This window comes from Sinohyriopsis cumingii, chromosome 1 (assembly GCF_028554795.1).
Source record: "Sinohyriopsis cumingii isolate HCF-2022 chromosome 1, ASM2855479v2, whole genome shotgun sequence".
NCBI classification, from domain to species: Eukaryota; Metazoa; Mollusca; class Bivalvia; order Unionida; family Unionidae; genus Sinohyriopsis; species Sinohyriopsis cumingii.
Window position 1 is genome coordinate 125,012,783 of NC_142961.1, and position 72,089 is coordinate 125,084,871.

General features: G+C 33.7%; 2 protein-coding genes across 4 annotated transcripts in view; one reads left to right on the plus strand and one right to left on the minus strand.

Moving 5' to 3' along the window:
- The first annotated feature begins 1,571 nt into the window (after nt 1-1,571).
- LOC149807814 (uncharacterized) lies at nt 1,572-44,814 on the plus strand. Of its 3 annotated transcripts, none has more exons than XM_089970792.1 (17): nt 1,572-3,613; nt 12,181-12,284; nt 12,851-12,949; nt 13,842-13,892; nt 21,221-21,268; nt 22,458-22,499; nt 23,157-23,216; nt 24,899-24,988; nt 26,321-26,410; nt 28,099-28,395; nt 28,822-29,163; nt 33,204-33,269; nt 34,029-34,397; nt 34,950-35,249; nt 36,113-36,415; nt 38,568-38,660; nt 39,728-44,814. In XM_089970792.1, exons 2-17 carry the CDS (start codon nt 12,191-12,193, stop codon nt 39,859-39,861), a joined length of 2,478 nt encoding a protein of 825 aa, XP_089826918.1. In that variant the 5' UTR covers nt 1,572-3,613; nt 12,181-12,190; the 3' UTR covers nt 39,862-44,814. The 3 variants fall into 3 exon arrangements, with proteins under 3 accessions (XP_089826918.1, XP_089826937.1, XP_089826927.1); XM_089970811.1 differs by having other exon boundaries at nt 28,099-28,377; XM_089970801.1 differs by having other exon boundaries at nt 24,902-24,988.
- A 24,327-nt stretch (nt 44,815-69,141) lies between these two features.
- Nucleotides 69,142-72,089, minus strand: part of LOC149807815 (uncharacterized) — a 22,679-nt gene continuing 19,731 nt past the window's right edge. The window contains exons 7-9 of the mRNA XM_089970824.1: nt 71,037-72,089; nt 69,843-70,211; nt 69,142-69,378 (exon numbers count right to left, since the gene is read on the minus strand). The exon at nt 71,037-72,089 is cut by the window's right edge and continues 2,174 nt beyond it. The gene's annotated coding sequence lies outside the window, so the exon portion shown is untranslated. The remainder of the gene's footprint in view (nt 69,379-69,842; nt 70,212-71,036) is intronic.

The following is a 72,089-nucleotide window of genomic DNA, read 5'->3' on the forward strand; positions in this document are numbered from 1 at the left end:
CAAAAAAAAACAAAGCCCCAGGTGTGAGAGAGTATAACTTTCTATCCAGAGACGTGGCGTTCAAAATAAGTAAATAGATGTTCTATGGGATTCATTAAAAATCAATTTGTAAATCATTAACTAAAAGTGTCATGTATTGTGGCTATCCCATCTTTACAGACTGAACATTTCATTTAAATATATACTCGAACAACCTATAATATGTCACTGATTTTTGCGTCGCACTGATGTCAAGCAGGGGTTTACACCCTTCTCCTGAGTTCTAGATAATTTCCAAGAACAGTGAACATTTTATATATGATTGTGAAGAAATAAAAATCTGTTATCAAGTTTCATGACTAACACGAATAAATCTCAACAGAGAAACGTTTGAAACCCATTTAAATACAGTCAGTGGAACGTAATATATGCATCTAACAAATGTTACATTTTAGTGTTGCAGTAAGACGCATTTTAGTGACGAAATTAACATTACTCGTCGCAGTCGCAAATAATTTGGTGAATAACGAAACTTTTACTTAGAGTAACACACACTTAGTTAAGACTTTGACCTTTTGTTGAAATAGCAGACAATTTAGTGAAGAAACATAGTTCCATTTGTGCTGTCTCACAAAATTTGGTGAAACAGCTGAGTGCCATTGCTAGAGCGAAACACATTTAATTTAAAAACCTTGACCTTTGCTATTGCAGTAACACTTGTTTAATGAAGATACTGATTTTTCCTGTAGCAGTACAAAACAATATAGGAAGAGTTCCAAAACCTTATGTTAACTTTACGTAAGAGCTATAGTAATGCAAAGAACCCATACATTCCTCGTATACTACTGAGATTTTACTGTTTCTCTTTTACAAATAATGAACAAAAGATTTATGTTTTGAGACATGGATCTCTTTCTATCGATTGCAACTTCAATACATAAGTTGTTCGTTTCTGTACCGACAGTAGCATCAATTACGTTAAATTTGAGAGCGAATGCTTGAAATTTAACGCTATTTTATAATGACTAATATGCATCGAGATAGCCTCCAAATTTCACAAAAGTGCTGGCAGCAACATTTTAATGAACAAAACTGTACTGACGCAAAATAAAATATATGCAAGCTAAGATATACCAAAAATGAAATACAGTAAATGTGAAGCAATTGATGTGGTTTTAAATTGTTATTATGTTGTTTCTGTTTCATCTGTCAGTGGTGAATTCTACCACAAATGTTCGAAGGCAGGTTAGGTTTGACAAAATCATTTACTCTCTCTCTCTCAGACACTTGTGGTGTCTGATTACCGCTGATAGGTAGAACTGTCTGACATCTTTTTCACGTTGAAGTTTATATAGTTTGTAGTGATATTTGCTGAGTAGTTGTGTGAAAGAATTAAAATCTAGGCTTTCATGTAAACCTATTATAAACCAAAATTGGGATCATTATGTTTATATTGGCATACTTTAGGCGGATTGGGAATATGAAGAAACAAAATTAAAAAAAAGGAATTTAATTCCTATTTTATACCACTTCTTATAGACACTAACCATGCCCTATATAACAGAGTAACCATGAGTGATAAACAGGGTGTGAGTTTGTATAGACAATATGTGGTGTGGGGTAATGGATTGGAGGCCACTAGATATTTGTAAGTCAAAGTGTGCTAGACCTATGGACGTTGTTAACCTTATGTTTGCCATTAGAGTCCATAGAGCTACATCATGCTGAGTTCCCATTAAAGGCTGCATAATTCCACGTACATTAAACCTGCGGCGTAATGTTGGTTTTGGTTAAAGGCTAGAGGACCACATCCCGATGTTATAATCCTGCTAGAGTCCAGAGGACCCCACAACCCATGTTAAATTCTGGTTTGGTTCCAGAGTGACATTACAGTAATATATTTCCCTTTTGTCCAGTCCTTGCAGACGCATGATAAACCTGCATATTTCATATGTGATTTCTGGTTAAAGGCCGGACACCCCATACTGTCATAATGTTATATTTCTCGCCAGACAGATCCATAGTGTCAACTTTATGGACATTGTTTTCACACTGGATCCTCCATCTTGTCGCCAAGAGACATATCTGCCTCCTGTTTCGTATTATAAATTATGTATCATGTAACGTAAGAGTCACTTAGATCGGGCTACTATGCTCCTCATCGCAGTTTCTTGCATCGAAGGAAGTTTTAACCATTGAATTGGCCTGAATTACTTTAGGTAAGATATGACTTTGATTGCCTCAGTTGATCTGAAATCTCACTAAAATTATTTTGTCTTTTATATTGAATTATTATTCAACATTAAATGTTCTAGTTTAGAAAACTTGTTCAGACATCATGGTAGCTGACGTACACGAGCTTAGATTTATTATGGTTAATAGTTTACAATAGCAGTACACAAGGCTACCAATAATTTGGTCAGACTGGCATATCGTATGTGAATTTACTTTTGTCCCTCCTTCGAGTAACTCTTCAACACCTTCTTGCCCGTACACATCCTCCCCATTCTGAGATAAGACGTCGAAAATATTATTTTCCCTACGCCGCAGGCTCATTGATTGTTCCAAGCACGCATTTCTCACTTTCCCCATGCAAGAGGTTTCTTTGCCCTTTAGGTTCCAGATAATAATCACCCTCCGGCCATGGATACCCGCATTTACTATATGCACCATACTCTGCATAGCTTATACTTGAAACATGTATCAAATATGACACCTGATGTCTGTTATCCGATATTAGAAAATCTAGCACAAATAGCTCACCTGTCCTACATTATCCTTCATGTTGAGTCTCATATTATGGGCCTCTTTAAGGGATATTTTATTTTGCTTAGGCTATACACTGATCTCAAAGGTATGCTCGATGATACATCACTCTGTCATTCCTGCTTGGGTATTTTGCATTTTGTGTGAAGGGAATACCATACTTAATCCATCACTCACTGTATGGTGTCTTTCTTCCGCTACCGTATCCACACAACCAACCTTTTATTCCTCACAAATCACCCACACTACTATCAACGCCTGGTAAACTTTGATCCATTTAGTCACGGGGAATGTCTGTTCAATAACAGTATATATTCCAATCATAAACAACGATCCCCTTAACAGTAAGAATATTCCCACTTCTTTCTGTACATCGACTTCCTCTAAAACATATATAAGTAGATAATGTTACACTGCAACTACCGATGTTTTGTAAGGTTGATTGAGGATTTACCAACCCCAGAAACAAATTATATTCACCGCTGCCATAGGCCATAATCATGCACAGCAAACATCGCTGACGTTCAGTATTCTTTCAATACTTGTTCCCAATTTGTTAATACTAAAGCTGGTTGGATACCACTAACTACATTCTTCCATCAGTGTATCAATTTCTCCATCTATATATCTATCAGTCGATGAAACGTGATACTACAACTTAGTGGGCCAGCTTAATTTCGAGCCCATTATTTCTTACCTATCTTGCGGTGGATAAGGGAGTCATATGGAGCAGCCGTGCGTCTTGAGCGTGAATTCGAATTATGGGACCAATTCAAGTCGTACTATGCATACGAAATGAGGTGGTTATATATGTCATGTAACAAATATAGATTTTGACAGAAGGAAGTTACACTCTTTGCAATTGTGGGTAAGTAAAATCAGCCGAGATAATCACGACTTGCGTATTATCATCTCTGTATATTCGTTTATTATAACTAGATATTGATACATTGGTAAATGAATTAGTAACGTATATCAACATATAGATATGGAGGGTGACATACTGTAATGCCCATTCTTAAATACAACCATGTAAAATACAAACTATCTTTTTGAAGGGGTTGGGGTGAAGCAGAAACATTGTCTTTTGTCCAACAGTTATGATCTATTTGAAAACTTAGTTTTATTTCTGTTGTAGATTTTATATTCTCTATAAATAATATGCATTTCTTGAAGTTCATCTCAAATCATTGCATTAATTTTGTATACCGCCGTACATGTATTCTGATTAGCACCGTGAGAAAATGAAGCTTGTACACACCGAAATGCATTCCTGCAAATGTAGGTACTATGTAATAAAAGAGAATGCACATAAATACATATATACAGACCGAAAGTCATATATATATATATATATATATATATATATATAGGGATGAAAGTCAATCGTCTATTGCTTGAGGCTACCTTGGGCCCATCATAAATCCATGGGTCTGCATAGAGATCTCACAAAAAGACCAAACAAATAAAAATATATCACCTTTCATAAAAATGTGTTTTCCTGGTTCTACAATAGAAACATTAGCGACCTTCTACTTATGTCTTATTATTACACTTAGTAGTAGTAGTAGTTGTAGTAGTAGTTGTTGTTGTTGTTGTTGTCCAGAACGCACATGTAATCTTCCAATATAAGTTTTGTGTATTTCTGACAACAATTCCATCATAGGAAAATCTTATAATTATGTTCAATCTTTTGTGAAATATGATAATTGGGATTTTCTGTAGTCAGAAATATATGATTATGTCACGGCCAGTTGGGGCGCGGTGTACTCCTCTGTTTCTGTTAACTGCTAACTGGAAACGAGAGACATTAGAAGGTTTAAAATGTCTCTGTTCTAGTATTACATCTGCCAGCGAATTTTTTCAGTCACACATTATAGGTCTCAAATGATGCGTATGGTCAGATCGCACAAGCACATATCTTTTATACGAGGAAGTAAAAATATGCATGGGGAAAATGCAGCGCTACATTTATCTATCAGTTCGTCCATCGCTTTGTGTGTATATACACACACACACACACACACACACACACACACACACATATCTATATATATATATATATATATATATATATATATATATATATATATATATATATATATATATATATATATATATATATATATATATATATATATATGGCAGTTTATTCCAAGTGACTCACCATAACATAACTTCAGTATTAACCTTTTCTCAGACTCCAAATTAGATGTGACCCATATGACTTTTGTCCCTTTAATACCACCGGTATAGCAGAAGTCGTCCATGTTAAAAGCATCACTGAATAAAGTCCTGGCCATTAATTATCTCAAACTGTTATTTCCAAAATGCTGCTCTGAGCAAAATATTTATTTATATACACATGTACCTAGTGTGAAACTTTTACTCTCCGTTGATCCATAAATATGAAAGGAAACAATCTATCTGACGAAAGAACCCACGTTTTGAGCAGTTACTAACATCCTTTTCTCTGTACATTTTTCATTTCTAAGTATCTATATAAGCTAATGATTCCCACAAACATTATTCAGAATCATAAACTCTTCTAATAGCACATACCAAAAAAAGCATTAGTTAGTATATAGGCTGGGCTCGTTTTGAGGCGAATACTTAACTGTCTTCATGACACTATAAATGGTCCGCAAGCTTACTTCTTGACCGTAGTCAAGTTTGCCGTCAAGAGTTCAAATTAAAAAAGGGTTGGTTAATTGGATTTTGATGGCGGAATCTAAAGGATGACCTCCCTCGATATTATACCATCGGGAGTGAAAGAAGAATATAATTTCAACAGAGAACTGAGCGAGATTACTGGGAAGAAAAAAAGCAATACGGGCCCCCTTGGACAATAAAATAATTAGAACAAATTAATAACGGCAATTCCAATTCAAGTTAGATTATATCAATATAATTTAACAGGTGTGTCTAATTTGGAGTTATTTCCTCATCACAACGAGTGATGAAAAGAGAACAATGTCTACGACCGATTCGTATCACCTTCCTGTCTGGACCGTATATCAACGTCTCCTAGTTCATCCTTCCTAAGCTCCATGCTTTGCTCCTTCATGGACTTCCTGGTCCTGTTATTCTGACCTCGTCCTCGTTTCCTCGAACTTCTGTCCCCAGACTGTCTCGTCGCTCTTTCAGAAAGATGTTCCTTATTGCTGTTCTCTTTCAGAACTTCCGTATTAATGTTCTCTTTCAGAACTTGTGCGTCTTTGCACTTAACCCTGTCTTTCTTTTTATAAGACGACCACCTGGTCCCTTTCTCGTTTCACCAGGAAAGCAATAACCTCTTTAGGCTTTCTACGGATCTTTCCTCTTTCAGGAGATTTTCAGACTTAAGAATTTCGACTTAGGTCGTAACTTTAAACTCTGATTGCTTTAAACTGTACGCCTTAATTTATTTTGCCCAGTCGTAGGCAGTGATTCCTTATTCATCAGGTTTAGACAGCTCGGAATCTGTAAACGACAGTGCGTGGAAATTTCCCTTTGAAAAAATGATAAGTGGACATAGGTTGCTACCAAGCGGTTAGGGTTGGTAGCTCAAATGTTTACTTTCTAAGGACCGTGTTAAGATACCCCGGTCAGATTCACTGAATTGTAATTCTGCCCCTTTGAACTTTACACTGACATGGCTGGGGGAGATGAACGAACAAAGGTCGAAGTGACCCTTTACAAAGTGTTTTCTGGCTTAAATGCGATAACACTGTAAGGCTCAACGCATTTAACTTTAAAGTTCGACACTTCACACTGCATATTGAAGGCAAAAACTCCAGTAATTTATGAACTCGGGGAGAATTTATATATGATTCATTTCTTCTTAAAATAATATGCACTATCATTTTTCTGGTAATCTCTCTCCAAACTGAAATTATATTATATACATTGATTTGCATTTATACAATCCAAAACTAATCTCGCTTGTTCAGTGCTGAGTGCGTGGTTTTAAGAACCTCGAATGGATTTACTGAAACTGTAATCAATTTCTGATATGATTATTTTATGAAGAAATGTTTAAACGTCTCAACAATATATAGTGTATGTTCTCTAGATCAAAAGCAGACCTGATCTATCTATATCTTTTATTAAGTAAGCTTTGGGCTGTTTTCGTGCAAAGATCTGATTATTCTCAACATCTTTATAGTTTTCGAGTAATCTTAACTTCATGACCTTGCTGTGATAGCTGTGTGGCCAGTAGTTTGACAAACTGACCACCGAGTACTGAAAAAGTCGGATTAATCTACATAATTATTAATTTTTAACTATGAAGTTGATGATCGATTTATTCAAACAAAGATCAGTTGCTGTAATCATTTTTGACTTTTCTCATTGAACATCAGCGGTATCAGCTGATTGTTGCATTAGAATTTCCAGTGATCTTGTTTTTCGAACTGAAAATACAAACCTGCTTGCTTAGAGGACTGATACCATGTGTCCTGTTAGGCGATTCCTATGGGTCGAAAAGGCAGGTTCTTTTGTTTTTGTTAGTTTACCCCTCTGAATGCGAATTTCAAATTGTTTTAGCTCATCATCTGAATCCCTGGTCATCAGATTAGCTTCGTACTCATGTACTGCCTTCTGTCTAAACTCGGAGGTGCTGCGAAGTTTGTTAATTTTTCCCAGTGTCAAACAATGCCGAAATGTATGAATGTCTTTGATTGAAATCTGGCATTTACTGTAGCAGTCGACATTACCTGCCGATTCAGGGATGTAGAATAATCGCGATGTGCCTTCTGCATGCTATATGAGAGGTGACTAATTGGGGAATATGTGTTGCCTATGATTGTATAATTCACCGACACTTTTAGTGCACAAATGTGAACGTTGAAAAGGTGCATAAATTAGCCATGTCTTTGTGAGATGCATCTTGTTTTAGTGTTCCAACTCGAAAGGTCTTGACTTTTAATACGATCGTGATTCATATGTGATTATTTGAATTTTACTTTAAGGATACGACGCTTTCTGTTTTTATGTTCTTCTTGTATGCATCTTTTAGGACTTTGTGCAACATTGCTGCTTTTCTATTTTGTCTCATGGTGGTTATTTTGTTTTAGATGTAGAGGCTTGTGTTCGTGCTGATTTTGACAAAAGGGTTAACTGCCATTGGTGCTAACAAACATTTTCTTGTCACAATGTAGCCAGGATCGTGCTGATCTGTAATACATATACTTACAACTCTAGGGTTTTAAACTAAGTAAAGAAAAGAGCTAAAACTAAAACGTTTGTAAACTTCAATAATTAATTTGTTTTTCTAGGTTAAAACGTGCAAATTTAAAAGGAAATTACAGTATTGTCAGTTGAATCCAAAATAGTCAAACACGTTCTATTACAAGTCAAAATGCAAAGAGTTCCAACGAATTCGAGTAGTGTTTTTGATAAATTCCAAAATTGAAAGTGTTTTTGATCAACTCCAATATTGAAAGTGTTGCTGTGCTAATCGCATTGAATGTGCTAATTTGCCAACGGCCATGATGTACCGTAACGATATATTGCTAAGTGTCCTTGACTGAATACACAGTAATTCTAAAACAAAGATTTAGTCCAAGAAGTATTAATGAGTACTTTACAATTCCAGTGAATATTTAAATCAAATGAATCATCCATAATTAAAATCTAAACACAACAATACAAACTGTTTTACTTCAGATGTTAAAGTAGTAATGAGTATTTTTTAAAGCAATTAACACTAAGCTAAAAAGCTACAACACAATAAAACTAGGTTGCGATCAAGTTCGTTTCTAAGACATTTAAATTCGTCAACATTTTCCTAGTGAAAAACTCACGTCTTATCTTCAGATACAAAGAAATTAATTTACTTCTGTCAATAATTATCTGAATATATAATATATAAAACTAGAACAATATTATCTATGCATTATGTTGTTTACAAATTAAATGCTACTTGTCAAGAGGGCCCTTAACTCGAATACTAAGGTCATTCACACAATATAATCCGTCAAATAATAAAAATGAAATATATATCACAATACATACATACCTACCCACCTACCTACGTACCTACCTACCTACCTATATACATACATACATACATACACACACAAACACACACACATACATACATACATACATACATACATGCATACATACATACATACATACATACATACATACATACATACATACATACATACATACATACATACATACATAAATACATACATACACACACATACATACATACATACATACATACATACATACATACATTGACCACTCCGGTGGCATAGTGGTTAGAGCGTCCGCCTCGGATGCGGGGGGTCGTGGGTTCGATCCCCGGCCGAGTAATACCAAAGACTTACAAAAAACTGATAGTAACAAGTGAATCGCTTGGCGCTCAGGATCAAGAGGTTGGTGTTAGTACTGGTCATCCTGGGGTCAGGATAATGTGACTGAATGGGACATGATGCTTGGCATCACTATAAACTGTCACACTGCAGACATCATAACGATATGACTGATATACTGTTAAAGCTACTTTAAAAATCCAAATCACACACATACATACATACATACATACATACATACATACATACATACATATATACATACATATATACATCTCACCTCCGTCTGCGTGGGTTCGAGTCTCGGATTCAGCCAATGTGGGTATGTGAGAAAGCTTGCCAGTAGCTTCTCGTGGGTCGGCGGTTCTTTCAAGGGTTTTCCCGGGTTCTTCCTCCACCATACTGGCCGCCATGTATAGCCTATCGTGTGCTGAAAAATGGCGTTAAACCCTACAACAACATACATACATACATACATACATACATACATACATACATATATTCATACATACATACGAATGGTTTCTTGCATCTGATAAACTGATTACGTCAAAATAATTATGCCTGGGAAGTTACCAACGAGTCCCTAAGCGTATATTGAAACTTTGTCTTGTTCTTCCAGCCTAACTCTAGATCTGAAAGACTCGGAATGAGTCTGGTAATGGTTTTCGCCTTTTTCATTCGTCCAGAAAACAAAATCTCTGTATACCAGTAACTCGAGTTACTGACACTATTTCCATACAGGAGAGGTATTCAAACATTCACATACATAAACACTGGAAATCTAAATGGATTATATACTTTGGATTCGCGATATACAATAGTGAATAACCTTAAACGCTCTTAATCAATTTGAGATTTAATTGCGAAATTGAAAGCTATATTACCTGCAAAAATAATATGTTGTTGGTTTAAAACATAAAGGGGAACAAAAAAGGAAATATTTTCGAATATAGGTTTAATTTAAAATTTTCAATGAAGAAAACTGGTTTGCCTATCAATATATGAACGTCTGTTGTATAGGTCTTTACTAGACTCTCACACGACATACATATCTCAGAATAACACGATAACCTGGCTGAAGGAGACTCGTAGCCTACGCAAAATCACCGGAATAAGTGAGTAGACTCCTGAGTAAAACTAATACATTCTAATCAAACATTGACAACGTATCTAAACTTACTGAATATTTACCTGTGAATAAGATTACTTAAGTAAATAATAACGTTCAAGGAAATTTATATAGTTATACTTCAAAAGAAACAAACAATCCTCAGGGGACACGAAGTAATGAAAAGATACAAGTTCTGTCTCCTATAAATGAAGAAGGGTCTGGCTACAGAATCTCACAACTTTATGTGAAGTACATGGTTACAATAATGCTAAATGTGAACAAAACGAGAATTTGACTTTAAAGATTTGCCATTTGAATACAGTCGATAGCAAGAACGCAAGCTGTTCTCTTTTGGGAATGGAATTTACAGGTAAACATATCAGGCATTGTTGTTAGAAGCGTCGTAGAATGTGGATAACGCTATGTTTAAACACAGTGTTAGTGGAAGGGCATTCAACCAAAAAAAATCAAGTGGGACTGACAGGTATCCTAAACATAAACATGCAATGAGTTCGTTTAATTTCTGCCTATTCTTTAAGTTTACACACAAAGTTTTCATTTCCTCAAACAAAACTTGTTTTAATCGTGTGATTGGTTTTGTACCATTGATAACTTAAAACAATCATATAATTGTATGTTGTTGCTTGTTGTTGTCGAGGTTGTGGTTAATGGGCTTTTTTCTGCCAATACATCTCCTATCTCAGACTCATCGCATTGTACAGAAATCCTCCCGAGAATAGCGCTTGGGTAACATTTGCATCTGCATGGAAATGAAATGAAAATATATTGTGTCATGCCAGCCGTCTAACAGCATTTTGCTACAGAGCGTAACTAACTTTGTCGAACACTAATGTGATGTTCATGTTTCCTATATTTTCAAGGACCTAAGAATAGAAGTCGTTGTCAATTGAAGGGTTCTATAATGTCATAATACCACACAAAATTGTCATCTAGTGCAACTAAAGAACATACGTCACACGACTCTAATTCACACTTGAATGGAGGTCTTTTTCTATTCATACTCTGATATCTTACGTTTTTCTAGGCTGTTGATTGATATTTCATATGACGTACTATAAAATATAATCCAATCTAATAATACATAGAATTATTCCTATATCAAACTGCCAGACACATGTGTGGAAGAATATCCATGTAATTATTTATATTACGAAGTTAGAGAGGATTGGTTTTACTAACTAATCAGTGCTATCATAAAGTATCGTGAATACTGTATATTCTGTCGCCTGTTCCTAATCATTGGCTTATTACTCTGTTTGAAAAATAGATTCCCAACACGGATTTCCTATAGTCTAACATATAAACGGTAAATCATAATGAAACTATAACGGAGACATAATTATAATTAGCTCATACCCTAAGTTTGATACAATTAAATCAGATCATTGCAATAAATCGGTAAATATTCAAGCAAATGCGAATATGGTCAAGCAGATACATATGTTTCCGCATTGTAGACAAGTATAATCAATCAATCATTACTCAACCACTGATCAAACTATTAACGAGAGATTGTGTCGATGAATTAAGTTTAATAATGATAGTCATTTACATTAAGACTACGATTATCTTCGTTTTCAGCAAGTGAATTATCACAAAGATAACAAAAATAAGAATACTACTACTAATAGTATAATAACAACGATAATAGTATTGTCGCCGTTATCATCTTCGTCTGTTTCCAACAGAATATATCGGTCTCGTAAATGCGAAAGTAAAGGTGTGTGATCATCAGCTTGCTCCACACCATCCTAGCACTAATATTTCCTTCATTCAAGATCAAGAACTTATAAGATACTGAAAGCATGTTTTACTATATGACCTATGTGTAAAACGTTATTCAAAACTTTCATTTATGTTAATCTTTTCACATTGAGAATACACATAAAAAGTGGCTATTTACAAAATGTCGTCAAAAGTTACTTTTGTTCTTTAAAAGATTAATGATCTACATTTTTTTCTACATTACCACCTTAATACTTTTCTGAACAGATGTAAAGACATGGGCAAGGGATCGTCCAAGCAGTTGAGTCGGCAACACTTGCAGGAACAGCAAGTAACAGAAGGGGCAAACAATGGTCATGAACATAAACAAGGTTTGTTTAAAATTCATATTATACATGCTTAACTGCTAATGTATTTAGGTACTAATCTTACAGCCCCTGCACGAGGGAATCGTGGACGTCAAAAGAGAAAGGAAAACAGGGATATGAAATACAAGACTTACAGCATATTCAGAACGCTTCTGTATAATGCGCAATTTTCGTTGGTTTGTTGCGGAAACAATGCTGAATTTGGTGGGAAAGACTATGGAATGTAAATTGAGCAATTCTAGAAATGTTGTCTCATCTATCCACATTTTCCAATATTAATATTGTAGACAAGATAACATATTGCCTGAACCAATAATTAAGGCGTTGTGCATTTGCCATGGCTACATTTCATTTTTGTATGCAACATATACAATCATTGATTTAGAACATCTTTAAATATGGATCTGTCTATCTATGTGTCTATCTATCTGGCTTTATATTCATCATTCTTTTAATCATTCAATGAGTCTAGCTATCTGCCTATCTATAGCATCCAATATCTTTATACCTTGGTCAGTCTAGCTTTCTATCTCCAAATTATAGTGTAAATTATTCTCTTTTATTTTTAGCAAACATTTCCATGAAAATCAATAGACGGAACACGTACTTGTGGTACCATAGCCAGGATTCCCAAAATGCGGCAGATAAAACGGATCCTTCAAAGACATGTGAGCATAAAAGCACAACTACCAAAACGGTATAGAATGAAAACGAGTTAATCGAATGTTATGGAAGCGTTAGTCTCACGGAAATCATGTGCATTCAACAAATTATACGTGCATGTCTGATCACATGAGTGAAGAATGGAATAACGAGTTGGAAACACTGAACACTTAGTTGAGCTGGAATTCATCAGCAGGGTTAAAATGTTTTATATATTTTCTTCTTCGAAGACGTTTTTAAAGATTATACAAAATACAAAATAATCAAAGGAACTAATGTTTATTTTAATTCAAACAGCAGATGCATGCAAAGCCACTAAGTCTTGCATGCCTTCTTGGCACCAACATCCCTTGTAATAGGCAAGGAGTCTATACCAGTAAACTAGAACGCTATACATTATAGTTTGTTTCTTTCTTGAGACAAATATTGGCCTATGTTTTGGTGGCTGTGCCTTCTTGCGTCAAGGCAGCAGTTCCCATTGTCATAAGAATTTGCATAAAGAAAGTTCAGATCTGGGATACCGTTTTATACGGTAATATTTAATTACCGAGTCTCTTCAGTTAGAAAGCAATTAGGTTAAATGACGGCGCAATATAGTAAACCTACAGGATGACAGAATATAACCGTGTATGTTGCACTGAGTGAACCAAGTAAGATCTTTAGGACCAGTCTAAAGATAGTCTGAAGATCTGTTTCATCAGATAATCTTTATGTAATTCTGTGTGACAGGTTAATTAGAAACTACTTAAAATCAAACGTTTTAAATGGTTAAAACAATACAAATCTACATTAATATTTATTACTCACTATCAACCGTCAGCTTTGCCAAACAATTAAAATTACCATTTAGTAGCAGTGATGCTCTCCGATTCAGTACATGTTTCTTTTCTACTTCAGATGTGGAAGAGGATCCTCCGTACGCAAATCTAGGAACAACATCCACAAGAGGTACACTGTTTACAATTTAACTAAAACTTCATCATATATTTTGCATGCAATTACATTAAATAAAACAAATATTGCTAACGTAAGTAAGATCTACAAGATAAAATATTATTTTGAGGTCATCATTAAAAGTTATTTTGCTTGTAAAACACAATAAATCAACTAATCTTTCTAAATTTGGTACTGTACAAGCTTTGCTGTGTTCTGATATATGAATAACACAATAGTAAACTTTTAGCATGATAAGCGGAACTTGAACAGGACATGTAATTCCGACGGTTGAGTACGCATGGTGTAACGCCTAATAAACTCATAAAACCAGTATACTGCACAAATTGAGTATTTATTTTCCAAGAAACTTTACAAAAGATATATGTCCATAAATGGGTTGAATCTGAAATATGAGAATACATAATCTTCCAGCAAAATTGAAGATTACAGCGCACATTGTTTATAATACTGCCTACAAACTGTTACTTAAGTTATATATTCTCCAAATTTACCACTAAAATAATATTTTGTGCATTGTTTGGGAGCAAAGTAAATGCAGTAATGTTTATGTTCAAGCAATGGGTTTTGGCGATATGCACTAGTTAATTTGTATTTCCGGTGATTACAACATTTGAGCTGTTTTTCAAACATTAAACATCTATACTTGCTTTGTTATCAACAATTTCAGTCTCTGACTTAATTCATGTACATCTCAATGTTGTAAAAGCAATTAGATGTGTTTTATTATATCATTTGTTTAGTAAAAGACATTATTGGCTACTTACAACTTTGACCTATTACTTTGCTTAGTACGTCAAAAGTACTGATACAACGTAATGGCCGTAGAAATAGATATTTCATCATGTTTAAAACCATTATTGTAGATTCAATTTCCTATCAACAAATCCTGACAATTTTATCCTAAAGCCACCGAAGGCTAAAGAGCAACTGAATCGGTCGCTATTCTTGCAAAATGTAATCCATAGCAATTGACATTTTTATCATGTTAACCACTATTCATGTCAAAACCTTGTTACCAAGTTTGGATTAAAATCTAACACTTCTATATTCTTTCATCTCACTAACAAAATAATTTTGTAAACTCTCAATTTTTTGCAGCTTAAAGATAATGCCATTGTCAGTTATAAGAGTTGGATATAAAAGATGTTTACTTAACTATCCATTCGCTTAATTATATGTTGGTAAGATAAAGATTTGATTTGTTAGTTGTAGCAAAGTTAACACTTTCTCTGCTGAACGAAAGGTGTACCCTCTTATGTAATTTGTACGCTGTTCTTTGCATTGTTGTTCAAAACTGAAATATGGTAAATATCTTTAAAATAAGACATTTTATTTGCAGATGTTAGAGCATAGTCTTGCGTTGCATTTAAATAAGGATAGTGACTAATGTTTGTTTCGCTTGACAGTTGGTGTAGGAAATAGCTATGATATATATTAAGTAGCAAAGGTTACAACAGTTTTCGGTTTTGGTTGCACATCTGGTGCTCATTGATTTTGGTATGGTACAAACATGTTTCTTTTGTTTTATAACTTGGTTGATTGTTGATTTTGATGTCAGATACCAATACCGAGTTCAGACGCAACGCCTTTCAAACCCACAACTAAATGTTGAAGACTTTATGAAGTAAATTTGATTGTACTTGTAGACCACATGAACCATACACTTAAAATAGCTACACACACTGTTAAATAATTGGTTCGGTTAGAACTATTTGACCTTGTATCTTTTTTTAATTAAGAGTGATAGTTCAAAGTCTTCTCTTCTACCTTTAAATTGTCATCCTGTAAACTTTCACATTTTAAGCTATCGCATCTCCTGCAATCACCAATTTAATGATAATATGCTTTTCACAATGACAGTTGTCATATGTTTAAATCTCAACGTCCGAATCTAGGATTTCCCTACGACATCGGACAGTAGGACACTGGTAATCACAATTATTTTCTTTTGTAAAGATTCTTCTAATGTGACAAATTGTTAGTCTTAGAAACTGTTCTTTCTTACATTCATATTCATAGTAAAGTTTACCCTAGGTTACAACGAGGCACAGGATTTCGCTATGTAGTTCTTGAAACTAACGATACTACCAAGTTTCATAATCATACTTTGTTTTAATAGAAACAATCGTTCATAGTACATTTTCACTAGTCTATATATTGTCCTTGACAAAGTGACAATATTGTAATCACTATCATAATCAATCTTGGCCATCTTTTTCTTCCATAAGTTATGTTCTACAGTTGACAGTGTCTCCTGCATTCAGCTGCATCTTCTCCTTAGCAGTAGCTACGTTTTTAAGCAGCTGACACGACAGCAAGCCAAAGCCTTAGTTTACTTAGTGGACTGTATATATAACGGTTGTTTTTGTTGTCAACAGTTTAAAATGTTTATTTTCGTTCTTCAAAAATGAACGAATCATTTCAAATTTTTATCAGCTGTTACAATTTCTATTATTAATCTGCTATCACCACGATTTGTTTTAAGTCGAGTTATGTTGTTCTTAAATTGTATCTTTTCCTTGAGTGTCTGTAATAGGATACCGTAAAGTTTAATAGCTCTACAATGTGTATTACAACTGTAGCCGAAATCGAATATGTGCATTAACCCACATCAAATACATATTGTATTTCTTCATCGTCTTATTTTGTTTAACCGTCCTACTCGCGATTATGTATGTTTTTTATTTAAATGCTATCATTACTAAATGTAATCTATGTCCTACACATGTTTCGAAACATAGAAATGTATTCTTTTATATTAACTCTTATTGTCTTGAACCATGTTATGGTTGTCAAATTGATCATCCTAATTGATGAGGAGTCAAGATACAAAGTTGGAAGAGTATAAGGAAAAAGCGCTGTACTCATCCCAGAAGTTATAAAAATGACATAAAGTTTTGAGTGATCATTCCCTAACTGTACTGACATTTTTAAAGACTAAACGCATCATCGAAACTCTTAGGGAACAGATTATCCAACACTGCTTCATGGACTTAAGGGACATACCTTTCCAAACAAAATGTCAACTGTGAGATCATTATTAAGCATTACCTGTCAAGAACGAATACATTGGAACTTCATTACCCTCTCACCCACACTTCGCAAATAGTTTCTTGGAATCCAGTTGGGCATGCTAACGAGGAACATCTCCGTCCAAAACCCAAAGAAGTTCGATCTTCTTTGATCAGCACCGACGACATTGAACCAATTGACTAGCTTTTTTTTCAACAATCACAGCGTAGAATGCGTTGATTCCTATAGCTTCCCTGCTCTGGAAGATGATGTGAACATATATACTTTATGCCGTCAATTAAATAATGCGAAATTACAACGATCAGATTCAATAGTATCTTAACAAGATTCTACAGATTTGCCAGAACACCATAGAGACAATTCACCTTAGAACATTTACTAATTTGTTTTGAACTCGATTACTCTAGAATAAATGCAAAAGTAGAAATGTTTTGTGAGCGTTGTGGTTATCTATAGTAGTGCTCATATGTGGCAAACATGACACTTTGCGTAGTGCTCATATGTGGCAAACATGACACTTTGCTCGATTAGAGAAAGTCTAGTCTTACTCCACAACATTGTCAATCTTGTAAAAAAAAGTTCATGTTTAACATTTTGTAATTGATGCGAATGAAACTAGTCCATATCGTCCCTCTTGAGTTGTTTAAATGTTCTGACATAGTGGGGTTTATTATATAAAATATTATGGAGATTTTTGATAAATATTATTGATTTCTCTTATCAGGTAACACAAGTTCTTTTGACATGTTCTTTCGCTTGCTCTCTGTCGACATGCAAATTTCCAAAATTGGATTTTTCCGAGTCTTTTCCTTCATGTATGTGCCTCGTGCATATAAACCCGTGCGTTCACCAGTCTTGACATTCATTGTCGATTCAACAAAGAAACAAAATGAGTTACAATAATGCAAGCTGCCACCCATTTGGACAAAGCCAAGAACATCCTCCATCACTTGTCCCATGTGACATTGTGGAAATGAACATTAATATACTAAACAATGGCAAATTAATTCATCACAAATGTCATGGAGAAAGAAACCAGCGTAAAGAGAAAAGGCAGGAGCAAGAGCACCAGTGATGTTCCCAACCAAATCAAAATTAGATAGATTTCAAGCGATGCTGACGGAACAGTAGTAGTGATCCTAATCTGGAAAGTGATGTATAAACTGAACATTTGTTATTAACATCCTATGTAATACTTTTCATTGTTACTGCATTATCTTGAAAACAGAAATACTATTCAGTCATTGCCAAATAAATATATGACTTTGTGTTTGTATTCATATTTGTTCTTGCCGATTTACAAATAACATTTTAAACCCTATGCGTTATGTGTGATATGTATATTTTTGGGTTTATTATGTACATTAGCACTTCGACTCTCATATGTGAATTAATAAATTTTATACATCCTGACACCAGAATTTTCGAATAGTAAGTGTGCGGTGTTGGATGGTACATAACTTCATGTTGGTCAGTGAAAATGGCATTTTGGATGGTATATAAATGGGAGATGACATCTCAAAGCCGCATATTGCATAATAGGTTCAGCTTAAACATTACATTCTCCATCTTCTTCATATAAAGGTCCGTAATGCCTATGAAACCTTTGACACACATTTCTAATTTATTTATATCCATTTTTGTAAAGTTAGATTTTCAATCGTGTCCCTATAGAGATCCATATATGTTAATCCAATTCAACAGGATTTTCTATCTCGCTCCATCTACTACTAAATATCAGCTGTCTTCAGTGATTTCAGAAATGATTAAGATGTACCAATATGAACAAACGTTTTTGTTTTTTTTTCAACATGAGTTGTCTTGGATTTTATATGTTCTCTTACATCACCATCTGGTTTCGTGCATGAAACATTACTTAATTTTCAGCTTAATCTTTATATGTATTTGCTTAAAAATATTAAAAACACGGACAGAAATTCATGTACATACACAAAACATACAATTATAAATATTCAACACAAAGAAAGCACAATAGGTTATTAAATTGCCCGTTTTGGTTTTGGCGTGTATTGTTGATTTTAGTCTAACATATTTTTCTTTGCACACAACAGTCATAAAAGTGTAAAACAACTTTATAAAATGACATACCAAAAAATAGAATCTCTCCAATTTTCTCTAAACCATCAGTATTTTATCCAATTTGGTTCCATACTTTCCAAGCTTAGTTTATCATATGAGACATATTTGATACAAGGTGACATTTGGAATTTGTATGAGTAGCGCGATCAGGATCATATTTTAAAAGCAAAACTAGGAAGTTCACAATAACATGATAATTAGTATTTCCTTAAAAGAAATAAAGAAAACAAAACTAGGTTCGCTTATATCTAAATTTCGAGTGATTAACTTTCATATATATCCACGAAGTATACAACTAAGTTAAAACTTGTTAGCAATAATTGTCATTTAACTTAGTCTGTTTTCACAAACAGATTTATGGCAATGTTTTTATAAAGAAATCTAAACTTAAAGCTACTCTGTGTGGTTCCTTTTGTACAACGTTTATTAAGAACAAAACCATTGATCAATACGTCTGCACCAATTGCACATCCTAACTGCTTTAATCAATTTTCATGTTTGCCACTTGACTTTTGCTACTTAATTTTAAATAAATATATGATGATATTCTCTTTCCCTAAGATTTTTGGTCAACGGTACAAGAAAAATATTTCCACTTTTAACACAAAGCTTTAACGTTTCCTATTCCACTTCACTAATATATTTCAGATTAAAGCAAAGTATTATATAATAAAATAAGTTGGATGAGGGCTATTTCATCATCATCTTAATAGAGACCTTTGTGCAGCAAAATGTTGTTGAATAAATAAAACATCATGATGTCGAATAACTTCATTTGGAAATGTTGGAACATTTGACATTTACACAGACTTGAAAGAAGAAGGATTATCTTGAACTTATTAGCCATAGACCCCGCAGCAATCTTGTAATATGTATTTAACAGGGTTTAAGAACCTAAAGAGAAAACATCTTGAACCCACGTTAATTTGTAAATTTTAATGATAAATCCATTGAAACAGTGACAAGTTTCATTTTCCGTATTTAGCAGCACTAAACTGCATTCTTCCAAGGTTAATCTTCTCTCACGCAAGTATTTGCAATATTCTGCTAAATAATTGCATTTTATATATCTCCTATGGCGTTCAGTAGAGAAACAAATAAAATAAAGGAATGTAACTTCATTCTTAATGTCTGCACGCAATGTGAGTAAACTCTTTATCTCAACATGCTCTCTCTCTCCCTCTATCTATCTATCTCTCTCTCTCTCTCTCTCTCTCTCTCAATCACTCTCTCTCACTCTCTCTCTCTCTCTGATACCGACATTATATAGTTGTTCACAATTATTTAAGTTTTAAGTTTTTGATTAAATCTACGCCTAAATAGTTTCGGCATTTGGAAGGTTTAGTATATATTCATAGCTTTAATAAGCTTCGAAGAACATTTATAAATAGCAGTGCACGAGGAGCTATTAAAAGTATTTAAAGTTATTGTATAAAGTATATATGATAATTTTCAATTTCTGCGTGTTGTCCTCACAAAATTGAAATGAAGAAAGTAAATTGCTCTGTGTACATTGTGATAGCATGGTTCGATCATTTGCTAGGCGTTGAGACGTAGATATCACTGAAAATGACTTTTCATTTTATACTCTTTAACAACACATGATGGTGGTTTCTTTCTGTAATGTCGTTATGCGTAACAAAAAATAAAATTTTGCAAAAGGAAATTTTTAACAATGAGACTCATAATTTATTTCAGCGCTAATTTTGTGGTACTATGTGAGCTTAATTTGTACCAAATAAATGGATTTTAATGTATATATAATGCTTTTCAGCAATCATTAAATAAGTAATTACTGAAAGGTTTCTCAAAATGCAGCCCTTAGTAATAGTCTGAACGTTTATGGCTCGACATTCTATTAATTTCATATTTTATTTTGCAATGCTCTGATTTTTATATTTTGTTCTTAATTCGATTGTGTAGGCACCTTGCACATCTTGTCACGATTTTGAATTTGAATGACTTAATAATGAAGGTAATGTCGTTGACGTTATTTATCGCCTGTCCCCACCTTCCAATTGATCGTATGTGAAGGTACTTAAATAAAACGTCTTTATTAAATCTTTAGCGGACGTGGTTTAATATTGCATGAACGCGTGTATTACCTATTTGATAACTTAACCACTGGGAGGCCGTAACATAAAATCTGGAAAGAGTTATTCAAGCTTCTGCTATTTTTCTTTCAGATGAACAAATCCAATCTAATTCTGACTACGAAAATCTTCGCTCCCAAGGTATCCGACTTATTCTGGTTATATTGATATGATAAATTAAATGAAATAAACTGTATGTTCTTTTAAGTGTTTTCATCCCTATTCATTATATATAAATGTGTGATCATTTTTAGAGGACAAAGTATTCAAAGTAGTATGTATTATGAAGACGATATATATATATATATATATATATATATATATATATATATATATATATATATATATATATATATATATATATATATATATATGCGTACAATTCCAGACATTTCTTTACTTTTTTCTTTGTGTACTTTCATCAGATCTATACCTGGGTATGCATCTGAGGTTTGCTCATCATGTAATCAATCTGACTGAAAAGTGTTAAGAGGTACAAACAAACTAATTAGTATCCACGGTATCTAAATATGCAGTCAGAAACATAGTTTGAGTAGAGAGGCAAACGGTCAAACATCTATGTACATACTATACAATTACTAATATATTGGCACAAACATAGCTCGCATATAACTTATCCACGATCATCATAGAATATATATGCGTTTTAATTTGAGACATGATGATCGATTTGACATCATACCGTATAAACAGCTCTCAGCAAAAATCGCTGTATTGTGTCAAACACAACTACTTGGAACAATCTTGAAGATTCCACGAGGAATGAAACATCTATCAAAATATATATGCATGCACTTTATGTGTCTCCTGATATGCGACAGCATAGTTTGAATGGAATTCGGAAAATTTCGTCATGATATTCTACTCAAAAGTTTAGGATATGAATGGCGTATTATATCAGTATATTATAGTATTGTTTGCGGACGACTTGAAAACAACGTTTCATTCAATGCTTGAATTAATCTTTGCAAATCCATCTGATTATTCTGTTTCTAAATATGTCCTGGATAATGAAGGCAAACTTATTTCGGTCTTAGCGTAAAAGAGTCAGAACCTGGATAAAACAAATTCCTACTTTGACCGCTGAGAAAACATTAATGGCTTGTTATGAAAGAAAAGAAAACACAAAATATACAGTCCTTTTACTTTATATCAAATCAATCAACTGTAACCGACACCCCATTTGTATGCGGTTAGCTTGAGTCCTTGTTTAGCAGAGACCATATTATTTACATCACAAAATCCATCAAAACGTCCTCATTTCCTGTAGTTAGTTTTGAAAAGATAACACGCTGATTTCTCATTTCAGCTCGAGATGACGTGACAACTAATGAATATGAAAATTATCCAGGTACGATATTTTTGTTTGAAAAATAACTGCTTTTCATGGTGAATGAATGTATAAAAAAAAACTTGTTATTTTTGTTTCTATAAACACCATCTATACTGATATAGTTCATGAAAATTAAAACAAAGTGATAATTAGAGAACTCATTTAATATGACAACGGGTAACATGAAAAGAACGTCATTAAAATGCGCTTTATATTCATGTGGCCAGCTGAAAGATTAATTCAATATGCAACTATTGCTCATATATTCGGTAAAACTTGGAAGTATCTTCACTATAGAAGGTTAATCATCAGGTAAAAAAGTTCATACTAAATGCAGCTGCAAACTGCTCAACAAACTAAGGGCAATAATTCTTTAATCAAATCAAACACTGCGTGTTTTCTCTTTTTTTAACCATTTGTCCTCTTACTGTTCCTTTATTCCTATACGCTTCAAGATTTTGCAATAACTAAAATTTCAAATATATTCTATACATTGATTTGGTTATGTGCGTGTAACAAAAATGATCCTCTTATGTTTTGAACTTAAGTAAAGTGACATTGAATTCATTTTATAAGGAAATAACTTTGCTATCCTTCTTTCTCTCTGTTACTAAGAAAGCCTAAGCGAGAAATAGATTATTAATTTTCAAGTAATGTGGTTGCCTTTTTTGTCAGTCAGATCACATGATGAGGGGAGATTTCAGTATCCTGAAGAGCAAATTGATAAAAATAAAGGTACGTGGACAATATATACACAACCATCAATTATTCCTTTATCAAGTTGTATCAAACTGTTCCGATCTCCAGTAATCTCCCCATTCCATTTTTACATGAGTTTTCAAGCAACAAATTAATGTACAAGATTGGTTGGAAGATAATTTCTATCGTGTCAAATCGGAAATTATACGAAGTTATGAAATGTGACATGAGTGCAGAAACGAACATTGAAAACAGTGTTATATTCTTTATTTTAAACAAATAGTGAATTTAACTTTAGCACCGACATTTGAGAAGTCACTAACTCAGCAACATTTATTTTCAAATGACGCAATTAAACTGACTTTGTAACTTAAAACGAAACAGATACCTTGTAGGTTGACTTAACCTCTGCAGATGAAAAGAATTATCTAACATGAAAGGTCACGAACCTTAGAAGGAAATTACTGAAAAATTATCACAAAGTGTGGAAAATGTATACGTTCTGTCACTGGTTTCAAGGATGGGCCGAATCTACTTTAAGAATTGGTTGCTCTCTTCACAATATTTATAGCAACTTACTTCCTCAAGACAACGCCATCCATCCCATTTTTAGTCGTTTTCGCGGCATCCTTCCAAGAAATAGCACCATGTCTAGTTTTGCAGTGGCTTATTTACACAGGTATTCCCTTTTGTTCTTCTTCGCCCATGTGTTAATGGGAATGAAGAAAAATGCCTCTTGAGGTACTTACCCGATCTTTCTATCATATCTCCACCGACATTTTACCAATATGTTATTAACCGTCACTGCCTTTAATATATATATATATATATATATATATATATATATATATATATATATATATATATATATATATATATATATATATATATTATTCCTATTTAATAGTCCGTATATTAATTGATATACAACGAGGAAAGAGAACATAGCCTTATATGATCGTCTCTTTATAATAATGTCGCCTAGGCCATTTCCCGCGGAGTTCGTTCACTCCATAAATACAATCAAGAGATATAGAAAATTAGTTATGCTACTCACGTCGTGATTGTCTAAACTAACAGCAGTTTTATCGATTAAGAAAAGTTTTGTTTTGTAATTAATTTGTGGTTCAAGAATCTGCATCTTACGCCTTAACATCTGGTAGCTAACTTCTAATGTACATGCATACCTGTTATATCCACAAGCAAATGTTTCGTGTAGTCTAAATATTGTTCTGCCTTATCTACAAGTTCTAAAAACAGAGAAAATATTTTTAATTAGAAACGATTTCATATTTCGTATATGTTTATAAAACAGTCGAAAGAGATTACGTTCAGATGTAATCGAAGTGAGATGGTTCTCATCTTCAAGCGTGAGTCTTTTTAAATTTAATTATTTTTTGTATTGTTCTCTAAAATATATGTAATTGCCGTAGATCTGGTAGTACCATTTAATAGATGGTATTTCGTAGAATTTCTAAAAAGTAACATATGATGTTTTATATCCGAGTGTATGACTAGTTGTCATGCATTATCGTAGGAGCAAATTTGTAATAATGAGTATCATCAGACACTGCAGTAGCCTTAACATATATGGGAACGTATAGCGATCTATTTTTCTTCTAGTCTTCATCTTCTTAATGACACTTTGAAAAGTACAAAAGGAATACATTTTGTTGCGGGGCAATTCCATTAGTTTCTTAACAAACAAATCTTTTCAGAAGATGGTACAGAATACCGATTGTCAACAGGATACTTAAGTCCGAAACTTCTGAGAGAACAGGGCCATATACCAACAAGAGAGAAACCAGGTAAATATTCTTTACACGCGTGACACAACATTGCGATAGATAACTCGCTTAAATTCAAGACGCTGTCTTTACATGATACTTTCTTTTATAATTATAATAGTCACAGCGATAGCTTGAATCGCCTCCCACCCCGAGGATTCCGACTCGATGTGAAAGAGAACATGTTAGCATAGTTCATTTCTTACCATTTCCCATCGAAGTCGTCAACTATGTCAAAACACTCCATATAACTTGAAGTTTAGAATAAATCTCATGATAGCTCAACAACCGGTGTCTCTAATTTGAAGATTACAAATGGATTATAAAATATGGTAAATATAGTAAAATAATTACAGGTATTCATAAAAAGCAGGATGTTGCAGATGAATTAAAGACTTAACGAATTATAACACAGACAGAGGCACATTTACAGCAGTCATGCGTCTGTCATATATATATATATATATATATATATATATATATATATATATATATATATATATATATATATATATATAGTTCCTAGTTAATAGTCCGTATATTAATTGATATACAACAAGGAAAGAGAAAATAGCCTTAAATGTTCGTATCTTTATACTACACTTTGTCACCTAGGCCGTTTCCCGCGGGGTTCGTTCACTCCATAAATACAATCAAGAAATATAGAAAATTAGTTATGCTACTCTAGATCGGGATTGTCTTATCTAACGGCGGTTTTATCGATTAAAAAAGTTTTGTTTTGTAATTAATTTGTGGTTCAAGAATCTGCATCTTACGGCTTATCATCTGATAGCTAACTTCTAATGTACATGCATACCTGTTATATCCACAAGCAAATGTTTCGTGTAGTCTAAATATTGTTCTGCCTTATCTACAAGTTCTAAAAGCAGAGAAAATATTTTTAATTAGAAACGATTTCATATTTCGTATATGTTTATAAAACAGTCGAAAGAGATTACGTTCAGACGTAATCGAAGTGAGATGGTTCTCATCTTCAAGCATGAGTCTTTTTTAAATTTAAATATTATTTTGTATTGTTCTCTAAAATAAATGTAATTGCCATTGATCAGGTAGTACAATTTATTAGATGGTATTTTGTAGAATTTCTAAAACGTAACATGTAATCTTTTATATCCGAGTGTATGACTAGTTGTCGTGCGTTATCGTAGGAACAAATTTGTAATAATGAGTGTCTGACGCTTCAGTAGCTTTAATATATATGGGAAAGTATAGGGATCTTTTTTTCTTCTAGTGTTCATCTTCCTAATGACCTTTCAAAAAGTACGAAAGGAATAAATTTTGCTGCGGGGCAACTCCATTAGTTTCTTAAGAAAGAAATCAGTTTCTTTTCAGACGATGGTATAGAATATCGATTTTCAACCGCATACTTGAATGGGAAGCTTCTGAGAGAACAGGGCCATATACCAACAAGAGAGAAACCAGGTAAATATTCTTTACACGCGTGACACAACATTGCGATAGATAACTCGCTTAAATTCAAGATGCTGTCTTTACATGATACTCTCTTTTATAATTATAATTAGTCACAGCGATAGCTTGATTCGCCTCCCACCCCGAGGATTCCGACTCGATTTGTAAGAAAACATGTTAACATAGTTCATTTCTTACCATTTCCCATCGAAGTCGTCAACTATGTCAAAAGACGCCATATATATATATATATATATATATATATATATATATATATATATATATATATATATATATATATTATGTACGATGTATCAATGATGTACCACGAGATGTATACGTTTTTCATTAAAAAAGAAACGAGGCATGCCGAGATTCCTTTCGATGAAAAATGTATACAAGGACTAGTATATCATTGATACAGCTTACATACTATAGATATATTTTATTTACATCACATACAAATACATATATTTGCCCCTTCAACGGAGGTAAGATTTACTACAGGCAACTTTGTATTGACCGGGTGAATGAACTCCTGGTGTGTCCGCCACACACTGCAGTACTGTGCCTTTTGTGACTATTCACAATCTCCGTTGCATATTGATAAGTTGATTGTTTTCTTTTTTTAGCTTTTATTTTTCTTCACATTGATTTAATCAATATAATACACTCTAAACAAAAAAGATGGTTTTAATGAAGAATGTAGAGCACTACAAACACATGGTTAGCTACGCCATTTACTTCAACGCTCAGCCATTCACTTACCGTCGCATGGAAATTAATAAGGAATAAAAAAAGCGAAATAATGAATTAACAAGAGGGTATTAACGTATCTTAATATAGTTACAGTTGATCTAAGTCAGTATTCTCTCTCTCTCTCTCTCTCTCTCTCTCTCTCTCTCTCTCTCTCTCTCTCTCTCTCTCATCCTTTGGTCGGGTTGACAACTTTTACCATCATCCCTAAGTCCAGAAAATCGTGGGATGACAAAAACGAAATTCCTCTACGCTAGTCTTTTCGTAGATTTTAGCCCATATCTTGCTACAATGGGTCAGAGTGAGAGAGAGAGAGATCTGCCCTGAGACGTTTGCATATTTAGTTAATAATAATCGATTTTTATAACATTGTAATACGTTTAAGAAACAACAACAAAACATTAAATACATCACAGTATGTGTACCATGTAACCGAGAAAGTTACCATTTAATGTCGACAGGGTTTGCAACTTTGTATCATTGATTATATAAACACTGTAGATAAACCCCAAGGAATGTGCACATATATCTTTACGACGAACCATATTCGTGTAGGTTATTTGGAGTAAATTCAATTTCACGTTTTTCATCCAGCACAAATTATTTTTCTACCTCACGTAGTTTGTCCGTTATGCATGAGGGGGGAGGGGAAAACAAAGCGAAAATGATTGCGATGGAATTGTGTAGCATATTAAATTCATGTAGAAAATGGGAATTATTAATACATTTTTCATTATTTTCATACGTTACTAATGATTAATGTGTGGAAATTCTTCATTGATCTAGAATTAACAGCACAAGGTTGCGAGAATGTTTATATATGCGTATTATTGCGCTATGGGCGGATCACAATTTGACGTATCAATAGCATTGGTATATCAAATTGCTTTTTAATGTATGTGGTATATATATATATATATATATATATAATATACACTACGTAGGTCGTCCAGTAGATGAAGCAGCATTGTCCATTCTACGACATTATCAGGTACTGAAAAGAAGAGTCTGGCTCGAGAGTGTCTGCGATCACTTTATTCAAAATGGGATCTTTCTGGGCCTTGATTTTGAAAATATAACGCACGGCTCCTTTCCACGAGAAGCACGTGTTGATATACTCCTCCAGTTAATGCTCCAAGAAAAGAGTCAGAAAGTCTTTAAAGCATTCAATCTTGCACTCCGAAACACGGGTTGTCAAGATTTGGCAGAAGAACTAGAGAAAAGTAAAGAAGCAGTGTGTGGTAACCTCCTCTCTCTTCCTCTCTCTCTCTGTCTCTCTCTCTCTCTCTCTCTCTCTCTCTCTCTCTCTCTCTCTCTCTCGAACTTGCTGACATTGTGTAAATTAAGAACGCGTAGATGTTTTGTTTTGTTTATGTGCGTGAATGTGTGTGTGTTTTGGAAGGAAAGCGAAATAATAAATAAACCCAGCGATTGACTTTAGTAATTATACTTCCCAATAATTTTAGATTTGAGTGAAAAGTGCCAGCAAATGTTAAATATCAACTTTGCTCTCAGACATCTGCATGAACATTCAAGGATCAGAATTACATACGCTCCTAAGAGTTTAATTCAGAGATTCGTACAATTAATATTGAATGATTCGTAACAAACATGTTGTATTTCCCATTAGCTGACTTATTATGAACACATGTACATTTACATTCCAGACAAGCCATATATGCGTGACTGGAGCGAAGACGAAATTTTGAACTCTTGGCCAGGAATAGAAGAAATTTTGATGGACGAGCTTCAGCCTGAGTATATACTAGACTTCTTTTTGCAAGAAAATATATTCTCTGTTGGCGAGTACGAAGAAGTATTTTGGTCTGTGGGAAGAAGGTTAGAGATGACCAATGCACTGTTGGAAACAATGAAGAAACACCTACCAGAGGCATTGTTTGTTCTTCTCTACGCTCTCGAAGAAGTCGACGAGAATAATGAACACATAGTTGAAGAATTGGAGAGACTGGTGGCAACAGGAAAATATCGACAAGAGACTTCTAAAATCTGTAAATCTGTCGTATACTTCTTATTTTACAGATTAATGCGGTTTTATTATTATTTACATAGCATATAGTTTAACTAGTTACAAGCCTAGGGAGTAATGTTTCTTTATTCATTGTTGATTGTCGGTGTTATTCTTGTATCGTACATCATCAATACGATTTTACAAAAAGGTTTTTTAAAACTTTCTCTCTTTATAACACCCAGGTCATGATGTTATCAATGTTCTGAGTTTGGTAAAACTGTTCAAGTCAGTAAACTTCATTTAAGGATGTGGCCCAAATGTCCTATAGTGAATCGTCGCTACTTTCAATGTGACCAAATTTCACATGGCGTCCTGTGGCATCAAAACCCAATTTGAAACAAATAATATTTCCACTCAAATAATGATTTCATTACCAGACAAAATCCTTTTAAAGGCTTTGTATTACCCACAAGAATGTTTTTACCAATTATACGAATCAGCATATAATTTTTGCACTTCAGCTTCTGACGAGTATAACTTATCAGCCATATAATAAAATGGGTCACAGTTCTAACAATATCAAAAGGAAATTCTTTACAGATTTCTGTAGGTGAGATATATATTTATGGCATTTAGTGGAACGTCAGCAAAAAACTGTCTACAAGGTGCTGATTAAAGATTAAGTTTCAAAACTGACTATGCAAAGAACTGAGAAGCAACTTTAGGAAGATAAATGTTTCGAACTAAATTAAAAAAAGAAGAACTGCAAGTTGATAAACAACATGGAAAGGTGTTGAAATCTATAAAAGGTAAATAATAAAAATTAACAGTGAGTGTCTTAGGACGTATCCCTCATGGACTGGGGCTAGTGTCGTAACTTTTTATATTCGTGTACATTATTTGAGCATCCTTATGTAGATATGTTATGTTAAGCTGGGTTTTCCAATCTGTATGCCTATTGTTATCCCAGGAATTTTATTTCGGTAAGTAGATACATCTGGACGAATAACACACACCCATCACAAAACCACGTTACTGGGACCATTAGAACACGCTTCTCTGACTTTGGTTGCAGTTTGTGTTTAAACTATATAGGTTTGAATCATTAAACTAAATGATGCACACATATTAGGACCATGCGCACAAACAAGAGATTATCGTGTCCCGCATTTAACATTTGTATAGCTCAGGTTAAGATTTCGCATTTAGCTCATGACCACAAAACGGTTTTTATATGCTATACACATACCATCCTCTCTAGAATAAAGAAACTTGATAAGGTGGTCAGCTTTATGAGCTTTCAATGATTTCAGAAGTAGGTCAGTATACCGATTTAACGCTTAACTGTCTTCGGTTAAATTTTGTGTTTGATGTTTATGTCGCAGACTTTGTTCAGGCCAGAATCATACAATTTATGATGATATGCATGTTTACTTGTACCAGACCACTACAACAACAGAGGCTGGTCGTGATATATATTTCATCTTTTACTGGCTTTGGGTACGTGCTTTTTTTTAGTTAGCTCAAGATTATATAAGGCGTTTTCATTCTATGAATATATTATCTGATATAGGCTACTAAACCTTAGTGAGAAGATATATTCGTATAAGCACTACACCCGTTCTGACTAAAGACGTTTGTTTGACACATATTTCATACTTGATTGATGGAAATTGTGTGTTAAAGATCATTCTCTTGGTACTGTTTCTTTTTCAATCATGAAACTGATAATTAGATGCTTTGCTAACTTGGATACATATTAGTGTTTAAATCATAACCATAGAGATTATTAAATGCTGCATACATCATAGCCTGATAAAAACGCCATTTCATACAGGCACTTGAAAGTAGCAATCATTATGTTTATTCTGTTATGTATATTTGATTTAATTTATATTAGATTTAATTTGTCTGTTTGTAATTTTTAATTTTTTTATTTTTTATTTCATTACATGTCAATGTAATAAAATTTTGTTTGTTAGGAATTTGATATTTTCCAGAAAATTCAGTTTGAACTGAATCTTTTCATAAATACCTAATAATAGAAACACTGTTTCTATTTTTGGCTTAGTTGCCGACCTTGATTCCGAAATCACTGAGACAAGTAAACATCTTTCTATTTTTATTTTATTCTTGGGGCAAAATGATTGGTTTTTGTCAAGGTTATACTGGGAGTATGTGACTTTAGATTGTAAACAGCCCTATTTCGCAATTCTTGGTTTTCCGAAATTGCGCAGTAGGTAGATTTATTAGTAATATTTAGAGATATTTACAGATAGTTTGGGCTTTACACCGAAAAGTGTTTGTTTGTGACCAGTCTTGAGTTACATTTTAATTTTTCTTCAAATTATTTGGATTCTAAAAGATAAATTCTTTTTTCCTGGAAATATTTAAGTGCGCATACAGAATTCTTGAACAAAGACATTTATTTAAATTTTATTCGGAATTTCAAACACCGGAATATTGTTTGTGAATCAGCAAAGAACTGTAGACACATCCGAAAATAAAGGCTACAGTATACGTCATCGTCTTCCATTTTGGATTTTTCGTCGGGACTAGAATTTGAATTCATTAGAACATTTCATTACTAGGATTTCCAAAAATTGTATTCGTGGATAATTATTGGACTATTTCTGGATTTGATTCTTAAAACCGTAAGTTCTTTCTATATTTTTACAGTGATTTCACAGGGAAATAAATTATGTGTTAAATTTTTCAAAGCTTGCTGTTTTCACTTTTTATTTTGTTACTGTTTATTAGAGCCTAAGCACGTAACGTAAGAAGTCGGTTATAAACTTTCCATAGTATTGATTGATTCTTATACTGATTATAGTGACTGACAATATGCTTAGCCGAGATTCACCAGTTTTCTGAGCATAGCTTTCAGCTCTAAATTTTCTATATTTCAAAAAAATGGATACAATTATGTAATCGGTCCCTTTTAATTAGCTTGAATAACTCATACACGGTGCCTTACTTGTATGTGGTGTTATCCACTCTCTCTGAGTCCAATAATACGGTGATTATAAGTTCCTTCTTCATCAAATCTTCTCAAATTAATGCCTAAGGTCTGAAACGTTGGTCTATTGAAGTTCTATCGCACCTGAATCCACATTAAGCGTCAGATAGTAGGTTGTTGGATTCGAGATACGAGAGCAGACTAACATTTATTATTGGTACCAGAGTTTTGAAAATACATCTTGTTAAGGCTGTAAGACGATAGGTCGAACATTATTTTGGTCATTTTATTGTCTGGTTACTTGTATCATCGTTGCTTCTCGCCAAGACTGCAGGTAGACGCCAATTTCCTAAGTTTTATTCAAAATGATATGCCGTGCATTTAGCGCTGTGTCATTATAAGTGTTCAGAAGTTGATAGCTGATATAATCGGGTCAGGACAGTGGTCATGATAGGGTTATAACTCGCTGAGAGAGAAAGGTTTATCCAAATCTTCAGCATCAGGAGATTTGAAATGTAAAGGATCTTTTCTATCAAATTATTGACAGGGTGGAAGGTTTCAGAATAATTCTTTACAGATATGTTCTTGAAGAAGGTTTCTGCCACGATATTATAAATGTGTATTCAACTGCTTTAATTCTGCCAATGAATTCTTCCTTCCGTATTCCATACCGATATAATGGAGAGCTAAGAGTCCAACATAAACATATATCGTGTCCATGTTTGCGTCTTATTCTCTCTGATGTAACGGAAAAATAAATATTTAAAAGTTCACACTAAAATAACAAAATAAAATCATGCATTCATATTTCGCACAGGACGTCGAATCAACGACTCAAAATTATAATTTCGAGGAGTAAAGTCTAAATCAAGTGTTTACGAACGAGACAATAGAACAATGTCTTAGGAAGGAAGAATGCAGGAATTGTTGACTCTCGGACTATACACCTAGGCTGTTATGTAAAATTGCAATCATACGACTACAAACAGTCTCTTTTGCGACTCCAATTTATTTGAAAATGAATTTCCTTTTAATAGCTATTATCAAAATCAAAGTATGGCTTAAATTATAATTGTACCCTAATGTTCTATATAGTATCCGGTGTGTTTACTATATTCTAGATGACAATCAGACAAAAGAGGTTGTCTTTCTGGTGCCTGGTGATGAAAATGCTTCCTCAGTCACAGGTATATATATATATATATATATATATATATATATATATATATATATATATATATATATATATATATATATATATATATATATATATATATGCAAGTATCTCCTAGCGAGATTGAGAGAGAGAGAGGACTACGTAACAAGCAGACAATTTGCTCAGATTCAGCTCAAATTGCCAATACAGCCGATCTATGATTGATTTTTAGTGAGTTAGTAAAGCGTGTTACGTCAGCACATAGTACGGAGGACACCATTAGTAGGAATGTACAAGTTATTTAAAGACATTCATTGACTGTTTCTAGTCAATGTGTGTTCCTTAATTTTAATATTTTAACTAGTAATGTTATATCAATTTCTGATGATTTAAATAGAGTGAGAAGTATGGTGAAATATCCAGTTATTTCCTAGACTTGGGTTGTTCTTGATCTTTTCCTGGAGTTATTTCAGATCTCGTGCATACAATTCTCTTCTGACTTAGCATTCTGAAGAACACAAGTGTATGTATGCCAAACAAAGAAATAATTTGCAATTATCATTTGACTGTACATAACAGAAAAGTCGCTTTGTAATTGTTTGTAAGATTATCTGTTAAAAAAGCATGAACATCATTATTTTAAAATAGGTGGCACTAAATAAACAATGACAAATTTGTATTATTGTATTTATATTTTCATGATTACAAAGAAAATAAATACAAATATGAAAAATATATTTTTACACATAATCGCTTGGAAAATGTATGCAATAATCTTTACTGATTGCAGTACCATTATCCACAACACCTATCTGTACTGTGCGGCTTAGTGTAGAAAAGGAAGGCAAGGTAATGGAACATGTAGAAATTGAAATCGACAAATATATGAATAACACCGATACTGCCTGCCTGCTCGAAGTATTCTTACCACAAACCGGCTGTGAAATAACGAAGTCAGAACGTGGTTGTGTCATTATCCATCTCCGGCCGCATAGCAAGCATGCATTGAATAAATTGTCCAAGTTCTGCAAAAATGGGGGATTGGTAAACTTTGTGCTCAATTTACTACGCGAGAAGGACATTTTATCCACACTTCCTGGCGGTGAATTGTGCATTAATATTCAAGTACAATACCAGGTGGGAGATTTAAAAGACGAAGGTATAGATACTAATGAAAACTTGGAAACTTAGTAATCCATTCGTAATGCAAGAAATAATAAGACTGAAATACGTGTACAAGGATTAAAATTGTTTATAGTCTATAATTAAATTGGCGTCGAAGGATATTTTATCTGTTGCTGTCATCAACCTCTTGATTTCTGTATCACGTGAAACTGTAGATATAGATTGCAAAGTTCGTCAACTATTCATAATACTTTCGTGCCATAATAATCAATAATCAATTTTCAATCACAATTCAAGTTAAGATTAGAAGCAATACAGTCTAAGTTTCGATATAAAATAATCCATACAATGTTCTTAACGGCAGAAGACATTTTACTTTTTTTATTCGATCTGTGAATTGTGTTTGTGTCTTAGTTGTAAAGGAACGAGGACCACCGATCTATCGCCTGAATATTGCCATGGCCAGTTCATTGATCCACTATATATTCCATTTCCTTAATATCTACTAGTTTTGTATTTTATCAAGTAAATGTCATATGCAAATGTCTTGCATGAACTACAAGTTGAAAATGTTCTTTATAAACAGATGCCGAGGAGCTTGAGACAGACTTGGCAAAATCGACCAAAGACAACTGGTCTTTTCTTTGTGAGGAGCTGGATGTAAAAGCCTTGATTAGTGGCTCGTTAGATAGGTCAGTATTCACAGATAAAGAAACCAATGAACTTGAGGGACGTGCAGCGAAGGATAGGCACGAGGCTGCCGCCTACTTCTTGGCATGTTTGCTGAATAAAGGACAAACAGGAATTCAATTCCTGATCGACGCTCTAAAAAAGACAAACAATATGAAAATAATAAATCGTCTTCAAAAGTCTGAACGATTACATCGTAAGTACATATTTAATATAGGAAAATGTTAGCTTTGTATCCTACCCGATCGTGTTTAAAGCATTACGTTTAATTCATTATTTCATAATGAGATATGGAAGTGTATAATTGTGTGCGTGCGTGCGTGTGTGTGTGTGTGTGTGTGTGTGTGTGTGTGTGTGTCCGAATTAAGTTTTGGATGAAAATACAATATTTGCATTGAAAATTTCTCGAATCCTTACGTTCAGACATTCCTAACTCAATGAGTAAATATTGGTTATATTAGGGATGAAGACTATGATATGGATCGTTTTTAATTTGATTAATAAGTAACAACTCCTTTATCAGGTCTTTGGCATTGCATAAAAGATGTTTAATGCAAAGTAACAACCCATGTTGACTCGATAAACAAAGAAGATCTCACCCGTTCCGTGAATGTTATCAAAAATCAACTCATTATAGCGTAACCTTTGATTCGTCGACCGAGTTGATTCAATTTCTTTTAAATACATATACAATTGGAGTCAACATTTCCTTGTTATTCAGTTTCCATGTGGAATTAAGAACAATGACATTAATAATGCAACACTGGAATTTTTTGGAGATGCATCGTAGAGCGATCCGATCGTTTGTATGTGACACGTCTTTCATGTTAGCACTGTAAGCCACGATACACAATTCTCCAAGCAGGTTATAAAACCTATTTTTCAATAATATTCATGTATTTATGAATACCTACAGTGGAAAGAGGAATTTCCTGTGGGATACGGGAGGCTACACAGTCACACTTATCCGCCTTTACTCAACACTCGTAATTATCATCTCATGATACCAGTTACGTTTCCACCTGACTCTGACTTTCTTTCATTTTAAATGCATTTCAGTTAATCCACAAGCAGTGAAAGAAAATCTGCTTACCCACTTTGAATTGATAGTTCAAGAAATCGATCCATCGCAATTCAAAGACACGTTTGTAGACAGGAAAATATCGGGCAGGATGTTCTTCACGGATCTCAGAGAAAAACATCGTAGACGAAGATGTAGGGCAGCCTTGTTCCTGAGAGAAGTGCTGAGTAAAGGAAACAGAGCAATCTATGCTTTCGTGGATGTTATCACAGATACAGGTTATGAGGATCTACTTGCCAAACTTCTTTCCCCTGAAAACGATATGTTCGTATCGAAGAAAGGTAATATGAATCACCATGATGAACCTTGCTGTTTTTCAATTAAAAAAAGACCATACTTAATGAAACAATGATTCCAATATCAAAGTCAGATATCATCAAAAGATTTTAATCATAGTGCACCCAATTGCTAAAAACTATTTGCTTCCAAACCAGCGTTAACAGAGGAAAACATTATATTCAAAACTATCAATATAAAATGATTTTATGGAGTGAAGTAGTGCTTTTGCATTTTCGTCCCCTTTGTGGCCTTTCCGCCCGTCATCGCCTCCATTCGCATGACATATTCAGCACCTACATGACCGTTCCACGTTAAGTTTGTCCGCACACACATACGCACACACGCACGTGACATGCGTGGTAGAGTCTTACCCTAAAGGGTAACTGTCCTAAAGGGTTTCCAAAATGACCAAAACACCAATATTGCACACTAATCTTTTGTGATTGTTGACACGAAATCCTATAGTGGAACGTACCTAATCAGGCAAGCCTGTTGTAGCGATCAGTATGCACACTGGGTGCTAAATTGTTTTCGACTTTAAGCAGTTTTCTGTCTGTAAATCCGCGTTATCTCTTATTTCTGCTCGTATCTTTCTGTGAGTTTACATTTCCGCCAGAACTGTTTCAATCTCAGCCGTACTTAATGCAGAAGAGTGCCCTTGACCATCACGCAATATCTGCGTGTGTGTCTTGCAGTACTCATCATGACACATTCTGCCACGAGCTTAACAATCAACCGCTAGGCGGATTGAAACCATCAAAATATCCATCATCCCACCGACATATGGTAAATCGAAGCTTTAAAACTGGTATAATATATAAAATACGTAATTGTTTTTGGCTTCATCAAAACGATATCGAAAGTAGAATAAAACCATATTAATCGTGGTCCAAGCCAAATAAGCCCAACTGACCCATCACTGAGTATTATACCAACTTGGGGTATATAAAGGTTTATGTGCTGGTATCCAATAACATTGAATTTTCCGGAAAGCGGGTAAATATCCTGGAGAAATTTTGTTTCATTGCTTTAAGCAAAAGCTTCTGCAAATTGTTCTGTTGTGCCTCTTTAATTAACCAGTAGGATGTGCTCAAACGATACAGCGATCTTAGTCTATCGGTCACAATTTTCACATTCCATTCATTTGGCAAGTTTACACCACTAATACAAATTCCTCTAAATTCATTTAGTATACTTTGTTAATCAATGGCATGGTTCCTTAAAATTGGTATAATACACAAACGTACTACAATACTCAAAACTCATCTAATATATTTCTTTCTTGGTCATTAAAAAAATCTTGCTACATACGTGTGAAGAAAATTCAATAGAGAGTATTTGTAAAAATTGCAATTCAAGCCTTCCTTTATACAGTACTTATCAAAAACACTTTACATTTCTTCATTACACTGAGGCTCTTAGTCTACATACAGACAGAGAAAACCAAATAATCTGCACGCAAACAAATGGTTATCGATCGATAAAATATTAGCTCGCATTGTGTATATTGATCGCTACCATATTCTTGCAATTGTTGACAAGGATTTCGTTTATACAATCACAACAGAGTGGAGTGCACGGCTGGTGGTTTTTTTTTTTTGGCTTTTCCGGAAATCCTTTGTAAGATTTCCATCCGGGCCAGACTCGGCCACCACCATCACCCTCATGAGTTGCTCACTCACTTCGCGGAAGTGTGCGTGTATGTGCGGAAAACCTAACGCGCAGTGGTCATATAGGGGCTAAATATACAAAGCAGTATATGCTAGGACGAGTGGAAAGAACGCAAAGTAGGCAAAATCAAAATTGCTTTACAGAAAAATAAAAGTCAAAGAAATATCCAGGGAAAGATGCGTGCTAATGTTGACTGAGCAAACAAGCATATGAATATATACTTCATGATACAATTTTTCTGCAAATTCCTTCCGTTGAGTTTATCTTTAATACTTTTAAAATGCGCCTCGATTCATTTTAAAGCTTTTGGATCCTAGAAAAACCTAGTTTGTATTTGTGTCGCGGTCCAAAGTGTAACTTGAGTACCATCAAATGTTATGTTTCAACCTAGCAAAGCTAACTGTATGCATTTTTATTGACCTTTAGTACCAGTTCAATATGGTTAAAGTAATTCGTATTTACTTACATTGTGTTTCAAAACAGACGACGGAAAGGAAGGTATAGTGTCCAATACCCCAAGTCCAGAAGGTTTGGTGTGGTCGAGCTGCATGAAAGTATATGTTGAAAAAAAAGAAGGTAAAGTCGTTCACTAAAAACAAATGCATGACAATTAATATAGCTACTCAAAATTTAGAAAGAATAAAGTTTAAAATTTGACCTGGAAAACTAAAATCTTATTGTGGAAAATCATAAAAACTCCTGCAATTATTATTAATTCACCTTTTTGACTTTCTATCCGTACAGCTAATAATATTCCATATAATTTTATTTTCTCAGTGCTGGTTAACAAAGCGTATTTAACAACGGATGCATGTTGCAAAATATAGCATTATAATTATAATTTAGATATTGAAGCATTTTCTCCAAATGCATCATTATTGTTTTGCATATTTCCTTCTCTGCCTGCTATCTTATATTTCCGCAAACCCTTGTGTGTTTAAACGGTATTTAGATCTATATATTTATCATCAAGCCAACAAACTTGCAAAAATTATGTGGTATTTCAATCATTTTAAAGTTTGTTTCTAGTTCATATATCATTTTGAACTTTCTTACTAGTATTGTTTTTCTCATCACTTTCAAATGATATATATTTGAAGTTTAAGTACCAAGATGGTATAGATATACATAAACATTAGCTATAGTCCAACGTAATCGAGCGTTTCAATTCATCATTTATGAACAATTTGTTTTCTGCAGTTGATACTCATCAGTTTCATTCGGTTGATATTCGTCAGCTTTCGATGCAAGAAAATATATGCAAAGTATGTTTATTAACTTTTTTGTATATGTAATCTCTTAGTTGATCTGCAACCAAAAACGACAAACAAATTTTGAACAGAAAACATTTTATCGTTTTCAATGTCTCACTGAAACAAAACATACCATCTTAGTACTGAAGACGGAACAGGACATAATTTAGGAATGAAAAGTAAGAATTCGACATAAGTTATAATAAGTTCGATAAGCAAAAAACAATAACCTGAATGAAATTTGAACTTTCACTCAAAAGGTTCTGCAGAATTACCTGAATAAAATGCTTTATCACTCATCGTGAGTAGCACTTAATAATTCTTCAGTGTCACTATAGTGTGCATTTTTACAATATAAAATACAACAAAGACAATACCGCTTAATTTCAGACGAGACAAAACAGCAAATGTCTGGGAGTAGGAGTGAGAACGAAGAACCTTTATATATGAATTTGCCATGGGATGATCAGGATGACGGTATTGGCGTAGCAGAAGAGAAATCGCCTGTAACCTTACGTTCATAAGAAAGCATCGGTCAAACATGTTGACACAAAAGCAAATTCAGATAAATATTTGATTTGAAGAAACCAACACTCGACCATAACGATGTAAAGATCTACCCACCAGTCTATAATATCCCATTCATATAAAGAATCTTAGAAAAGGTTGTTATATCCCAACTTGTATCTCATCTGAATTCAAACAGTCTTTTTAGCAATGTACAATCTACACATCGCCCTTGCCACAGTAGTGAAATTACTCTTCTAAAAGTAGTTCATGACATTCTCTTTGGATAGCGGAAAGATTACAATCCTCACCCTCCTTGATTTGTCTGTTGCATTTGACACAATAGACCATGATATATTACTTCACCGTCTCCAGCATGTATTTGGCATTCATGATACAGCCTTACTGTGATTCAAGTCCTACTTGGTCAACAGGACCCAATTTGTGTCTGCAAATGGAATACATTCCATCCCAGTTAATCTATGTTGTGGTGTTCCACAGAGGTCTGTTATTGGACCTGTTCTCTTCATTCTGTACACTCACTCGCTCTCAAGTGTCATAGATCATCATCCAGTGTCTCACCAATTGTACGCTGATGACACCCAAATATACAAATCTAGCCACCCAACTGAAGCTGATGCTACCATCCAAGGTGTAGAGACGTGCATTTCTGGTGTGAAATCATGGATGACATGTAACAAGCTACAGATGGATGATGATAAAACTGAGGCCATTCTGATTACAACACAAAGTCTTTCCCAGTCACATTCTTTACCTCAAACAATAAATATCAGTAACACTACCATTAAATGCACACAGTCATTACGAAACCAATGTGTCACTCTGGTCAGTACTCTCACGTTGCACCAACATGTCATGAACATATGCAAGGCTGCATATCTTGAGCTGAGATGCATCGGCTCCATTCGCAAACATCTTCCAGTTTATGGCACTAAAACAATTGTACGTTCATTAGTACTTTCAAGTCTGGGCTATTGTAACTCAATTCTGTCTAGTTCATCTCAATATCTACTTCAGAAACTTCAAAAAGTTCAAAATAGAGCTGCTCGAATCATACTTAGAGTAGCACGATCAGAGCACACCTCTCCGCTGCTCTGTACCCTACAAGGCTATCCATTCAAACACAAAATATGTTCTCTATGATACGTTTCACTGACGAACTCCAATCCAACATACCTATCCGACCTCATCGATGTTGTCACACCAGCAAGATACTTATGCTCCTCTTCTAACATCGTATACTCATTATTCCCGCTACAAAAACGAAGTCATGCGGACAACGTTCTTTTGCATACCAGTGCCCAGATACGTGGAATGAATTGCCCATTGAACTTAGACACAAAGACACAGTGAACCCATTCAAGAGTGCTTTTAAAACTCACTTATTTTGACTGCAAGAACAAACTTAAAGACCCAATAATGTTCCTTACCTTAAATATTTACAGCATGTTTTTGTTTTCTAATTTCATGGCGTTTGTTTTCTATAATAATATCATTATTTATGTTTTCATGGTATAGGTGTTGTCTAATATTTTAAAGCGCTTAGAGCTTTTAAAGATTAGGCGCTATACAAAGTCCTCATTGTTAATTAATATCATTATCAAAGAAGCAAAGAAGCAGAAGAAGGAAAGAAATTCATATGTTCTCTTATTACCTCAACTGCTGTGTGAGTGAAAGATAACAGGAGCATCGATATCTTTTTTCCACTTCTAAGTATTCTTCTTTAATAAATATTGACTCCACATTTCAAAAAGATCAATCAATTCTAGTTTTTCAGGCTAAACTTTGGATATGCACAGTAATAAAACATTATTCAGATTGATTCATAATGAATGAATGTCCTTTCTTTTTCTATACACAAAATGAACTATAACATAATTTCGTCTTGCAAAACATAGTACATTTTGATTAAATAAATAATAAAACATAAATGTGAAATACATAAATACATATATAATAAAACAATTAATCAGTCAACTGCTGTGCCTTACGTCAAACAAAAATTACTCTCGAACGACTATGAAGCTGTACAGAAAAGCATCGAACATAATAAGCTTTACACTACTCTTAGAGTGAAATAACCACTAAAACAATTTAAGTCTGTAAGAGGTGTGTGTATAATGTACTATTAGAGTAGATTCTGTTAAGTTATTCGAATGCAAAGCTTTACATAATGTAAGCAACTCTTGGTTGAGTGAGTCTTGTACGAAATGTTCAAACTTGTTTGGATTTAAAGATTCAAAAAATATATATGTTATAATTATAGATTCGCTTGCGATCCCCAATATAGTGTATGGTCTAATGTATCTCTATTTAATAGTTTATTCTTATGTCATTATATTTCCTTTCACTAATTTTCCCATAACATTTCTGCTTTTTTCTCTTTGCCCTTGTTGATTACAGCTCGCTAAACATTTATTTGTTTTGTTCTTCCAGTAAATATATAGTTCATTTATTATAAAGCATCGTATCCATGGCCATTGAAGACAGTCTTTTGACAATTCCGTCCGTTTCCTTGAGGTAGTATAATTTTCCGTATATTCACTAAACGTAAGGTCTGACAATCGATTGGTTAGCAGTGTTATAATAGCGGGGTTTTTTTCATTTTTGTTACTGATCTAGGTCACACATTTCTATCGCACGTGACGTTGTCCTCATATCATACAAAATCACACCCGTAAGCATGTGAACCTGAAGACTGTAAGCGGTGAAAGTTGCAAATAGCAGCCCATGCATGAGAAGAATCGTGTGGGGTAAAATATTTTGACCTACATGAGTATCCAACATAACCGCTATTATAACACTTCTATTGTAAATCACTCTACTGCAAAATTATATGAACGGTGACACTGTTAAACAAACAAGACTTTACTCGGTTTTCTATTTCCGCCAAAGGGGTTTCGAACTCGGTCATGCTAATGTCCTCAATAGCCATGGAGTAGAATTTATTAATCGTATTGAGACTTAATGGAACATATTTGCAATTACAGCGATTATGAGTTGGTTTTACTAGTGCGGCCAGTCAGAACAATCGCTATTCATCGCTGCATTATAAATTCGGAACGGTGTACCTATAACAGTTTCCTCATCCACAATTTCCGCTATATACAGAACAACTGTGCCTGTTGCGGCGATTCGGCAAATGCGTTTGCATTTAACAGGTAGCGTTATTCTCCTGGTGTTGTCCCGCGTTGACTCTATTTTCGTGTCGGTAACATTGAAGGTCCCTTATAGTTCTTTTATTAATAATGTGATCCCGCCGCATAATCAAACGACATATCGATCAGGTGCAACACACAAACACACACACACAAAAACACTTCTAGCCAATGACTATTTTTACTGCTGCTGTTACCATACGAGAATAGCAAATCTTAGTCTCAGGAACATTTAGGTCTCCGACAATTGTGCTTTCTGTGGGCAAAGCACCATGATCACATAAAACCATACTAATCGTACCTTTAAATAATGTCTGAAAAGATCGTCTCGTCTATGTCCAAGAACTGTTACACGAGCAAATGTTGGATAACAGTCAAGATCTTTCCTGTCTCGGTTGACGTAATGTTGGTTTAACACTTTCGTTGGGAAATGTAACCTACGTGGCTTCAGCGATGGATTCCACTTTCATCGCTGTAGAAAGAATCATAGAGTAGTTTCACATTTGGTGGTGCAGTCAGTGACAGAGAGTTTTCACGTATTAATGCTATAGCAACAAAATGGCCTCTTGTTGGTATCGATACATCAGGATGGTACCGATTTAAGAAGATTATTTTTCAGTGCAAAATGATTCTTTTTAACTCGAACGCAGATATTAGCCGATATATGGAACAAAATCGCCGTCCATGTTATTACCCGCTGTCAGCTGATTCAACGCACCGTCTACAAATTCCTCGGCACCGTGGTCAGAGTCCAGTACATATAAATATTTATAAAACTTATCTTACACACGAACACCAAGCACGGGTACGTAGCCCAATGGATAGATTTGGAATGTTTCAAAGTGAATGTCATCTTTGACGACCAATGATATTGATGTTGTATGTGTGAAATATTCTGCAATTTCGACAGGATTAATACGTGTCATTATTCGTAGACTAGACTGACTATCAAAACGTTAATTGACCCTACCCATTATAATAACCAGATACGATATAACCTATATGGTAACATCGAAACCTAAAGCTGTGTTTACGGTGTTGGAGTGTTGCCCCGTTTGCCAATTTTAATGCTATAATCTGTGTTCATTTCCCTTTCTTACCCCTGATTTTGCATTTGTATGTCTCTCTCTCTCTCTCTCTCTCTCTCTCTCTCTCTCTCTGCATTTGTATTTCTCTCTTTTCTTTTCTTTTTGCTGTCTGTCCCCGCTGTCCCCTTCTGCATGTGTATGCATCTCTTCTTTTTCTCTTCGTTTGTACTTTTCGCACTCTCTCCCTCTTTGCATTTGCATTTTTATCATTTCTTTCTGAAATAGAAACTTTATTAAATCCAATTTCATTTGTTGTTTTTGTAACTGTATTTCCTTTAACTTCATATCTAAACTAGTGACACACCCACCAAACAAAACCAAAACAGTCATAATTTCCTTGCCTACCAAATACTGAACCAAAATATTCTGTATCTCTTGTTTTCATAAAGATGATTTCTCTTCCGAAAGACTATAATGTCTGGCAAGCTCAAGCAGCTCGTCCATTTTCACAGATTCTAACTCGCCTTGGGTAGGACCTGGAACAACGTTTGCTACATTAGACAACAATGTGGATGCTCACTGATTGACTATACCTTTATCAAATGTGTGTAATTAAATAATTTACCAAGGAAAAACAATGTTTAATTCAACGATCTACTACATCCTCCTTGGAAATGATTTAAATAGAAGCTCGCACATATAAGTAAAAACTTATATTTTAGGCCTTTTTTACAGAACATTAATAAACTTAACTCTATAGAGATTTTTGTTGGCAATTTTTTTACTCCAAATATAGTTAAAATGTTTTCTAAATTATATATATGCTGTATTCCAAACATAGTTATATTTTTCTATTTGTCGACCTATACTGTACTCCCAACATATTTATAATTTTTTCTATATGATATTTATACTGTACTCCAAACATAGTTATAATTTATTTCTATATGATATATATACTGTACTCCAAAACATAGTTATAATGGTTTTCTATATGATATGTCTACTGTACTCCAAACATTATGATTTAGAAGATTATCTCAACGATTTTACTTCAGATGAAGGTTTTTGGGCTGGCGGAGGAAGAACCCGGGAAAACCCAGGGAAGAACCACCAACCCACATGAATCTACTGGCCGGGTTTCTCACACACCCACATACACAAGAAAGTAGAAGAGCACTACTGATTCCAATAACATGGTTAGCTTCTTAAACGCTAAACTCTCAGCTAGTCACGTAAGGGTGAATGTATAGAAATAAGTGTGGAATAAAAACTAAGGAATATGACAAGGATGAAAGGATGCAGCTGAAATATTTTAATGTATTTACACTTGATCTAAGTTATTATTCCGCTTTAATTAACATTGCTACCGACCATAAAATTGTTTTTATCCTACATCTCTTTTTTCCCCTTTCCATTGGTCGGTTTTACTTCAACTTGTACTATTATTCATAGGTCCAGAGATAGCTTCGCATGATATAGGCTACAAAGTTTATTGCTACGATGGTCCAGAGAAGAGAGGGATATAGTTTGTTTCGTGATCGGTAGTACTGTTATTAAAACAAAATAATGACTTATATCAATGTCAATACATTAAAATATAGTAATACCCTCTTGATCATTTCGCTTTATATATTCCTTATTAATTTTTATGCTGGGGTACGTGAATGGCTGAACATTCATGAAAACGGCGTAGCTAACCGTGTGTTTGTATTGCTCTACTTTCTTCACTAACAATAAATTTAATGTTTAAATCATACGTGTGTATTATATTGATTTAATCAATGAGAAGAATAAAAAACAACTCAAGAAAGAAAACAATCAGCTTTTCAATAAGAGAGGTGATTGTGAATAACCACAAAAGGCACAGAACTACATTTTGTGGCGGACACACTCGGCAGTATTGTGAGGAATTCGTCCCATCAGTCAATACACAGATACACAGTTGACTGTAGTAAATCTTAACTCCTTTGAAGGGGCAAATACATGTGTTTGTACGTAATGTAAATACAATATATGTATAATATATACGTTCTATCAATGATATACCACTTCTTGTATAAATGTTTCATTAAAAGGAAACTAGGCATATCATTGATAGAACGTACATACTATACGTATATAGTATGGTTTATCGATTTATCCTAGAGACCATTACTGACACATACCTATTAGAACTTTAGGTGTAGATGGTGTGAAAAAAGGTTCGAACATGGTTGATAGGACTAAAGACTAAAGGTGGTGCAGTAAATACTGGTAATAACATAGATTCACAATAACAAAACGTGACTTCAGTTAAACGAAAATTTTGTTCTTGCGTATTTGCCGTTTCACTGATAAACATTTCCATTTTGCATTTGAGCTAGAATCAGTGATTATTGTATGATGATTTTTATTTATCATCCACATAATATCAAAGGTTTGGTGTTCTTTCCATGTTCTTAACCATTTTGACAATTTTCCCAAGTATTGAGCACACTAAGCAATTGTTTACGATTGTAAATGTAATAGAATCTATGGGCGCTATCGAAGTAACAACTTATCTCACGTTAATAGAAAATGGGACCAAACTGATTAATAATATGTCGATTGCAGTACCTCTGTCCATACTCTAAACCTCCCAAAAGTGATTTTCAGGGTTACAGTCAACTGTATACACTCGAAGATTCCTCCATTCAATCAGTGTCACAGTACAGAGTTACTGAGCCAAATCTGTTTGATACAATAGCAAAGTCTTGGAGATGATCAGCGTATTAGCCTACATCCATACAGCAAGTTTTCTAAAGAAGAAAGGCGTAATTATTAAAATAACAATTCAAGGTGTTTTTACTTCATATTATACATACTGGTCTAAAATATCTAGTTAATAATGTCAACTCTATCGTGTCTAAACGACAGTATTAGATCCATTTTCAAATTAATTTGAGCCTTATCATCGAACACTGTGGATTATAACAAATATAATAATGATACGAGTACCGTTAATATGGCAGAGTAACACTAATTACTATTCAGGTCTCTGAATAGGATTTGAAACCATGACTTTTTGGTCTTCACTCGTTTTCCCTCACTTTTGAAACTGTTGTTCTCAGATTAGATTTGAAAAGGCAACAACAAAAGTTAACAAAAACCCGATAAAAAATAATAAAGAGGATGATTGTATTTATTATTCACAAGTTAATATGGTCCCTGCAAAATAATCGCTGAAAATAACTACAGGCAAGGAGGACGTTTTGATGGATTTTATGATGCACAAATTAGATGGCAACAGCTAAACAAGGAATCAATCGAAGCGCTTACAAATGGGGTGACAGTTACTGTTGAATGATCGTATATAAAGTACACGGACTGTCTATTTTGTATTTTCTTTTCTTTTACAACAAGCTATCGATTATATCTCAGGGGTCAAAGTAGGTTCTGGCTCTTGTAAGTTAAGACCGAAATAAATTATGCCATGACATATTTAGAAATACAATAACCAGATGGAGGTTGCACAAGATTAATTCAAGCATTGAATGAAAAGTTGTTTTCAATTCCTCAGCAAACAATACTATTAGAATGATATAACCATACATTCATATTTTGAGTATGATAGCATGACAAAACTTTCCACATTCCATTCAAACTATGCTGGGGCATATCAGGAGACACACAAAGTACATGCTTATACATTTTGATGGATGTTTCATTCCTAGTGGATTCTTCAGAAGTGTTCCAAGTAGTTGTGTTTGACACGATACTGCGATTTTTGCAAGAGCTTTTCTACTCAGTATGGTGTCAAATCGATCGTCATGTCTCAAATTATAACGCACAGATATTCTATGATAATCGTTGATAAGTGATATTTGAGATATGATGGTGCCCATTTATTAGTGATTGTATTGTATGTACATAGATCAGTTCTGTCCAACCTTTTTGACACCATGGGCCATTGCCAACGATAACCTGTTGTTTCTTTTAATATATCACTGAATTAGAACAATACGTTATATGTGACACCACCTTTACAAGTTTCAATAACGAACCCTGCCAATTGACTTTGATTAAAGGCATTAAACAGTGTAACAATATTCATTATTATCTAGAGCTGAACATCTCACATTATAAAAGTCGATAAATTGATAAGCAGCTGAAGGACAATGAATGGGCCATTACTAGTACTTTTATACAAAATATACTTTAATGAAAAAACGTGCAACAAAACTACACAGCCGAGCAAGGGTGAAACTAACCCGAGTCCTATCCAGATATGTGGATTGTACACATGTCTATAATTGTACGCAAATGTACATATATCGTCTTCATAATAAATAATACTTTGAATACGTTTTCTTCTAAAAATGATCAAACATTTATCTATATAATGAATAGGAGTGAAAAACATTTAAAAGAATGTACTGTTTATTTCATTTAATATATCATAGCCATATAACTAGAATAAGCCAGATACCGTGTGAGCGACGATTTTCGTAGTCAGAATTTGATTCGAGATTTCCATCAGAAAGAAAAATAGCAGAAAGTTTGAATAATTCTTTCCAGATTTTATGATACAGCCTCCCAGTTGCTAAGCTATCAAATAGATAATACGCGCGTTCATGAAAAATTGAACCATCTCGGCTAAAGATCAAATAAAGATGTTTTATTTCAAGTATTTTTACATAAAGATAAAGTGGTGGTGGGTACAGGTGGCATACATTGTCAACGACATTACCTTCATGATTAACTCATTCAAAGTCGAAATCGTTGACAACATTTGAAACAAATAAGTAATTGAATTAAGTAAATATATAAAATAGAGTGTTGTGAAATTAAATATGGAATTAATAAAATATCGAGCCATAAAAGTTCAGACTATTATTAAAGGTTGCATTTTGAGAAACCTTTCAGTAATTATATCTTTAATGCTTGCAAATAAGCATCATGTGTACATTAAAATCAATTTTTTGGCACAAATTAAGCTCACCTAGTACCAGAAAATTAGGGATCAAATAAATTTTGAGTCTCATTGTTAAGAAGTTCCTCTTCCAGAATTTTATTTTCTGTTCTGCATAACGATGTTCCAAAAAGAGAAGATCAACTACATTATTAAAGACTATTAAACGAAAATTCATTTTCAGTGATCTTTACGTTTCTGTGCGTTGTAAATGTTCGGAACATGCTATCAAAATGTTCACAGAGTAATTGCTTTCTTCATTTTCATTTTGTGAGGACGACAAGCAGACATTGCAAATTGAACATGTATACTATATAAAACAAGCTTAAAAACTTTTAATAGCTCCTCGTGCACTGCTCGTTTTAAATGTTCTTCCAAGCATATTAAGGCATGAATATATGTTAAACCTTCTAAATGCCGAAGCTATTTTGGCAAAGATGTAAACAAAAACTTAAAACTTAAATATCTGTGAAATATGTAATATCGGTATGAGAGAAGAGACAGAGAATATGTTGAGATGAATAGTATACTCACTCTGCGTGCAGACATTAAGAATGAAATTACATTCCTTTATTTTAATTGTTTCCCTATTGATGACCGTAGAAAAATAAAAAGCAATTATCAAGCAGAACGTTGTTAATAGTTCCGTGAGAGTATATTAACCATGAAGTAATGCCGTTTAGCGCTTAAAAATATTGAAAATGAAAACGTTTTCAATGGATTTACTATTAACGTTTACAAATTCACTTGTATACAAGAATTTTCTCTTTAGATTTTTAGACTGTGTTAAATGCAGATTACAAGACTGTATATGGTTAACAAGTTCAAGAGAATCCTCCTTTAAATCATTAGTGACATTCCAAATGATTTTATGACATGGAGATTTATTGGGTAAAATAAAAATATTTTCTTTAACTTGATTCACTTTCTTGAGGAACAAAATAAATCAGGTTGATTTCTATTGATAGACTGAAATATTTATCTTTGGAGAATCTATTTTGCATAGGTTTCTATTTTTTTCAATAAATTAATGGTTGTGCCGATAATAATAATAATGGACATGTATCGCAAAATTTCAGTTAAAAGAGATGTTGTTCCTTTTGCACGTTTGATTTGAAATCCTCGGACTAGAACTGAAAGGGATCACACGTGTTACAGGTATATAAAATAATGAATGCAACCAACAACAAATAGGGCACTCGGATGATGATTTGTTTTTATTAAATGGTTATCCTTTGTTCTTGAAGATAGTCATGCAGATTGAATGACTTTGCCTTCTTGCAAGTCTTTCTTCATTTCAAATATTACAATTGATGGAGAACAAATGATGATGTACTTATTCAACATCATTTTGCTGCACAAAGGTCACTATTAAGCTGATAATCAAATAGCCCCACCCAACTTATTTTATATAATACTTTTCGTTTATCTGAAATATATTAGTGCTTTTAATATCAACACGATGGGAAATGTAATATTTAAACTGAACATAAAGTGCAACACGCGGCTTTGAGATGCCATCTCCATTTATATACCATACAAAATGACATTTTCACTGACCAACATGATGTTATACACTTACTGTCCGAAAAATATGGTATCAGGATGTAAAAGAAAAAAATGTATCAGTTCGCATGTAAGAGAATTCGAGTGCTAATATACATACTATACCAGAAAATATACTTATCACACAAAACGCATAGGGTTGAACTGTTATTTGTGAATCAACATGGGCAAATACAAATGTAAACACAAAATCATAGATTTTATTTAAACCTTCTGGGAAGAGTACAGTGCTTCTTACTGATACCATTCCAACATTTTACTTGACGCGTCATCGACTAGGATGATCAAGCTAACAACCATAACAATATCCTAGAGAATATGAGTTAATATTCGAATTAAAAAATATAAAATCATATATTTCTGTTTTCAAAAACAGTGCAGAAATACCGATTACATGTAGTGATGATAGCATTTAAAGAAGAAGCATGAATAACTGCGATTAAGACGGTTAAAACAAAAGAAGATGATGAAGAAATAAGATATGTATTTCATGTGGGTCAATGCACCGATTCGATTTCGGCTAAAGTTTTAATGCACATTGTAGAGCTATTACACTTTACAACATCCATCTACAGTAACTCAGGGAAATGACACAATTTAAGAGCAAACAAGACTCGACGTAAAACAACTCGTGGTGACGTGACTATAGCAGATTTATAATGAGAATAACAAAAGTTGACAAACGCTTGAAATGATTTATTCATTTTTGAAGATTGAGAACGAACATTACAAACTGTTTAGAACAAAAACAACCTCTATACACAGTCCACTATATAAACTAAGGTTTTGATTTGCTGTTGTGTTAGCTGCATACAAACGTAGTAACAGCTACGGAGAAGATAGCGTTAAATGCAGGAGGAACTGTTAACTGAAGATCATAATTTATGGCAGAACAAAAATGGTCAACAGTCCGAGCATACACACCTCTATACTCTGTATCAAAAGCGGACAACCTAGGAACGAAATTTCTATTTCAGAGTTTGACGCTACTGTTCCCTTTACAAGACAAGAGACAATATAGTTGTATATTTTAGAAGAGTGATTATAATAGCGATGAAAATATTATCATTTTGTCAAGGACAATAGATTGAATAGTGAAAATGAATTGTATTAAAACAAGGTATGATTGTGAAACGTGGTAGTATCGTTGGATTCAAAAATGTTTTAGAAGAATCCACTTCCTCGTTTTAAACTAAGGCAAACGTTACTAAGAATATGAATGTAGAAAAGAGACTAGTTTCGAAGACTAACAATTTGAAGAATCGATAGAAAAGAAAAAAATGATGACAATGGTCCTATTGTCAGATCTGTTAGTGAGAACCTAGATTTGGCGGTGGAGGTGACACAACAATTCGAAATATGACAATTGACCATGTGAAAAACAAACAATCATTTAATCTGGCGATTGCATGAGATGATATAGCTTACAATGTGAACGTTTCCTAACCTCAAATTGTGTTATGCACTTACACTTAGCTCAGTTTTGCTAGGTGATTTGTTTACACCTTTGTCCAGAATACAAATAAGACACCCACTAATGCCAAATAACACAAATAACATTTTGGACCAAACAAAGAATCAATTTTGCCAAAAGTTTTAAGCAGTCAGCTGAACACGCCACCAACAACTAGTGGCTAAACCTGGTGTATTGTTTTGATAACTCAAATAATTGCCATTTTTAAGAAGCCCTTTATAACTTTGTGATCGAATTAATCACCTTTTCTTCCCTTTGGAGTCATGCTGTCTCCAACACCAGTCACAGCACCTACAATAATATTACCAATAACAATCTACTGGTGGTCAAGTAGCTGTAATAGTCACATACCTTTGGAGTCAGATGTTCCAAACTATTTTTAACGATAATATTAATCTAAAGTTTTGAATTTATTCGTTATATATCTTTTTACCATTTCTCTGTGGTAGATGTCCAGCTTGTTCTTCCTTTACTTCTCTTTATTTTCTGATACTTCTAAATCTTTTTTTCAACATCAGATTTCATATGTTATATTTTTTATTTGACATCTTCTGAAACATTCTCCTATATATTAGTTAAATTAACAATGATTGTGTCTTCGGCAGGTAGGCATCTCAGTTTGTTACCAGTATATCAATGGTGCCGAGTCTTGCGGAGAAAGACTTTGTATGTTTTTGGATGAAAGATTATGAATGAATCCCTTTGGCACAAGTGCAGATGACCATCCTGAAAGTAGGACAAAGCTCAATAACATACTAAAATAAATTGACGAATATAAACAATGAACTGAACATAACCATTGCAAATGGAACATACAAAGGAACAATTATTAAAACTATAATTGAATAAGAATGCGGAACAAAAATAAAGAAGACTTACGAAACATCAGTCTATTCTAGAAATGCTTCGATTTTCAAATCATCATCAGGCTTTGTAATTTGTAATGTGACATCATTTATCGCAAATTTCTTAAATCGATAATTTAGTCAACAAGATGAAATGAAACGTGCATACATGACAAGAAATAGTGTCAGATACTCCTCTTGATTCGTATCAGTTAAACTAGGATTACTTCCATCTACACTAAACAACTAATTATATAACTTTGATACATATTAATTTCTAATCGGCAATATAGTCTATGTAGGAAAATTGATTAGAAAGCTTGATAAGAAGCCCTGATTGCTTTACTTTATACGCATTATTAATCTGAACAAAAAATGTTCTGTATTTTTCACAAATGGAGTAGCTGATTTAACATATTAACGTCCATAATAACAAACAGACTAGGCAGTAATGTAGAAGATTTCACTGATAATCAAGTATGAAATCTAGAATGATTTGACTTCCCTATAAAGTTCTTGTATCTAGTTTTTGAATGGTATTTTATCAGGTCCTTTCAGATTCCACTGGCTATCTAGTTTTGATCAGCGAATACAGTTTATTTTTTTTTTGCACAGGACAAATTAGATGCTCAGCTTGGAATGAAATAATTTGCCCATTTATGTTGGTAAAATTTAACCATCTACCGTCAACGTCACTGGACGGAAACCTTATAATCTAATTTACAGTTTTGGTTTGATGCTTGTAAATTCCACTTCTTCTATTTTTTGTTAATTTGATGTTTGCCATTGTGATATTTGTGTTTCATCTATTTAGTAGTGTGCTCTCCATTCTTTCTATTTTTGTTGTTCTTGTACTCATTGCGCTGCTTTTTATTTTCATCTTTTTTCTCATGTATTATTCTGTACGTGATTCATAATCACTTCGCTTTTGCGTTCATCTAATACACACTTTTCACGTCTTTATATTTCCAACATCGCTGAAATAACTTTGAAAGCGAACGTATTGCAGTTAAGTTTTCTCTATTCAAGGTAACACTGTAAGATTACTTGTGGTGTACGTTGTACTGGCATGACAACTTTATATTACCTTTTTAATAAACTTAAAATCGCACTAGAGACATGTGCCAGAGGCATATTCATATGGGGTATTTGATAAGTTTTCGTTCTAAAATAAAAACTATGAAAATGGCAAAATTGATATTGAAAAGAAGATTGACAAATCATGCCACAGGTAGTGAGGGCCTGACGTCACTTGAAAAGATCACATTACAATGGCAATCAACGTAAAACTGAACTCAGTTAGCAAGACATGTACAAGGATACAGTTAAAGAGATTGAAAGCTGACAATTTAAAGAAAGAACAAAAGAACTTGAGGTAACACTTATTTAAAAAGAGATACAAGTTTACAAAGTTCGAAAATAACCTACTATTTAATAGTGTGTGTAGCTATTTTAAGAATATGGTTCATGTGGTCGACATGTACAATCCATTTTGCTTTACAAAGTCTTCAACATTTGGTTGCGGTTGCGAAGGTGTTGCGTCTGAACTTTGTTGAGAATCTGACATTGAAATGAACTATCAACGAAGTTACAAGACGAAAAGAAACATGTTTCTCCCATGCCAAAAGCAATGGGCAACAGATGTATAAATCCAAACCAAAAGATGCTGTAACCTTTACTACTTAATATATATCATATCTAAAATTTATTTACTATCATCGTTTACAATGCAACACAAAACTATGCTCTAAAAGTTGCTAATAAAATGTTTTTTAAAGATATTTACCATATGTCGGTTTTGAAAAGCAATGCAAAGGAAAATGTATAAATTACAACAGTGTTCGCCTTCTATTGATCAGAGAAAGTATTAAATCTGCTACAACTAAAAAATCAAATCTTTATCGTACCGACATATACTTAAGCGAATAGAAAGTAAGTACACATATTTTATATGCAACTCTAATAACTGACAATGACATTATCTTTATACTGCAAACAACTGCGAGACTAAAACTTACTTGTTAATTGAGATGAAATAGTATAGAGGTGTTAGACCGAAATACAAACATAAATAGTGACTAGCATGGTCACAATGTCAATTGGTATGGATTACGTGTAGCGAGAATAGCGACCGATATAGCTTTTTTTCCTTTGGCTTCGGTGGCATTGGGAGAACATTGTCAGGATTTGTTAAGATGTATTAATGGGAAATTTAATTTACAATAACGTTTTAAATCATGATGAAATCTCAATTACCACGACCATTAAGTTGAATCAGTATTCGTGACTAACTAAGCAAAGTAATAAATCAAGCATACATCAGTTATGAAAGATTTATTTTGAAAATCAAGGAGTCAAAGAGGTATAAAAAGAACATATATAAAAACAACTCCAGTAGAGACAATCAAGGCGTAGAAGTACTTTTTTAGTCTCCTTTTGCAACAAAAAGAACATTTGTAGGAAAGTGTTTGGAAGAGAAAAAGATTTTGCAAAAGCTTAAAATAGACAGTAAACCTATCAGTGTTACAACAAAGGGCTCACATTAAACAGAAGGGTTTTAAGTTTTGTCTATTTAAATAACTCCTATACAAATGAAAGTTATATTACTAGCGACAGATTGCCTGTAAAAGTAGTCTAGTTTATCATTTAGTTGGTAACATAAGATGTAAGCAATCAATACTGCTGCAAATAATATGTTATTGGCTACCAAACTATATCCAATAAATTCGAAACAATATCATGAACTATAAAAATGACAAAAATAAAACTAATTTGCTTTTACAACCTTAAAATATACATGGATGAAGTCAGAGACTGAACATTTTGACAACGAAGCAAGTATAGATGCTGAATGTTTGAAAAACAGCTCAAAAGTTGAAATCACCGCAAATAAAATTAAAACAGTGCATATAACTAAACCCCATTGGCAGGATGCATGAATTGAATGAGCATAGAACTATATTTAATCCAAAGTTGTCTGGATGTTTGAACCGTACCATTTTATAGCCAGTATTGTGATTAATGTACGCTGTCATCATCAATTTTTCTGGAACATCATGTATCATCATATTTCAGATTCAAACAATTTTACGGACATATGACTTTCGTAAATTACCCAGGAAAATAAATCTTCAATTTTTACAATAGACTGGTTTTACTCAACCGTCGGAATTACATGTGCTGATCGTGCAAAAATTCCTTTTTATGTGTAATGGATATATACATATATATATATATATATAGAGAGAGAGAGAGAGAGAGAGAGAGAGAGAGAGAGAGAGAGAGAGAGAGAGAAGGGAGAGATGGAGAGAGAGAGACAAAGAGACACAGACACAGACAGAAAAACAGACAGACAGACACCTAGTAACTGCCCAGGTAAAAGTAATAACCATATACAGTTGTTTCCAAGATAGACAACCTTTACTGATGACCCCCAAATAATATTTGCTCTTGTACATCTTCCTTAAGTTTGCAGTATTTGTTTCATTTAATGTAATTTCATGCAAAGTGTATAATGAAGTCTTAGTTAAACGGTAAACAGTGTACTGCTTGCAGATTTTTTTTTGTAGATCAAGTGTTGCAAAAGGGGGATCCTCTTTCACATCTGAAATATAAAAAAATAAAAACATACTGAATCGAAAGGCATGCATGCTATTAAATTGTACTTTCAATTGTTTGGCAGAAGCGACTGTATAAACTGAATAAGGAACATCAATTTAAATTGCATTGTTTTAACAAATTAAAAAATGGCTTTAAGAAGTTTCTTTCGATAAAAATATTAACCTGTCAGAAAGAGTTACATGAAGATTATCAGATGAAATATAATGTCTTCAGACTATCTTTAGATTGGTGCCAAATATATTAATAAGTCAAATTAAGCACTCATTTGTTAGGGTCTATGATCCAGACGATTGACCTTTGTTGACGTTGTTGTAACATACACGGTTATATTCTGTCATCCAGTAGGTTTAATATATTGCGCCGTCATTTACCCTAATTGCGTTCTAATTGACGAGACTCAGCAATTACATATTACCTTCTAAAACGGTATCCCAGATTTGAAATTGCTTTATGCAAATTCTTAGGACAATGGTTACCGATTGCCTGAACGCAAGAATGCACAGCCACCAAAACGTAGGCTAATATTAGTCTCCGGAAGGAAACAAACTATAATGTATATCGTTCTAGTTTACTGGTATAGACTCCTTTTTCTATTCCATGGGAAGTTGGGTCCACAAACGAAAGCAAAACTCACTGGATTTTGTTTGCATCTGCTTTGTGAATTAGTTAAAATAAACATTAGCTCCTTCAATTATGGTGTAGTGTTTATAATCTTTAAAAAGTTCTTCAAAGAAGAAAATATATAAAACATTTTAACCCTGTTGACTTACTCCAGCTCAACGAAGTTCTCATTGTTTCCAACTCGTTATGCTATACTTCGCGTATGTGCTCAACTTTGAACATAATATTTGTTGAACACACATTCATCAGAGCGGTTACCAATGTATACTAGCTATATTTTTATCATTGAAAAAATACATCCACTTTGTGAGAAATTACCTTGATATTTGGTATTGATTTAAAGGTAATTGTTTATTCCTTAGAATTTGAGCATTATGGTGTGGTTGCCTTTGTTTATTTCGGCGACAGTATACAGTGAGTAATGAAGCATTAATGATGGAAGTGAAGTATGTGACCCATTGCACAGTGCTTTGCTAAGTTGATGGAATTCGCTTCCATTCCCTTTGTTTGAGGTGATATGAGTGACTACCGTACATTTGAATTTTATTGACAGTGATTGTACGGCCTTGTTAGAACTTAAGACACTGAAAGGTGGCCTCGCTGTTATAGTGCAGATCATTTACTGATTCCATGAACAGATGGAGTACTGTATAAGAAAATACAAGAGGTTGCAAATGTGCAAACCACATACACACTATGCACAATTATCTGTTCCATAAAAAATTCATATTCTTTTTATTAAAGACTTTATCACAAATAATTCTTAATTAATGTCTGACAGTTCAAAATTTGAAGAATAATGAATATGTTGGCCTGTCCAGTGTAAGGCTTCTTTCTTAAGTTAATTGTATGTACAAATACATTTGCAAAGAGTTGAACTAGTGGTATTTCCAAAGTGATGGTCTTTTGAACGTGTAGCTTTAAAACTTGGGTATCAAATCTGTCATGGTGTGTCACACTAAAAACATGGTTAAAACTCCTAAATACTGATTTACACAACCTAATTATTGCAATAATTGGTTACACAGGAATATAATTCCCTCGCGTATTTTAAGTTTTGGTTAACTGAGTAAAATGAACAAAGGTTGGGTAATGTTTTGTCGCATTTTTATTCAAGAATTCCGTTACAACTCTAGTTCGTAAATTGCCAGAAACAAAATTAAGAAAACAATTTAAGTTATTTAGTCTCCAGGGTTGCAAATTGTGAACTTAAGAGCAACTTACAGTATTGTGAATTAAATTCCAGATAATCCTAAATGTTCTATCGTAAGTCCAAAATTATAGAATGTTCTGAATGAATTTCAGTAGTCATGACGGTCCTGAAGTACCAATAATGTTATCCAGAATGTATTTGAATGAATTCAAAATAAAGGAAAACAATGTGTTAGTCCAGAAGTCAACGCACATTTAAACAAATGATTCCTCTCAAATTATATGTGAACAAAATTCAAAACTCTGATCCGAGATTCCTAAAAACTGATTTGAAACAGGAGTGAATACTTGTTTACAAGGCCTCTGTTCATAAATACTTCACCTGATCTAAGACACAATAGAATGTTCTTGAATTCCCTTGATGCGAAACATGTTCAATAGGAAAATCCCATTAAATTGTTTATAAAATATTCTGAACTCAAAAATCTGATAGACATTGTATTTACAACTTACAAATCTAGAGAAACTTTAGTTATGTAAAAATGTTATTTACAAATGAAGATAATCTTAAAGCACAATTCACAATCATGGACAAAAGTGAAGCACACAATATATATATATATATATATATATATATATATATATATATATATATATATATATATATATATATATATATATATATATATATATATATATATATATATACTGTACAGGTAGTTTGGAGATGCATACAGGCTTTCCTAAATCCACATGTCCGTAGCATAAGGATTTTCAAATTCAAATCAAACTCTGAATTTTTAGCAAATATGATCTAGGAAGAAGTGTATCGGGAACATATTTGCTTCTTTAAGTGATACAGTTTTGTTTTGTTGTATGTGTGAAGATGTTAAAAGGTAAATTTCAAATTTAATAAGTGTTACAATTTATTTCTCCCAAGTTATGACACATCTTCACGTGTGATAGTTTATTAAAACATTGACAGGTAAAAGTAGCCAGGCATCACAAGGTGTTCCATATACCGCAATCATGGCTTTGCATCAAAAACATTATAGAATTAATTGATCGAGGCTGGGTATTTATCGATGTGTAAATTTTACCTAATCACTCACAAAGTAAATAAAGACCGAAGGACTTTATGTAAACTTTGTGAGTGATTGGGTAAAATTTACACATCGATAAATACCCAATCATGATCATTTAATCCTTATATTTCCAATTTACTTCCTTTCTAACATCTGATCAGCAGATTTAACCAACAAAACATTCGCTTTTGTGGACATCAAAGTTTTCTTTCATTAGCCTCTTAACTGCTATAGAATACATAGCCCTATCTTTGCTAGCCTAGATTCATCGATTCTTTATACAGTGATACGGGAACGAATGTCATTGCAGGTCATGCCAGTGATATACTGTTATGATCAATATTTTAATATATAAAAATAGGTTGTTGCGGTTAAAGTAGGAATATTCCGGTTTTTTTTGAAAATTATGCCTGCGTATGGCAGGTGTCGTTATAGCAACGTCGTTGTTACTATCTATGCATTTCGATCTTTCAAAAGCAAAATCGTGTCCATTTTCAGTGGCATCCCTTGGCTGATATATGACCCTGACCTTTAATAACCGCTGCTGTAACATGGTGTCGAGGTGAAATGCAATAATTTCCAAAGATTGGCTTCTTAAGCCTGCCATATGCCTTCTTCGGCAAAAGGGATGAGTGTTGGAGTGCAGGAAGGTCTGTGAAATTACATTGTTTAACTTCTAATGGTCGATTTTAAGCTGTGGCTTGTCATTTTTTATCGGAAATCACAAGAATGGGTGGATGGGAGCTTGTTGTTATTATTAGGGTGTAAGGCGTTGATATAGATACAACTTCACATCAGATGAGTTGGTAACAGGGAACCAAAAGTAGTTCGCAAAATGCATCGATGTGTAAAAAAATTCCAGATTACTATCACGTGACCGTTTACATCCAATCAAAGTGTAGAAGACGCAGTCAAGTTATAATAATTGGAATTATTTTAAAATGAAAACCGATGATCACCGTATCAATAAAAACTTGCACATTTTTCTTGTACCAATCTGTAGTAATGATAGAGTAGAATCAAAGAAACGAAAGATAGAGTAGAATCAAAGAAACGAAAGATGTAGAATCAAAGAAACGAAAGATCACAAGGAAGGTAAGTTATTTCCATTTCATAAACAGTGAGTATCGCCTTCTGCTTTACACAAAGTAAACCTTTAATTAGTGATGTTCCAATTGACAAAAGTGATTTGCAAGTTGTGGAAGAAAGAATGCTAGTTCTTTGGTTAGTAAAAGACGTGTACATAATCTTGAACGAAAGCAAATTTGTTTTGATTTTACGATATTTTTGACAAGTCTTGCCGGGCAATATTATAAAATAAAAAGCGGTCTCAGCTCAAACCAGAAAATGTGGATGTGACGTGTTTCTCCATAAGAATATGAAGTCATAAGTCTTGCTCTGAACGTTGATTGAATGACAGTTAATCTAAATGTGTTACCTTAGTCAACATTTTGAAGACTATTCAGAAAATAATATAATTTTTAGTTATAAAGTCTGCTGTTAATGATAATTAAGTTCATCATCTAAGTAGGTTCATGTTTGAATCATGTGCATACTATCTAGTCTTTACATCATTTACATCACAAATGATATTACCTGTTCAACTGGGCCCCGTCTTACAAAATGACGTACGCACAAGATATTCGTACCTGATTAGGGGTATTTCACTAACCAGAATTACGTACGATGTTTCCTAAGTTTCCTTTACAATTTTACATAACTTTACGGCAAGTATCAGGCACTCGTATGTGGCACGTTGCTCGTAAGAATGTTTGTGGAAAGCCAGAGTTACAATGAGAGGATTGTTTTGAGATGCGCCCTGATAATCCAATATTTGCCGTAAAGCGGATCTTCTCTCTTTTAAATCATATTTATAAACGTTGTATGTAAAACAAATAAATACGTAAACAACAAATACGTGTATGATACAATTTACTTTGTTGATTATTCTATAAAAAATCTAAGCAAGCAAGACATAAAGTCATCAATTTATTTAAATTCCATGAAAAACTACGGCAGAAAAATTGCGCTTTTATATACGTTATGTCAAGGTCAGGAATTGCCGATATGCAGAGCTATTATATCAAATGTGATATAGATATACTGATGTTAGTAAAGAGATAAATCAAGATGCTGAAAATCTAAACCAGAATAGACTACGTTCTTTGTAATACCTTCATACGGTACATGCAAATTTTTTTTTCTTCATGTTAACGTGTGACGATGTCAATATTTCCACTTTTTATGGTAATAGCAGCTGTCTTTTAATGTCGATGTTTTGGGTTATCGTCATTTTTCAGCTGATGACGGGCAATATATGGCAGTCAGAATAAGTTGTAGGGAAGAATTCGGGAAAACATGGTAGGAACCACCAACCCAAGTGAAGCTAGTGGAAAGCTTTCTCATATACCAACATTGGCTAAGCTCTAGACTCGAATCGAGACAGACAAAGGTGAGATGGCAATGATTAGACCACTCAGCCACCACAGGGTACCGCTGTCTTTTGATAACTAAATCGAACAGTCCTCACTGTAAACGCTGATCATCATTGGCAGCAACGTCTTCATTATCACCTAAATCAGATAATCATATCGTCAAGAAAATGGAATTAATAACGTTTATTTTTCAATAACGGCTAATATTATTAATTCCTTCATGCAGGCTCTGGGTCATTGATTTAAAAAATAGTGTAAGCTAAAACAAGAAACTAATATTAATAAAGGGGACTTCGTTATTATTGAAGAATATTTAAAAATGGAAAGTAAAAACAAAATTGTATGCAAAAATTCATTGTATACATTGAATGGCTCTTGCCGATTGTTTTTCAAAATCTCCAGACAGTCAGACAGATCTACAGAAAACAAGTGAAGCTCGTTTGAAATGTTTATATACATGCGTGACTGCTTCGATCAGTCTTCATTGGTAATTAGTCATTTTGAAAACTTTAATCTGTATGGAGCATACTTTTTTCAAACAAATATAGTTTTTAAAGTTAAGGTCATGTAATAGACTTTTCAAAACTTGTAGACCTTAATGGATACAATAGATATGATGATAAAACTATTCATCGTTTATATGGATATCAATCTAATAATTAGAAATAAACCATAATATTTTATAGCATTTTGTTTCTTTGCATAAATGTATCATTAAATAAACCAAAATCATAACAAGTTTCTTTTTATGTTGCTAAAAATATAATAATATATTTTAATTAACATATCGTAATAATATGAGGATAGAATTTATGATTTGTGAGTGTGCGTCAAAGAAAGAGAGACAGATCATGTTGAGACGTTCCCCCATTCTAACAAATTGGATCTACTTCACGTCCCACTGCATACTACGTAATTTTATTCCAATACATAGAAAGGAGGTGTTGGAGCGCGAATGAATGGTGATCTTTTTCCTCAGATTTTTGTCTTATAGTGCAAATAATTTAAGCAAAAGTAAAGTAATACCGAACTAAAACTGTATTCTTAGTATTGCAATTACTTTCAAATATGTTCGGAAGGTTGTAGCTAGAGGCGGCGTTAGGAGTACGCGGGGCCATGGGCCGACCATGACCAGGGGGAGCCAGAGTACCGGTATCTCGATTGCCCGCAAGTGGCGTTGAGAAAATGGCTGCATCTGTCTGCATCCGTGCTGCCACCTGTTAATTGCGTTACGAAGTTGACTAAGTTGACTTCGCAACTTTGCCTGCATTACGTGCTGCCTGTATCAGCGTTTCCAATTTACCGGAAAATATAGCTTAACAAACTCATAAGGACGACCTTAGGCCTGAAGCGTGGGGCTCCCTCAAGAGCGGGGCCTGGAGCGGTCGCCCCACTCGCCACCCCCAAACGCCGTTCATGGTTGTAGATAACGCAAAATATTGCAGAATGCATCACATTTACCTTCTCGTCTATGATGGCGGACTCTACTGGCTTGTCGTTGAAAACGACAGTGCAAGGACCTTCAAGTACATTTCAGAATTTAAAAGAAATAAAAGTCGATAAAGATAGTTAAGTGATTAGATAATATTTTGATATATTCAGCCAAAGAAATATGGCTTGGCCGTTACCTTCAACAAGGAAGTTATATTATGTTTATTAATCTACTTATATTAGAGCTTAACCATCTCTCTCAGACAAGGCAGCTGTCTGCCTAGGGCGGAAAGACATCCAAGCAGCGGCAGATTTTAAAGTATGAAAATCTGCATTTGTCAAAAAGTGTATTTACTTTGCATATAAAAACACTAATTATAATTTTTTATATTACTCAAGAGATTAACGGTCTTTAAAATGGTCTGGTGTTAAGGGTTTGTTTTAGACGGGGTGTGGTAGTGTTGCAATTTATAGCCCACGCTGGGTTGCAAAGTCATAAATGAGTCGCTACACACACACACACACACACACACACACACAGAGTCTTCTTTAATCAGATACGATATCTATATTTCATTCAAAATGACCAATACGTCAGGGCATTTTTTGTCGGATATTTGTTGCGGGTCGATGAATTGCTAATGTTATTCTTGTCAGCCGCCTTAAGTATCTTGATAAGCCCTATTCTATTTTACCGATTTATTATCTATCTCCCATGCAACAGAGTAACTTACGCAAATGTTTTTCTTAGACGTACGAACTTTTCCTACGGATATCTTTGTGAAACACTATTACTAAATAGCATAAGATTTTCTTACGCTTAAAACGTACGAAAATCATGTTTGTAAACTAGCATTGCGTCGTGAAACGGGGCCCTGTTCTTCAGTTCTTTATAAACAAATAAGCACAGTTTTGATAATTTGTTTTTTATTAACCTGTTCGTATTATATAAATGAACACAATTTTGATGGATTTTTTTAAATAAAGAAATATTAATTAATTAAGTTCTTTTACAAAAATACTGATTATATGCCAGTTAGACCCCAGCGAAAATGTATTCATTACTTTGATCATTTCTGTCATGGGTCAGACATATTTAATAGATTAATAATAGATCACCGATGATCTATCATGAAATTTCAACCGGTTTCCAACACTATCTTTAATTTATATAAAGTATGAAATCCAAAGTCATTTTGAACAAATATATTCCAAAATATCAAATAAGTAGCACGTCCCCAGTAGTTTTTACTTTACCAAGCACATTTTGGATTTAAATCTTGGTGTATATGAACAGTCCAATGGGACATCAAAGAATAACTAATTAAGTGTTTTGTGAAGCAAAATTTTAGCTGCCAATGTTTATGGTTAAAACAGAATTTGTTTGATCCATAATCTATTTCCTTCAATCGTTCTGATGTTATTTATCTGGAAGAGACGACACATACGATATCTATATTAGCATACTGGTTGAGTTCCAGATTGTGAAGCCATATCCAAAAATGATCATTTGTATGAAAATTAATTTTTCAATGGAAAAGCAATACATTATTGTTTACAAAGCTTAAGCCCTCTGTGGATAGCAACAGTGACTCGCTCATGTTTGAAAACTGGATTATCAGGTTTATGTAGGCCTATCCAGTTAAAACGAGCGATATGAAAATTTAATTCTACTACAATGTGTCTGAAGTAATATAAATTAAACGTTTGATTTTACATAGTACTTGTTTTCAAAACGCATCATTGATTATTGGAAGTACACAAAACTCATAGAAAGCAAGTCAAATAGAAGTACCAAGAATCAAAGGGACATTATGCATACTAAATTATTAATCTTAAGAACTGAAAAGCAATAGAAGTATATTAATGTATCGCAATTTCTAATAACTCGTAAACGGCGAAGAAATGGGTGGTTCCAAGGATGGATAAGTTCTTGATGGACAATGCCATAAATGCGAAAGAATTTAAATTAGTGACGAGTTTCACTTTGTAACAATTCTGAGCTGAATTTCATGACTTCACAAAAAATGTTAACAAACTTAAGAAAATACTAGCTTGCAGCATGATTATTAAATTATAGTTGCAAAACTGTTTAAAATTATGGGCAATTATAAAGAAAAGAACATTCAATAAGCAGTACCTAAACATACGTTTTTACGTATCTCTGATTTAGTGGCTTGCGTTGGTTCTTGTAACTTGGTCATCATATGCGGATACTATGACCGTTCTGGTTTCAATTACTGCGACAATGTACTTTGGTGTCAATGAAGGTTTTTGATGATGTTTAGAGACGTATCAAAATTAATTAATTAAGTAAGTAATCAATTAAACAAAAATAACTGTTACTTGGCAATATGGTATTTGTAAACAATGCAGTCTCAAAAATGAATCAGTTATAATCTTGGAAAAGCAATTTGCATAAGGACAACAAAAAGTGTATAACCTAATTAAAATTATAGAGCATAAATATTGCCTTCACTTGTCTTCTCTCACGAATACTAACTATTGTACTCTAAATAGTCACAAGTTAATAGTGACCCCTAGTGACCTCTAGGCCAATATATTGAATTCATATATTCTTAGATTAATATGACTGTAACAAGTCAATTCTCAGGACCCTAATAAGACATTGGGTAAAAATGCAGAAATATGTGGTACCGCAAAGAAACGGATGGAATCGTCCTGTCATGGAATCCTATTACGAGGGACAACGTATGATGCAATACATAAGCTATTGATTCTTTGCTTCTTCTGATTCTCTTGTCCATGGATAAGTCATACATTTATCTGAATCTGATTCTATGTAATGAGACAAACTGTTTTCTAGATGCGTCACATGTCGGTTGGTCTGACCCATGCCTTCCTTTGAAAGGAAGATTACAGGTTTTCCTACTGTCTCGCCTATACCCTCATCCGGTTTATCCCGTGGAACATTCATATATATATATAGGTTCTTCTTTTTCACTGCTGCTACCCGACATTTGCTGTTTCGTCTCGTCTGAAATAAAGGAGTACTGTCGTTTTTCTATAGTAGATTTTAAAAATGCACAACACAGTGAACAAAATATTGAAGAAACAACCAGTACTAGTCACGTTGTGCGATGTAAAATTATTCCGCTAATTCTGCATATACTTTTGAAAGAAATCTCAAGCTGCGGACTTTTTTTGTTTTAGTGAGACATGAAGAAAAATTAAATGTGTTTCTTTAAATTCCATGTCAAACATTGTCGGTAGCATATAAAAGATTCCATGTAGGGAAAGAAAATAAACATACGGTGCACATATTTGTTGGTATTAAAATGTATAAACCTGTCCAAATTTCCATTTTAAGCATGCTGTCTTTGCTAAAATGGGCAAAAGCTGTTCATAGCTGATTAATTGAAACGCACGCGTTAGTTAGATCATATTATAATAATTTGGTAGCTGTAGCAACTCCGCACATAAAGCTTCAAGTATATATACTGTGAAACTGATTGATAAAACAAGTAAGATATAAAGTTTAAAATGATGTACATCCTACAAACAAATAACCCTAAGTATGATTAAATATTACGTATCTTCGCAACTTCCTAGACTTGAGGATAACATATATTGTACAGCCAGATCATGAAAATGCCTTTTAACACAGACTAGTTTGTGGCCAAAAACGGTACCAAAAGATTGCTATTAGAGGAAGAAATATGAAACGAAAAATTTGATGCAATGGAGAAAGTGTCATCATCTAAGTTTTGAAAAGAATGCCAAGATTTCCAAAACACATAATTGTATAATACCATTTATTATCAGGCAGGAAACGATAAAAGAAATGAAACATTATTAATTGTACGAACATAAAGTCGAAGAGGTAAAATTGTAATCATCGCGGAAGGTTTGTATAAACGTGTAGTGTTCAATTTCATTTAAAACATTATTCGTTCTAAGCTGTGACTATCTATAGTAACTGTCATTCATTGGATTAGGGCTCGACTTTACCTTTTACTTTCTTCTCAACATTTACTTTCAGGCAGCAAGACCATATAAAACCTTCTGGACTGGATCGACTTGAAACCTCCATCACCATATCTTCCTTCCTTTCGTTTGCTTTGAAGCACAATGTAAATGAATTCATTTTACTATATTGAAATGGTACTCAAGTGACAGCTTATGATGCGATGCATGCAAAATAATTTCAATTAAACAAGGTTTTAGTAGGGCAAACGTTTTTAAATCAAGAACGGCGCATTCCCAAATTATATGCTGGAAACAGTACATTATGAGGTATATAGTAATATGCTTGTTTGCCCAGTCAGCATAAGGAAGTATCTTTCTCTGGATCTTCTTCTAATTCGTATGTTTCTATAACTCAATTTTATAGAAGAAAATCTGTTAAAATTAATTTGTTTTGATCGATACGTAGTAGAATTTAATTAGCATTTTTGACTCCAATTATGCTACTGCTTTTGAAAAAGGAGTATTTGCCAGCCAATGCACAATGTTTAAACGTATATGCTGATATTTGACTTTGATACTGTAATCATTCTTGAATTTTGTATATGTGTATAATTCCATAGCAATAACAACCAGGTTATAGCAGAAATTGATACTACCTTGATTATGTTGCTTTGATTCGAGCAGATTGTCTTCAAGGGAAACAAGTTTAGCAAGTAGTTCATCATAACCCATATCTGTCATAACATCCAGGAAAGCACAGATTGCTCTGTTGCCTTTATTCAATACTTCTCTCAGGAACAAAGCTGCTCTGTCTCTACGCCTCGGATGGTTTTCTCTGACATCACTGAAGAACGTCTTGTCCAGTATTTTCCTGTCCACAAACGTGTCTTTGAATTGAGATGGATCGATTTCTTCAACTATCGACTCAAAGTGAACAATAATATTTTCCCTGACTGCTTGTGGATTTTCTGAAATGCATTCGTCAATAAGACACTTATTAACAGGGATCATGAGATGGTATTTACCAATATTAATTAGATCAGATCGTGCTTCGTCCTGTATCTCATATATATATATATATATATATATATATATATATATATATATATATATATATATATATATATATATATATATATATTTTTATATTTATATCGACATTAGCGAGAAACTGCGTGATAAAGAATCGCTCTTGAGAATTGTATAATCTGACGTACAACGCTCTCATGAAAGACGTGTCCGGAAAATGACAAGTACAAATGAGAAGATTGCTATGATGCATTAATAATTTTATTCGTGTTGAACCCCTTTGGAAATTAAATAAGAGAAGGAAATGTTGATGTTGATTGTATATGCATTTTAAGCTAATATAATTCAATTCAATCCGCGTAGCAATGGATACGCTCAAAAGAACTGATCCTTGCTAAAGTGCTACGGGAGGAGTAATCTCTTCCTGGTTGATCCAGTCAACAAAGGGTGAAAATGTTCCATTAAATATCTATTATATTATGGCGATGATCTAATAAAGGATTTTGTACTTATTACTCGAATTATAAACGATACATATGATAGTCTTTCGCAGTAATTAAATAAGCAATTTAATTGTATGAATTGTTGATAACGTCTTTGAAATGTAGAATTAAAGACAGGACCAGTTGTCTCCGAACGATTTTGTCCAGTCTGTTTCGACCTCTTCAGCTTCTACCTTTAAAAGACGTTATCAACAATTGTTGTATAAATTTTTCATTAAAATGAAACTCGGCAAGCTTCGTTTTCTTTTACTGAAAAATTTTATACATATCGTGGTATATCATTGATACAGCGTACATACTATACATATATATGTAGTTAAATATCTCATTATGACTAATTATTCAAACATACTTAGCATGAAATACAAAGAAAACGTTGTAATAAGTTAAAGTTGTACTCACGATACAATGGATCTGACTTTTGGAGGCGATTTAAAATTTTCGTATTATTTTTCTCTCTTAGGGCATCCATCAGGAAGTTTATTCCAGCTTGTCCTTTTTTCAGTAAACATTTCAAGAAGTAGTCAGCAGCCTCGTGCCTATCCTTCGCTGTACGTCCCTCAAGTTCATAGGTTTCTTGATCTGTGAGTATTCTCTTCTTGATAGAGCCACTAATCATATTGTGTACGTCCAGCTCCTCACAAAGAAAGGACCAGTTGTCTCCGATCGATTTTGTCCAGTCTGTTTCGACCTCTTCAGCTTCTACATTTAAAAGACGTTATCAACGTGTCGTTCAAGAATAAAAATACACATACATTTTTCTTGAATGAACGATGTTTAGAAAATGGAGTTTGAGTGGAGAAAATGAACTGGCTTAGACAATTAATTGACGGCCTTCACCCCTTAACAATAAAACAGCAAATATACTTCACAGATCTTGAACAAAACAAATTTTCACTTAGATTAAGAACATTCTGTAGATTACTTTATATACAAATTTAGAATGTATTTCTGCCGATCTTTAGTTTGAATTGTGACTGAAAATAGATTAACACTCACTTCATGGCATTGTCAAAAGCATTTCAGATGACAGCAACATATAAAATATTCTTTGGATGCCAAGTTGTGCATGCATTTCATTCTTGTAATTTATTGCATTATGAAAGGGTTAACTTTTCGATAAATATGTTCTGCTAAGTGCCCAAAGTTTCCATTACTATCTGTACCTTCGTCTTTTAAATCTCCCACGTGGTATTGTACTTGGATATTAATGCACAATTCACCGCCAGGAAGTGTGGATAAAATGTCCTTCTCGCGTAGTAAATTAAGCACCAAATTTTCCAATCCCCCATTCTTGCAGTACTTTGACAATTTGTCAAATGCATGCTTGCTATGTGGCCGAAGATGGATAGTGACACAACCACGTTCGGACTTCGTTATTTCACAGTCAGTTAATGGTAAGAATACTTCGAGCAGGCAGGCAGAATCGGTGTTATTCACATATTTGTCGATTTCAATTTCTACATTTTCTATCACATTGCCTTCCCTCTCTACAGTCAACCTTACAGCACGGACAGGATTTGTGGACAATGGTGCTGCAATCAGAAAGATTATGGCATACACTTTCCATGCCAGTATATGTGAACAACCTTATCATATTTGTATTGGATTTTTTTATGTAATCATAAAAATGTAAACGAAAACATGACTTTTTCATTCATTATTAAGTGCCGATTATTTTAAAATAAGGATGTTCATACCTTTACTTCAACAGTTAATATTACGATCACAAAACCACATTTATGTTTTATAATATATATATATATATATATATATATATATATATATATATATATATATATATATATATATATATATATGTGTGTGTGTGTGTGTGTGTGTGTGTGTGTGTGTGTGTGTCAGAATGCGAAATTATAATGATCTAGAAATGTACTCTGTTTACACGAGGTCTGAAATACTCCAACAATGGAATAAGAGAAACCTGAATTTATGAAAATAAAATGCTTATTTTATCAAAACTCTCGCTCTGTTTGGATCTCCAAAATGTATACTGCATTCTTCATTAAAATATTACATTCAAGAACACACATTGACTAGAGACCGTCAAAGATCAGTGTTTTTGGCTAAGGCACCCTCATATAACTGATTTGGGGCACAATGTCTGCTGGTAACATAGTCCGTTCTCTGTCCGTCCGTTTAGTACATACATACAGAAATACGGACATACATACCAACGTACATACATACATACATACATACATACATACATACATACATACATACATACATGCATACATACATACATACATACATACATACATACATACATACAGACATACATACATACATACGTACGTACCTACATACATACATACATACATACATACATACATACATACCTGTGAAAGAAAATGTAGCTTCATGCCCATTAACCAGATGGACATCAGTGTTGGACAGTTTCTCACCTAGAATGGAGTATATATACCGTAAACTATCTGCAAATGTAGGGACCTCTTCTAAGATAAACCACACTTTTAATTTGATAATATCAATAAATAGTGAATCAATCTAAAATTAAGATTGTGTTTGAATTATACTATATGACTGTACCAGACTGTTCTGTCTACGTGTATAGTCCAATGGGAGGTAATTCCTGTATTCTTTCGGCCTAAAATGGTATTTTTCTCTTATTCCTGAAAAGCATTCCTTAGGACTTTGTTTATACATATGTCGTTTTAAAACGTTGATTCAACGCCTTATGCCAAATATGAATGCATGGGTTATTTCTTGTTCTAGTGTGCAAATTTAAATATTTCTCTCGTCATACCATTAGGGAGAGCTTGAAGTTAACATTGAGATCACATTTCTTCAGGTTGAATTATCATTTCATTATTAAATCAGTATGAAATATGGTTAGGAAAACCATGCGCAAAACTCAGAAGAGCAATATCAAACATTTAAACAAATCTGATAAAAAGATGGCCACAACCAACCCCAAAATATAAAATACATTGGCCGAAACATTATCGAAGACGTCATTAGTGGCGAATTATTCTGAAATTTTCCACAATGTCAATAACTTTAAAGGAAAGGTTCTTCTAAACTCTGGGAATGCTGAAGATTGCAATAAACATTTCACTCACAGAGAGTTACAAGACTCTTGTGGCTGTCCATGGATCATCTGCAGGACAGTTGATATCCAGTGCAAACTTCTGAAACACTCACCTGACACAGCTCTAAATACACTGCTAAAAATTTACAATAAATAACAGAAAACAGGCGACTTCTCACAGTTTTAGTGAGAAGCAACTGCGATACCGGTATCCATACCTCTAAAGGACGAAACTGAGCCTTCCAACTATCGTCCCACATCATTAACATGATGTCTTGCAAACCTAAGGAACAGATTACAAACTATAGACTACTTTTGGTACCTCGAATCTAAAGAAATA

What these genes read in the sequence shown, in the direction of transcription:
- LOC149807814 (XM_089970792.1), top strand. Translation starts at nt 12,191, where the DNA reads ATGGGCAAGGGATCGTCCAAGCAGTTGAGTCGGCAACACTTGCAGGAA. An exon ending in AACGGATCCTTCAAAGACAT is followed by an intron (nt 12,950 to 13,841) that starts GTGAGCATAAAA and finishes TTTCTACTTCAG; the next exon opens with ATGTGGAAGAGGATCCTCCG. An exon ending in CGAAAATCTTCGCTCCCAAG is followed by an intron (nt 21,269 to 22,457) that starts GTATCCGACTTA and finishes TTCTCATTTCAG; the next exon opens with CTCGAGATGACGTGACAACT.